Source organism: Panulirus ornatus, chromosome 55 (assembly GCF_036320965.1).
Source record: "Panulirus ornatus isolate Po-2019 chromosome 55, ASM3632096v1, whole genome shotgun sequence".
NCBI classification, from domain to species: domain Eukaryota; kingdom Metazoa; phylum Arthropoda; class Malacostraca; order Decapoda; family Palinuridae; genus Panulirus; species Panulirus ornatus.
Window position 1 is genome coordinate 30,327,089 of NC_092278.1, and position 72,089 is coordinate 30,399,177.

At 42.4% G+C, this 72,089-nt stretch overlaps 1 protein-coding gene across 1 annotated transcript; it reads right to left on the reverse strand.

Moving 5' to 3' along the window:
• Nucleotides 1-6,180: 6,180 nt before the first annotated feature.
• On the reverse strand, nucleotides 6,181-40,812 carry LOC139765417 (uncharacterized). Its single transcript, XM_071692778.1, has 3 exons — nucleotides 40,740-40,812; nucleotides 38,975-40,584; nucleotides 6,181-6,623 (listed from the first exon to the last, which is right to left on the reverse strand). The coding sequence occupies exons 1-3, from the start codon at nucleotides 40,749-40,751 to the stop codon at nucleotides 6,299-6,301; spliced, it is 1,947 nt and encodes a 648-aa protein (XP_071548879.1). The 5' UTR covers nucleotides 40,752-40,812; the 3' UTR covers nucleotides 6,181-6,298.
• Between the last annotated feature and the right edge of the window lie 31,277 nt (nucleotides 40,813-72,089).

Genomic DNA, 72,089 nt, shown 5'->3' on the forward strand with positions numbered 1-72,089 from the left:
AGGTGTCACCAACTCTCTTAATGATAGTTCTCCGTGCAGCAAGTCAGAATACGTAAAACCATCTATAATGATTTAATGGTGTGTTTGCGAAGATGGGTCTCAGTTATTTGACAGAAATGGCCATCCGCTTCGAGACGTCGTAGCTTGGCAGGTCATCTTTTCTGTCAAGCCCTCTCAAACGCTCCATCCACTCTCATAGTTGAGTTGCTATTTAGCTCAGTATCAAAGTCATTATGTAGAGACACTTTAAGCAGACGACGCGGTCTTGTTTCTGTCACAGCTGAAGTTAAAGTGTCTGTTCTTAACACTTATTCAAGTATTTCAGAAGTCTCTCGATTAATCTCTTTTCAAATGGCTCGCCAGCAAGAGAGAGAAGTGCCACTTACCTAGTGAATAACTTATAGATCATTTACTCTGTGTACACCATCCACTCGTGAGGGATTCCAGATTTACAATACTCAGTGCTGTTGAGTGCTAGCCTGGGTAGAAGAGTGGAAAGAAAGCTAAAGATCTGTCAAGTAAAAGAATATGAATTCTTACGTCGTGGGGTGTCAGAACTTTGGTACTACAGACGATTGAAATTATCTTTTTTCCTCATCTCCACGAATGAAAAAGCGCGGGTCCAGAGTCAAGACTTTTAACTTGTGATGAACGTATCATAGAAAGACAAGCGTGAGTCTTGGGTTTGTGTCTTTAAAACAGAGAAGCAGCATGTGAGAAACTCGACCTTCTTATCTGTGTTGCCTGGTGGCAATAGAATCACCAAGTTTGTGATGAGATTCCCTGAGGGCTGTTTGATATATATCAGCATAGCTGCTCAGGCCACACACAACCTCCTTAGAGCTTGCTCATTTGAATCTTTACGTTGATTTCTATCTTATTAATTAGACTCCAACTTGGCTGAGGTTTATAAAGACTTCAGGTTTTCAGTCTTGCTTGAGGTTCACCTCTGTGCACGCAAACATACTGGCGACGTAATCCTTGGAAGTCCAGTGGAACGCTGACTGCCTGCTGATTTCGGTAGCCGGGGTTCGACTCTCGGGAGAGAAGTGGAGCGTCTGAGGTAAACCATGGAATGGTCTGTAAGGCTTGGATGTGTCTCGTTGCATAACCCCTGAGGTGTACCTCTGATCTGATCCGAAGCTTCTTCAACTTGAAGCTTCAAGAAAAATCTCGTCTTTAGCTACAGTGTTATCATCATTGCTGAGTTTACCGGTCTTCCGTAAGGTCGCCAGGATTCGAGTGTAACTCCCCAAGATTTGTTTCAGCACTAATCAAATACCGTCAGATCCTCTGTAGTACGAGGCATTAGCTCAATGCTCTATGCTTGTCATATCGTCTCTTGCAGCTCAGATGGTTCACAGTCTAGAGACAGTTGGAGGGTGTTAAACGCAGGTTATAGCAGCACCAGGAATACTCACCATCTGCATGTAGCAGCAGGTCCCATTTATATTTCTCTCTATGAACATGATGATGATGATGATCTTCTTCATCTTCTTCTTCATCTCCTTCTTCTTCTTCTTCTTCTTCTTCTTCTTCTTCTTCTTCTTCTTCTTCTTCTTCTTCTTCTTCTTCTTCTTACTCTTCTTCTTCTTTCTCCTCCTGTATCTTGTGTTCATTGTACCACTCATCACCACACCCATCTGTACCACTGGGTGCTCTAGGCATCATCAGCAAATACCAGCACGACCCTGTACAGCCAGCCACGACTGGAAGCTTGTGTACGTCAAGTTAGTGGTCAGATATCCAGGTGTGGCCACCGGAGATATTCCTAAGTGGCGACATCACTGGGTAAAAGTTGACCAACAACAACTTGGGAGGAAAAAAAAAAATATGAGGTATGCTTGGGTCAGTATACTTATATTTATAAGTTAACTTTTATGACCTGACTTACAAATAAGAGGATCATCTACTTATGTCAAGGTGTTTCTTGAAGACAGAACCTACTTGTGTCATTGAATCATTTGATACAGTTAACAGGAATACAAATATGGAATACGTGATTTTTTTTTCCCACAATGATATATGAAAATATATTGCTTACCTGGTAATGATGGATAAGCTGAGTTCGGCTGACCAATATCCAAACAATATGCTTGAGTAAATGTATTCTTCAGGCTTTATAAATATATATATATATATATATATATATATATATATATATATATATATATATATATATACGTATATATATATATATATATATATATATATATATATATATATATATATATATATATATATATATATATATATATATATATATATATATATATATATATATATACATATAGTGTAAATGAACTCACACTTTTCATAGAACTCATAATACCCTCCAACAACATAAGTTCGAACCAAGACGTTTTGCGTGGTAGTTAGGAACGCTAACTGTTCGGTCATGATCGTCCCTAATAGGGAATGGACGTTATTAGCAGTAATTGAATATCCTTCGTCTCACATATATGAGCAACGTGGTCAACACCCGTCAAATTCCATCAGGCTCACATTATGAGCAACTAGCATTTTAAAGAACCTAACTGTTCAAACGCGGAGGTATATGAACGCGAATATAGTGCGTATGAACGCGCGCTTGTCATAGAACACATGATACCCTCCAACACCCAGGACTCGAACCAGGACTCATTAATCAGGAAACAAGAGAGGTTTCTGCGCTGATGTATCTCAATGAACACCATTACAGCTTCTGTTTGTATGGATCTAAGGTCTGTGGTAAGGGTGTGTAATGGCCGACCAGATAGCCGCTCTTCAAGCACTGATAATCGGGAAAGTTCTTCATTCCTCTGAAACTAGTGAAGGACCTTTGAGCCTCACACCCACCGATGGCCAACGTATTGTCAACAGCAGTTCGTATCTATAGGAATAGATCCTCAGCTTTATCCTCCAGGCATCTAGACTAGTATGGGTCGATGGCTGTTACTAAAACAAAACGAATTAAAACAGTCTTGAGACAGAGAATTTACTTGTCATCTGCTCGATACAAACCTGTTATATTGTTTTTTCCGACATATCCTAAAACTTGGATGTTGCAAATGTTCATTTGAAGGATGCATTTGTTTTCCTCTTTTGGAAATTATAGATTTAAAACATTTCGTGGTAATCCATTCTATTTATATCTGAAACGAAATGACCGAATTTCACCTTTCTGTGTGCCATTTATTTCCTTTATCTCTGTTGTATGAGATCAGGGCGTAATAAAGATCTGTCGTTTAGAACTTCAGGACTTCTGAAGTCTTCCCTGCATTACAGTCTAATCCACAGGTGTTGGATGGCAACAAGCAAAACATTCGTTGCTTGACCTAATCCGGCGTCATCGATCTTGAATTAATCTGGTTCTTAGTTCTGACAGGCTCTGGTCCAAGAAGGGAATTCCTCTTTTTTTTACACGAGAGATTCCAATCACTGACAAGAGGTCCACATCAAGGCCGGGCCTTGATTGAAATAAGGAGAGAGTTAATGAGCTTGAGAAATATTAGATGGGTAAATTAATAGCTATTATGTCTTTTTCATTGCTCATCCCTTGTGGCTTGAGTCGGCATTTGGTGTGAGTTGTTGCCATATCCGTGATTCTCTGTGCGATTATCTCACTACCAACATCTTCAACCAAAGACTGACTCCCGCCTTACCACCTTCTATTTCAAGGTGGCGTCTCATGTCTTTTGTTTGATCACATCATCGATCAGTCTGCAGCCATCTTGGATATCTTGCAATTTTGTGTTCGATGGCGAATTACCCCGAGTGTGTGTGTGTGTGTGTGTGTGTGTGTGTGTGTGTGTGTGTGTGTGTGTGTGTGTGTGTGTCCCCTGTGATCTGGAAGGCCACAGTATTCCATGAGGACTACATGCTCGTGAGGAGAGCTTGTGCTCCGGTGTTTCGCTCTCATGACCACTTCTCCAGTTGCTGTTCCTCGTTACCATCGCTCGTCTCTGGTCTTCATATTCAGGTTGATATTGCATTTAAGAGTGTTTCCACTGAAGGATTATGTCCAGGCAAGTGTGCAGTTCAACCCAGCCTCGTCTTGCATAAACCTTTCAATCTTTGTTGAGCGAGATTCATAAACCCTTCCCAGCCAGTAACCTTTCAAGAATTCCCCTCTCTCTAATCATGAGTATCTTGCAAGATCATGCAAGGCAGGGAGTTAGTGAGTGATTGTGGCAAGTGAGTATAGAATTCTGTTGGAACTACAGTCTTGAATATCATCCACCCTCCCCATATTCTTGACCGTTCTGGCCACTCTGCTAACACCTCGGGTCTCTGTTACGTCTAATCCTTCCTTCATGCCGTAGTTGCACATTCTCGCCCCCAGCTGCGTCATCTGACTAGGCTCTCGTGTACGTACTTTCTTTTTTTTTTCTTACGGCGTCTCCTCCTTCCAACAGCCCATTCTAAAAGTAAACATAGGCGTCTCAATAACGCTCACAGGAATAACGAGCGAAAAAATTTTTTTAGGACTGGAAGTATGCATCCCCTCATCCTCCAAAACCACTTCTATTTCATGGTTCACTTCTGAGGCCATTCGAGCAAAGGATCTGGAACATTGGGCTTGGAAAAGTCTCATTTCTCCTACTCCCATTCAACATTTATCATTGTCCGTAATAATTATAAGTAATTGATCCATGAGTCAAAGCGTTTCTTTAACAAAGGGATGTACGACTGCCTAACCTTTTCATTTACTGATAGCTCTTTCTTGGGTCCTTGGCTAAAGGCTTCGGCAAAACCTTATGTCGCTCTACCCTTCCTTCTGTTTACCGTACTGGCGGTGCTACAGCTGTCTCTCCCTCTGATAAATCAACTCCCTTTGGCTCACGATTCTCCTGTGGTTACCTGGGATGGCTCTAACATTCTTTTACCCCCTGATGCTACTCTTAGTAATCCTATACGCCTTCCTGTAATCTCTTTTGGTCTTGTCCGAAAAGCGCTTCTCTCTCTCTCTCTCTCTCTCTCTCTCTCTCTCTCTCTCTCTCTCTCTCTCTCTCTCTCTCTCTCTCTCTCTCTCTCTCTCTCTCTCTCTGTACACAAGCAAGGTTTATGGTCCCGATGGCATTCATCCTCATGTACTGAAAGATTGTGCTTCTGAACTTACACCTATACTTGCTCGTCTGTTCCGTTTATGTTGAGAAGAACCTAAAATTTCCTTATCCCTGGAGACACGCACTGGTATATCCCATCCAAAAGAAGAGTGCCCGTTCTAGCCCCTTTATGTATATCGTCATATTGCTTTGACTTCTACTTCTGACTATTTCCAAAGCTTTTGAATTCCTCCTACCATATCATCAAGCATCTTTAATCTCACAGTCTTATCTTTGACCATCAGTATATCTTCTGCAAGGCAACATCCACTTGTGATACCTTTTCTTATCTTATCAATCTTTGGTTATCAATTGTGGAAGATACTGAAGAATCTTGTGTAGTTCCCCTTGATATATCAAAAGCTTTTGAAAGAGTGTGGTATCTGGGTCTCATTTTCGAGCTCCAAACCTTTCGCTTCCCTCCGGCACTTTCTTCTCTCACATATAGCTTCCTTTCCATAGCTGTTGATGAATCAGCCTCTCCCCCTCTCCCAGTCAACAATGGTGTTCCTTAGGAACACCACTGTCTCCTGCTTTTTCTTATCTTTATCAATGGTTTCCTTTCTTCAACAGATAACAAATTGCAATCATATGTTGACGAATCAACTCTATATTCCTCCACTTCCTTACTATTCGCTTTACCTTCAACAGATAACAAAATGCAATCATATGTTGACGAATCAACGCTATATTCCTCCACTTCCTTACTATTTGCTTCAGCTTCTTCCATCATAGCCTTTAAGTCTCTAAATCATTTGGATGACATCGACAATAATCATTTCTTCGTAAGATGCAACGACAGAACTAACAAGAAGCCTTTCACAAAAGATGTCAGGAAGAACTGCTTCAGTAACAGAGTCGTGGACGATTGGAACAAGCTGAGTGATGAAGTGATGAATGTTGGCATCATACAGAACATTATTAAGATGACTGATGTTCGAGGACAGTCAAGAAATGTTGCCTTGCAGGTGGAGATTTCCCATCCCAACTGTACATAAAGATACTTACAAGATGATAGTATATCCCTACTTACCTTTGTCAAGGATATGATCGCTATTAATCAAAAGGGAACAAACAAAAACCAACTCTTTATTGTCATTCTAAATTCTTGATTTATGGTAACACAAACGAAGACTATCAGTGTTTCTCGTACCGCGTCAGCTGTACAGTAAAGCACATCGATGTCTCTGGTAATACTAGTGCGTAGGTTGTCAGGCTCCCAGTGCCTGTGGTGTTGGGTGTCTGATGAGCGTCGTCTCCCTCAACGAGACGTCTCCTAGTGTAGGAGGTGTGCAAGCGCAGCACTGAACCACAGCTGGGCTCTGTGGGCTAGGCGCTGCCGTAGTAGCGCTTGCTGCCTGCTGAAGACTTAGTAGCGGCAACTCTGAGGGCGTCTCTCCGACGGGCTTTCTCGATCTGGGCGATGGCGTGTGGGGGCAAGGGCGGGCCCACGGGTAGCAGGTCTGACTTGACCTTGTAGCCCTCACCGTCGGCCACGAAGAGAAGTGGGCTGGGGTCCCGTCAGGGAAGGTGAACCTGTGGAGAAATGAATGTGAGCGTCTCCAACTCATTGGTAACTGGTCATCTTCAGAACTATGTATGCATGTATATATGTATGTATGTACGCATGTATGTATGTATGTATATATGTATGTATGTATGTATGTATGTATATGTATGGATGTATATGTAGGTATGTATATGTATTTATGTATGTATGTATGTATGTATGTATGTATGTATGTATGTATGTATGTATGTATGTATGTATTTATGTATGTATGTGTGTATGTATGTATGTGTGCATGCATGTATGCATGTGTGCGTGTATGTATGCATGTATGTATGTATGTATGTATGTATGTATGTATGTATGTATGTATGTATGTATGTATATGTATGTATGTATGAATGTATGTATGTATGTATATATGTATGTATGTACGCATGTATGTATGTATGTATATATGTATGTACGTACGTATGTATGTATGCATGTATGTATGTATGTATGTATGCATGTATGTATGCATGTATGTAAGTATGTGTGTATGTATATATTTATTTTATTTTTTTTATTATACTTTATTATATATATATATATACATATATATATATATATATATATATATATATATATATATATATATATATATATATATATATATATATATATATATTTTCTTTTTTTTTTTTTTTCTTTGTCGCTCTCTCCCGCGTTTGCGAGGTAGCGCAAGGAAACAGACGAAAGAAATGGCCCAACCCACCCCCATACACATGTGTATACATACGTCCACACACGCAAATATACATACCTACACAGCTTTCCATGGTTTACCCCAGACGCTTCACATGCCCTGATTCAATCCACTGACAGCACGTCAACCCCGGTATACCACATCGATCCAATTCACTCTATTCCTTGCCCTCCTTTCACCCTCCTGCATGATCAGGCCCCGATCACACAAAATCTTTTTCACTCCATCTTTCCACCTTCAATTTGGTCTCCCACTTCTCCTCGTTCCCTCCACCTCCGACACATATATCCCCTTGGTCAATCTTTCCTCACTCATTCTCTCCATGTGACCAAACCATTTCAAAACACCCTCTTCTGCTCTCTCAACCACGCTCTTTTTATTTCCACACATCTCTCTTACGCTTACGTTACTTACTCGATCAAACCACCTCACACCACATATTGTCCTCAAACATCTCATTTCCAGCACATCCATCCTCCTGCGCACAACTCTATCCATAGCCCACGCCTCGCAACCATACAACATTGTTGGAACCACTATTCCTTCAAACGTACCCATTTTTGCTTTCCGAGATAATGTTCTCGACTTCCACACATTCTTCAAGGCTCCCAGGATTTTCGCCCCCTCCCCCACCCTATGATCCACTTCCGCTTCCATGGTTCCATCCGCTGCCAGATCCACTCCCAGATATCTAAAACACTTTACTTCCTCCAGTTTTTCTCCATTCAAACTTACCTCCCAATTGACTTGACCCTCAACCCTACTGTACCTAATAACCTTGCTCTTATTCACATTTACTCTTAACTTTCTTCTTTCACACACTTTACCAAACTCCGTCACCAGCTTCTGCAGTTTCTCACATGAATCAGCCACCAGCGCCGTATCATCAGCGAACAACAACTGACTCACTTCCCAAGCTCTCTCATCCCCAACAGACTTCATACTTGCCCCTCTTTCCAAAACTCTTGCATTCACCTTCCTAACAACCCCATCCATAAACAAATTAAACAACCATGGAGACATCACACACCCCTGCCGCAAACCTACATTCACTGGGAACCAATCACTTTCCTCTCTTCCTACACGTACACATGCCTCACATCCTCGATAAAAACTTTTCACTGTTTCTAACAACTTGCCTCCCACACCATATATTCTTAATACCTTCCACAGAGCATCTCTATCAACTCTATCATATGCCTTCTCCAGATCCATAAATGCTACATACAAATCCATTTGCTTTTCTAAGTATTTCTCACATACATTCTTCAAAGCAAACACCTGATCCACACATCCTCTACCACTTCTGAAACCACACTGCTCTTCCCCAATCTGATGCTCTGTACATGCCTTCACCCTCTCAATCAATACCCTCCCATATAATTTACCAGGAATACTCAACAAACTTATACCTCTGTACTTTGAGCACTCACTCTTATCCCCTTTGCCTTTGTACAAAAGCACTATGCACGCATTCCGCCAATCCTCAGGCACCTCACCATGAGTCATACATACATTAAATAACCTTACCAACCAGTCAATAATACAGTCACCCCCTTTTTTAATAAATTCCACTGCAATACCATCCAAACCTGCTGCCTTGCCGGCTTTCATCTTCCGCAAAGCTTTTACTACCTCTTCTCTGTTTACCAAATCATTTTCTCTAACCCTCTCACTTTGCACACCACCTCGACCAAAACACCCTATATCTGCCACTCTATCATCAAACACATTCAACAAACCTTCAAAATACTCACTCCATCTCCTTCTCACATCACTACTACTTGTTATCACCTCTCCATTTGCGCCCTTCACTGAAGTTCCCATTTGCTCCCTTGTCTTACGCACTTTATTTACCTCCTTCCAGAACATCTTTTTATTCTCCCTAAAATTTAATGATACTCTCTCACCCCAACTCTCATTTGCCCTCTTTTTCACCTCTTGCACCTTTCTCTTGACTTCCTGTCTCTTTCTTTTATACATCTCCCACTCAATTGCATTTTTTCCCTGCAAAAATCGTCCAAATGCCTCTCTCTTCTCTTTCACTAATAATCTTACTTCTTCATCCCACCACTCACTACTCTTTCTAATCAACCCACCTCCCACGCTTCTCATGCCACAAGCATCTTTTGCGCAATCCATCACTGATTCCCTAAATACATCCCATTCCTCCCCCACTCCCCTTACTATATATAAGAGTAAATGTGAATAAGAGCAAGGTTATTAGGTACAGTAGGGTTGAGGGTCAAGTCAATTGGGAGGTGAGTTTGAATGGAGAAAAACTGGAGGAAGTGAAGTGTTTTAGATATCTGGGAGTGGATCTGTCAGCGGATGGAACCATGGAAGCGGAAGTGGATCATAGGGTGGGGGAGGGGGCGAAAATTTTGGGAGCCTTGAAAAATGTGTGGAAGTCGAGAACATTATCCCGGAAAGCAAAAATGGGTATGTTTGAAGGAATAGTAGTTCCAACAATGTTGTATGGTTGCAAGGCGTGGGCTATGGATAGAGTTGTGCGCAGGAGGATGGATGTGCTGGAAATGAGATGTTTGAGGACAATGTGTGGTGTGAGGTGGTTTGATCGAGTAAGTAACGTAAGGGTAAGAGAGATGTGTGGAAATAAAAAGAGCGTGGTTGAGAGAGCAGAAGAGGGTGTTTTGAAATGGTTTGGGCACATGGAGAGAATGAGTGAGGAAAGATTGACCAAGAGGATATATGTGTCGGAGGTGGAGGGAACGAGGAGAAGAGGGAGACCAAATTGGAGGTGGAAAGATGGAGTGAAAAGGATTTTGTGTGATCGGGGCCTGAACATGCAGGAGGGTGAAAGGAGGGCAAGGAATAGAGTGAGTTGGAGCGATGTGGTATACAGGGGTTGACGTGCTGTCAGTGGATTGAATCAAGGCATGTGAAGCGTCCGGGGTAAACCATGGAAAGCTGTGTAGGTATGTATATTTTGCGTGTGTGGACGTGTGTATGTACATGTGTATGGGGAGGGTTGGGCCATTTCTTTCGTCTGTTTCCTTGCGCTACCTCGCAAACGCGGGAGACAGCGACAAAGTATAAAAAAAAAAAAAAAAAAAAAAAAATATATATATATATATATATATATATATATATATATATATGTACATATGTATGTTTGTATGTATGCATTTATATATGTATGTATGTATGCGTGTATGTATGTATGTATGTATGTATGTGTGTATGTGTGTATTTATGTACAGAATAACAAGAATTATAGAGAGAGAACAACAGACTCCTTATATGCCATATAGGACCAAAGTGGATATTATCTGTTAGCAGGATCAGAAGTAGCCTCTCGATAAAAAGACTATTTTGAGGATGTGTTATATGTGATAGAAAATCAATGTAATGATGAGGTGGTAGAAGTAATTGATGAAATGGATGAGAAAATAGATGAAATCATTCTTTCTTAAGTAAGTACTGAAGATTGGTAGTAAGGTGGACACTATACAGGAGCTGCTAATCAGGATTTAGTTCTTAAGGTGTAGACGGTTGCCTTCCTCAGGAGAATATGATACGATAGTGTCTCACAGGGGGTTATATTCAGTGCTGTTGGATCTGGCTCCTGGACGCTGTGGCATGGCGCTCCCTTGAATGGTCATATGAATCCTCTCGCCTTCCCGCTCGTACTCCGCCAAACTCCACCCTGAATTAGTATGAGGGCTGCAGTAGCTTACTTGTAACACCTTGCTACTGTGCTGATGTTATCCTCTAGCCAAATGAAGGCTGCTCTTATTGAGAGATTTCTCAGCCCGCAGACATACCAATAAAATTAGGGACCAAGAAAGAACGCTTTGTGAGACAAAAAATCGACTCATACGCGAGAGAAAAAGTGTGGTGTACGTAATAACTTGCAGAGGATGCAACATGACATACGTAAGAGAGACAAGTAGAGGTTTGGAAACACGGACAAGAAAACACAGAAATGACGTGAGAAACCACGGAATGACCAGCGAATTAATGGTACAAGTAGAACAAACAGGACCATTTCCCCAGATGGGAGGAGGCACAAATTATCCGTAAAGGTTTGGACAGACAGAAGAGGAAACCCGTGGAAGCGGTTTACATTTCAGTAAGGGTAACATCAACACAGTAACTAGGGAGTTAAAGGTGGGCCCTGGTAGGCGGAGCTTGGATGAATACGAGCGAGCAGATGAGAGAGTGTCCAATCAGGGAGCACCACACCTCAGCGACCGGGAACCTGATCATTGTATATAACCTCATGTGAGACGCTACTGTCTTATATTCACTTGAGGAAGACAGATATCGAAACTTTGAGACTCAAATCCTGATTAGTAGCTCGTGTCCCATTGCTGCATTACTATCTGTCTGTCAGAATGAACCACATTAAGAACAGAAAAGGAGGAAAGAGCTCTGGAGATGGAAAGTGAAAACAAGGGATGACGAAATACCAAATGCGTTCATCAAAACAGTTCTTCCAGATGCAATAAAATGGTTTAAACGGAATACTGCAAGGAAATACGAAAGAAAACATCAGCCTGGCAAAAAACTATTATATGTCTAGTCAACAGGAAAAGGGAAATCACAACTGCTGAAATTACAGAGGAATAATAACAACCAATATAGGAAAGATGCATGAACAATTGATAGAACATCGAACAAGAACAAAAGTAGAGTTACGTTAGGAAATTTGCTAAAATGGTTTTTGACCCAGCAGAGGAACTAGTGATTTGGTTTTACCCGTAAGATCAAAAATACGAATCAGCGTTGTGTAGCGGTTACCGTTACTGACCGAAACGCATTCACGGGCCGCCAAGGGTCGAGCCTATAGGTTCGAATCCTAGTCCATACTCAACCCAGCTGCTCATCCATCTGTACGGTTTGGTCGAGAAAATGGGTACCTAGCTCAAGCTAAACTATATAGATATATGAAATTGATCAATACAACAAATGTGTAGATTGGGATGGTGTGTAAACACAAGTGTGCAGCTTCTTAGGTTTATTCGTCTAGTTTCAGTATGTGTAGAAGCCTCCTCCAGAGAAAGTAGGTTTTGAAGGTCTGTTGAATGTGTTTGATGACAGAGTGGCAGATATAGGGTGTTTTGGTCGAGGTGGCGTGCAAAGTGAGAGGGTTAGGGAAAATGATTTGGTAAACAGAGAAGAGGTAGTGAAAGCTTTGCAGAAGATGAAAGCCGGCATGGCAGCGGGGTTGGATGGTATTGCAGTGGAATTTATTGAAAAAGGGGGTGACTGTATTGTTGACTGGTTGGTAAGGTTATTCAAAGTATGTATAATTCATGGTGAGGTACCTGAGGATTGGCGAAATGCTTGCATAGTGCCATTGTACAAAGGCAAAAGGGATAAGAGTGAGTGCTCAAATTACAGAGGTATAAGTTTGTTGATTATTCCTGGTAAATTATATGGGAGGGTATTGATTGAGAGGGTGAAGGCGTGTACAGAGCATCAGATTGGGGAAGAGCAGTGTGGTTTCAGAAGTGGTAGAGGATGTGTGGATGAGGTGTTTGTTTTGAAGAATGTATGTGAAAAATACTTATAAAAGCAAATGGATTTGTATGTAGCATTTATGGATCTGGAGAAGGCATATGATAGAGTTGATAGAGATGTTCTGTGGAAGGTATTAAGAATATATGGTGTGGGAGGCAAGTTATTAGAGACAGTGAAAAGTTTTTATCGAGGATGTAAGGCATATGTACGTGTAGGAAGAGAGGAAAGTGATTGGTTCTCTGTGAATGTAGGATTGCGAAAGGGGTGTGTGATGTCTCCATGGTTGTTTAATTTGTTTATGGATGGGGTTGTTAGGGAGGTGAATGCAAGAGTTTTAGAGACAGGGGCAAGTATGCAGTCTGTTGTGGATGAGGGAGCTTGGAAAGTGAGTCAATTGCTGTTCGCTAATGATACATTGCTGGTAGCTGATTCATGTGAGAAACTGCCGAAGCTGGTGACTGAGTCTGATAAAGTGTGTGAAAGAAGAAAGTTAAGAGTAAATGTGAATAAGAGCAAGGTTATTAGGTACAGTAGGGTTGAGGGACAAGTCAATTGGGAGGTAAGTTTGAATGGAGAAAAACTGGAGGAAGTGAAGTGTTTTAGATATCTGGGAGTGCATTTGGCAGCAGATGGAACCATGGAAGCGGAAGTGAATCATAGGGTGGGGGAGGGGACGAAAGTTCTGGGAGCGTTGAAGAATGTGTGGAAATCGAGAACATTATCTCGGAAAGCAAAAATGGGTATGTTTGAAGGAATAGTGGTTCCAACAATGTTGTATGGCTGCGAGGCGCGGGCTATGGATAGAGTTGTGTGGAGGAGGGTGGATGTGCTGGAAATGAGATGTTTGAGGACAATATGTGGTGTGAGGTGGTTTGATCGAGTAAGTAAAAATAGGGTAAGTGAGATGTGTGGTAATAAAAAGAGTATGGTTGAGAGAGCAGAAGAGGGTGTTTTGAAATGGTTTGGTCACATGGAGAGAATGAGTGAGAAAAGATTGACCAAGGGGATATATGTGTCGGGGGTGGAGGGAACGAGAAGTGGGACACCAAATTGGAGGTGAATAGATGGAGTGAAAAAGATTTTGAGTGATCGGGGCCTGAACATGCAGGAGGGTGGAAGGCGTGCAAGGAATAGAGTGAATGAGAACGATGTGGTATACCGGGGTCGACGTGCTGTTAATGGATTGAGCCAGGGCATGTGAAGCGTCTGGGGTAAGCCATGGAAAGTTCTGTGGGGCCTGGATGTGCAGAGGAAGCAGTGGTTTCGGTGCATTATTACATGACAGCTAGAGAATGAGCGTGAACGAATGGGGCCTATGTTGTCTTTTCCTAGCGCTACCTCGCGCGCATGAGGGGGAGAGTGTTGTCATTTCATGTGTGGCGAGGTGGCGATGGAAATGAATAAAGGCAGACAGTATGAACTATGTACATGTGTATATATGTATATGTCTGTGTGTGTATATGTATATGCATACGTTGAGATGTATAGGTGTTTATATTTGCGTCTGTGGACGTGTATGTATATATATATATATTTCTTTTCTTTCAAACTATTCGCCATTTCCCGCATTAGCGAGGTAGCGTTAAGAACAGAGGACTGGGCCTTTGAGGGACTACCCTGACCTGGCCCAATTCTCTGTTCCTTCTTTTGGAAAAAAGAAAAAAAAAAATATATATATATATATATATATATATATATATATATATATATATATATATATATATATATATATATATATATATATATATATATATATATGTGCATGCATTCCGCCAATCATCAGGCACTTCACCATGATCCATACATACAGTGAATATCCTCGCCAACCAGTTAACAACATAGTCACCCCCTTTACAATAAATTCCACTGCAATACCATCCAAACCCGCCGCCTTAACGACTTTCATCTTCCACAAAGCTTTCACTACCTCTTATCTGTTTACCAAATCATTCTCCCTGACCCTCTCACTTTTCACACCACCTCGACCAAAACACCCTACATCTGCCACTCTATCATCAAACACATTCAACAAACCTTCAAAATACTCACTCCATCTCCTCACATCACCACTACTAGCTATTACCTCCCCATTAGCTCCCTTCACCAATGTTCCCGTTTGTTGTCTTGTCTTACGCACTTTCTATACCTCCTTCCAAAACATCTTTTTATTCTCCCCAAATTGTAATGATACTCTCTCACCCCAACTCACATTTGCCCTCTTTTTCACCTCTTGCACCTTTCTATTGACTACCTGCCTCTTTCTTTTATACATCTCTCAGTAATTTACACTAATTCCCTGCAAATTGACCAAATGCCTCGCTCTTTTCTTTCACAAATAATCTTACTTCTTCATCCCGCCACTCACTACCCTTTCTAATCTGGCCACCTCCCACGCATCTCATGCTACAAGCATCCTATTCCTCCCCCACTCCCCTTACGTTATTTTCCTCTCTTCTTACACGTACAGATGCCTTACATCCTCGATAAAAACTTTTCACTGTTTCTAACAACTTGCCTCCCACACCATATATTCTTAGTACCTTCCACAGAGCGTCTCTATCAACTCTATCATATGCCTTCTCCAGATCCATAAATGCTACATACAAATCCATTTGCTTTTCTAAGTATTTCTCACATACATTCTTCAAAGCAAACACCTCATCCACACATCCTCTACCACTTCTGAAACCAAACTGCTCTTCCCCAATCTGATGCTCTGTACATGCCTTCACCCTCTCAATCAATACCCTCCATATAATTCACCAGGGATACTCAACAAACTTATACCTCTGTAATTTGTAGCACTCACTCTTATCCCCTTTGCCTTTGTACAATGGCACTATGCAAGCATTCCGCCAATCCTCAGGCACATCACCATGAATCATAGATACATTAAATAACCTTACCAACCAGTCAACAATACACTCACCTCCTTATCTAATAAATTCCACTGCAATACCATCCAAACCTGCTGCCTTGTCGGCTTTCATCTTCCGCAAAGCTTTTACTACCTCTTCTCTATTTACCAAATCATTTCCCCTAACCCTCTCACTTTGCACACCACCTCGAACAAAACACCCTATATTTGCCACTCCATCATCAAACACATTCAACAAACCTTCAAAATACTCACTCCATCTCCTTCTCACATCACCACTACTTGTTATCACCTCCCCATTAGCCCCCTTCACTGAAGTTCCCATTTGCTTCCTTGTCTTACGTACTTTATTTACCTCCTTCCAGAACATCTTTTCATTCTCCCTAAAATTTAATGATACTCTCTCACCCCAACTCTCATTTGCCCTCTTTTTCACCTCTTGCACCTTTCTCTTGACCTCCTGTCTCTTTCTTTTATACATCTCCCACTCATTTGCATTTTTTCCCTGCAAAAATCGTCCAAATGCCTCTCTCTTCTCTTCCACTAATAATCTTACCTCTTCATCCCACCACTCACTACCCTTTCTAATCAACCCACCTCCCACGCTTCTCATGCCTCAAGCATCTTTTGCGCAAGCCATCACTGCTTCCCTAAATACATCCCATTCCTCCCCCACTCCCCTTACCTCCTTTGTTCTCACCTTTTTCCATTCTGTATTCAGTCTCTCCTGGTACTTCCTCACACAAGTCCCCTTCCCAAGCTTACTTACTCCCACTTCCTTCTTCACCCCAACATTCTCTCTTCTTTTCTGAAAACCCATACAAATCTTCACCTTCGTCTCCCCAAGATAATGATCAGACATCCCTCCAGTTGCACCTCTCAGCACATTAACATCCAAAAGTCTCTCTTTCGCACGCCTGTCAATTAACACATAATCCAATAACGCTCTCTGGCCATCTCTCCTACTTACATACGTATACTTATGTATATCTCGCTTTTTAAACCAGATATTTCCAATCATCAGTCCTTTTTCAGCACATAAATCTACAAGCTCTTCACCATTTCCATTTACAACACTGAACACCCCATGTATACCAATTATTCCCTCAACTGCCACATTACTCACCTTTGCATTTAAATCACCCATCACTATAACCCGGTCTCGTGCATCAAAACCACTAACACACTCATTCAGTTGCTCCCAAAACAGTTGCCTCTCATGATCTTTCTTCTCATGCCCAGGTGCATATGCACCAATAATCACCCACCTCTCTCCATCAACTTTCAGTTTTACCCATATTAATCGAGAATTTACTTTCTTACATTCTATCACATACTCCCACAACTCATGTTTCAGGAGTACTGCTACTCCTTCCCTTGCTCTTGTCCTCTCACTAACCCCTGACTTTACTCCCAAGACATTCCCAAACCACTCTTCCCCTTTACCCTTGAGCTTCGTTTCACTCAGAGCCAAAACATCCAGGTTCCTTTCCTCAAACATTCTACCTATCTCTCCTTTTTTCACATCTTGGTTACATCCACACACACATTTAGGCACCCCAATCTGAGCCTTCGAGGAGGATGAGCACTCCCCGCGTGACTCCTTCCTCTGTTTCCCATTTTAGAAAGTTAAAAAAATACAAGGAGGGGAGGATTTCTGGCCCCCCGCTCCCGTCCCCTCTAGTCGCCTTCTACGACACGCGAGGAATGCGTGGGAAGTATTCTTTCACCCCTATCCCCAGGGATAATATATATATATATATATATATATATATATATATATATATATATATATATATATATATATATATATATATATATATATATATATATATATTTATATATATATATATATATATATATATATATATATATATATATATATATATATATATATATATATATATATATATATATATATATATATATATATACACACACATACATATATATACATATGAAAAAATGTATGAAACAATTCAGAAAACTGAAACTTCTAGCTTGAAATGAAATGAAAAAATGAATGTCACATAATGGTTCAACCTCTGGCTATGGAAAAAGGAAATGTATAATTTATTTACACAAACGTCAATAGTAGTTCTCATCAATTTAACCACTGTATCAATAAGCTTCAATGTATAAGCTACATTTTTTCCAATTTCACTATTTTCTTGTCAAAGCACCATGTATGAAAACTATCACTCCAGTAACACAACTATAAACATTTACTTCTCCCCTTTTAAAAAGTTCTGGGGAAGTCTGTCTCGATACACTGCGGGTCACTCTACCACCTGGCGAGGTTTGTGTTGCAATGGTTCTTGATTCACAAACGTAGTAGCATCACTGGTGGTCCAAGGTAGTTCCGTTGGCGAAGAGGAGCTCATGAAACATGTCGGAAAGCATGCTACTGCAGGCAGGAGTGAAGGCTGATGCAAACTGGTATCGCTCTGAATGATGTGATGGGGACGAGAAATATATATATATTTTTTTTTTTTTTTTTTTTTTATACTTTGTCGCTGTCTCCCGCATTTGCGAGGTAGCGCAAGGAAACAGACGAAAGAAATGGCCCAACCCCCCCCCCCCCATACACATGTACATACACACGTCCACACACGCAAATATACATACCTACACAGCTTTCCATGGTTTACCCCAGATGCTTCACATGCCTTGATTCAATCCACTGACAGCACGTCAACCCCTGTATACCACATCGCTCCAATTCACTCTATTCCTTGCCCTCCTTTCACCCTCCTGCATGTTCAGGCCCCGATCACACAAAATCTTTTTCACTCCATCTTTCCACCTCCAATTTGGTCTCCCTCTTCTCCTCGTTCCCTCCACCTCCGACACGTATATCCTCTTGGTCAATCTTTCCTCACTCATTCTCTCCATGTGCCCAAACCATTTCAAAACCCCCTCTTCTGCTCTCTCAACCACGCTCTTTTTATTTCCACACATCTCTCTTACCCTTACGTTACTTACTCGATCAAACCACCTCACACCACACATTGTCCTCAAACATCTCATTTCCAGCACATCCATCCTCCTGCGCACAACTCTATCCATAGCCCACGCCTCGCAACCATACAGCATTGTTGGAACCACTATTCCTTCAAACATACCCATTTTTGCTTTCCGAGATAATGTTCTCGACTTCCACACATTTTTCAAGGCTCCCAAAATTTTCGCCCCCTCCCCCACCCTATGATCCACTTCCGCTTCCATGGTTCCATCCGCTGACAGATCCACTCCCAGATATCTAAAACACTTCACTTCCTCCAGTTTTTCTCCATTCAAACTCACCTCCCAATTGACTTGACCCTCAACCCTACTGTACCTAATAACCTTGCTCTTATTCACATTTACTCTTAACTTTCTTCTTCCACACACTTTACCAAACTCAGTCACCAGCTTCTGCAGTTTCTCACATGAATCAGCCACCAGCGCTGTATCATCAGCGAACAACAACTGACTCACTTCCCAAGCTCTCTCATCCCCAACAGACTTCATACTTGCCCCTCTTTCCAGGACTCTTGCATTTACCTCCCTAACAACCCCATCCATAAACAAATTAAACAACCATGGAGACATCACACACCCCTGCCGCAAACCTACATTCACTGAGAACCAATCACTTTCCTCTCTTCCTACACGTACACATGCCTTACATCCTCGATAAAAACTTTTCACTGCTTCTAACAACTTGCCTCCCACACCATATATTCTTAATACCTTCCACAGAGCATCTCTATCAACTCTATCATATGCCTTCTCCAGATCCATAAATGCTACATACAAATCCATTTGCTTTTCTAAGTATTTCTCACATACATTCTTCAAAGCAAACACCTGATCCACACATCCTCTACCACTTCTGAAACCGCACTGCTCTTCCCCAATCTGATGCTCTGTACATGCCTTCACCCTCTCAATCAATACCCTCCCATATAATTTACCAGGAATACTCAACAAACTTATACCTCTGTAATTTGAGCACTCACTCTTATCCCCTTTGCCTTTGTACATATATATATATATATATATATATATATATATATATATATATATATATATATATATATATGTATATATATATATATATATATATATATATATATATGCGTGTGTGTGTGTGTGTGTGTGTGTGTGTGTGTGTGTGTGTAATATTAATGAGATGGCCTTGTTTAGCGCTTCAGTTGCTTGCGCCGTCTCTCCTAACGTAAGAAAAATTATTTGATAAGCGCTGGTAATGGGACAAGACGAGATGCCTGACCTTCACAGACTTAGAAAAAGCTTTGGACAGAATCTAATAAAAAGTAAACTCTGAAGGACAGTAGAAGACGATCATTATAGAAGAAAAATGAATCTAATATACGTGTAGTAAAAAGTGAATGCCATGATAGTGAACATAGAGTCAAGGAGTGGCAGGTTGATAATAAGTGGTTGGAAGTGGAAACCTGGAGTCAGACTTCAAGGAGTGTTGTCCCCTCTTTTATTCATCACAAATATGGATAAAAGTCGAAGCACTTTATAGGAAAGAGAAGATGAAGGAGTAACATTAGCATACACTGATGACGTAGCCATAAGAAAGGAACACCAGAGACTTCAACAGAATGGAAATCAAGAAGATTAAAACGGAGGCGATGAATCTTGCTGGATATAGAGAAGAGTATAACACATACTCAGAAATTCACTCTCCAAAAGACGTGAGTAGCTTCAGATACTTGAGAATAACAGTTAATGATAAAAAAATCTATAGCAAATATATATATATAAATAGAATTCTTAGATTACGATGCAAACTTCAGTATGCCATACTTATACTGAAAGATAGGAATATATAGTTATAATGCAAATCAATGATATGTACCACAATTCTGAGACCTATGTCAATATACGGATCAAATGTCTGGTCACTCATAACCAAAAACAAATTTATAAGTTCTAGGCTTCCCATACGAGAGTACTGGTGGTAACATACAATTGTTTCCAATTTCTATAATGTATAACCATTTCTAGATTGCATGAACAATAGGGATGGAAAGAAGTTTGATTTTAGCATATACAGACAACCGATCAGTGTATGCTCATATATCTATTATTACTCAGCTCAACATGACAGAGTTAAATCATCACCATTCTAGTCTAAGTTCCTTAAGGCTTTACGTATTTGCACTTAAGTTGGCAAAGAAATCATTTTATAGAGTTGAGCCCAAACCTCCCCTTGACACTAAGAACCTTTTAGTAAAGGTCTATACAAATTAGATAGCTTTGTTATTGATCAAATTTGTAAACAGTTCCCCTTCTTGTCCACATGATAGATTTATGATACGCAAGTTGCCAGACTTGCTCGCCTTCATCCATTCTCGGCACCACCCCGTCTCACAGAAAACAGCATCGCCACCCCCTCCGTCAGCAAAGTAGCGCCAGGAAACAGACGAAAAAAGGCCACTTCCGCTCACATTCATTCTTTAGCCAGCACACGGAATGCACGGTACCAAACAGCTCTCTATTTACATCCAGACCCCACAGACCATTCCCTGGTTTACCCCAGACTTTTCACAAGCCCTGGTACATTCCATCGACAGCACGTCAACCCCAGTATACACTTCCTTCCAATTCACTATACTCAGTGAAACGACTTTCTCCCTTTTGCATGTTCGGACAAAATCTTTTCCACTCCATCCTTCCACTTCCGATTCGGTCTCCTGCTTCTACTTGTTCCCTCTACCTCTGAAACATATATCCACTTTGTCAACCTTTCCTCACTCATTCTCTCCATATGTCCAAACCATTTCAATACACCCTCCTCTGTTCGCTCAACCACACTCTTTTTACTAACACACAGGCTCTCTTACACTCATTACATACTCAGTCAAACCACCTCACACCACATAATGTCCTCACACTTCATTTCTAACACATCCACACTCCTCCATATAACCCTAACTATGGCCAGTGCTTCGCAGCCATATAATACTGTTGGAACTATTCCCTCAAACATGCCCATTTCTATTCTACAAGATAATATTCTCTCTTTCCACGCACTCTTCATCGCTCCCAGATCCTTCACACCCTCCCCCACCCTGTGACTCACTTCCGCTTCCATGGTTCCATTCGCTGCTAAGTCCTCTCCCAGATATCTAAAACACATCACTACCTCCAGTTTTTCTCGAAACTCACATCCCAACTAACTTGTCCCTTCACCTTGCTGAACCTAATAATCTTGCTTTTATTCACATTTATCTCAACTTTCTTCTTTTGCTCACTTTTCCAAGCTCAGTCACCAACTTCAGCAGTTTCTCACTCGAATCAGCCATCAGTCCTGTATCATCAGCGAACAACAAATGACTTACTTCCAAGGGCTTCTCATCCCCAAAAGACTGCATACTCTCCCCACTTTCCACGACTCTTTCATTTACCTCTCTCACCACTCCATCTATAAACATCCAGTGTGACAATATACACCCCTGTCGCAGACCGTCCTTGACTGGAAACCAATCACTATCCTCTCCACTTACTCGTACACATGCCTTACACCCTTGATAAAATCTTTAAACTGCTTTTAACAGCTTACCTCCCACACCATGTGTTTTTACGTGCTTCCACAAAGCATCCCTATCAACCTTATCATATACCTTGTCCAGATCCATAAATGCTACATACAAGGCAGTTTGTTTTTCAAGTATTTCTCACATACATTTTTCAGAGTAGATACCTGATCCACACATCCTCTACCACTTCTTAAACCACAGTTCTCCCCAGTCTGATGCTCTATATTTGCATTCTCTATCATAATCAATACCCTCCCATACAATTTTCCAGGTATACTCAACAAACTTATGCCTCTGTACTTTGAACATTCATCTTAACCCGTTTGTCTGTACAATACATGCATTCCGCCAATACTCAGGCCATGATCCATACATACATTGAATATCTTTACCAACCAATCAACAACACAATCACCCACTTCCTTAATAAATTCAACTACAATATTTTCTTTGTTGAAGGCTCCAGTCACGAACAAAAGCCTACATCAAGGACTGGCCTTCGTTGAAATATAGAGAGAACTGTGAAACTGAAAAAGAAATACCAAGGGAAAGCATTTGCGAATTTTGGAGGAAGTGAAAGACCTGTATTTTGAAATGTGCCATTTCATAGTTATTGGAAAAAAACATGAGAAGGTAGAGAGTTCCAAATTTTCGACGTGTAGGGAAAGAAGCAGGCTCAAAACGGTCCACCTTTGAGTTGCCGTTGGCCATACAATAATCATACGATGCAGCAGCTTGCTGTTTCTCAACGTGGTCTAGCTAGCGGTGGGGGCACACAAGAAGCCAGTTCTTGGGAGCAGAAACCAAAGTAGTACCTACAAAAGAGGGAAAGTAAACCAACATTGCGGCGTAGGGCAAGCGGGTCAAGTTTGGAAGTTAGACTGAGACAGTATATAAGTCGAATCTCTTTCGACTCAACTCTGTCAAGTAAGCGTACAGAGCTAGAATCACCCCAAGTGTGAGAGCATGTAATCCATACAAGAACAGATCAATCTCTTGTATTTGTATAAAAGGAACAACTGTTCAGAAGAAAAGAAGTTTCAACATCTAAACAGGACACCCAGTTTCTTAGAAGCAGACTTAGCTAACCTGTAATGCGGGGTTTCCAAGAAAGAGTGGATGTCACAGTAATGCCCAGTACGTTCATTGAGTCAAGAGGTGGAATTAGAGAACCGTCAAAGGGAAGATGAGAGTTGTAAGGAGTTTTCGATAGAGAGATATGTAGAAACTGGGTCTTGGAGGCATTAAACGCAAAATGATTTTTTTCTACTCCTCTGAGGTAACCTTTCCAAGTCTGAGTTTATTGAAGAAGCTGTGTCAAGTGGAGATGCAGACTAAGTGAGAGAAGAAGGAGCAGAATTAAAGGATGTGGATGAATGCAGTGTTGAGTTGTCAGCGTATGAGTGGTTTAAATTATTTCTGGAGGAGAGGAAATCGTTGAAAAACAGGAGGAAAAGTACCTCAGGGACATTGCTGTTGATGAAGAAAGGAGAAGGGGGGCTGATCCATCAACCAACACAGAGATAGATTGACCGGAGAGGAAGCTAGATATGGAGCAAAGTAAGGAAGGGAAGTCAAAAGAAGGGAGCTTAGAGATGAGACCCCGATGCTACACGCTTTCAAAAGCCTTAGGTATGTCAAGGGCAACTACACATGACTTCCAAAATCTTTCAGGGATGATGACCAGACATAAGTGAAATAGGAAAGAATATCACCAGTGGAAGACTGTAATTTTCGAGGTGTCACCCTTCATAGGGATGGGATGAATCAATGCATGTTTCCAAGGAGAAAAAAAAAAAGGTTTGGAATTTAAATAGAAATGGAACAGACGAGCAAGCACATGTGCAAGGTCAGAAGCACGCTCTTTCAATATACGGGGATGGATGCCATCAGGACCATAAGCTTTTCTTGTGTCCAGAGAAAGAAGCGCTTTTCAGACAGTTCGAAAAGAGATTACAGGGAGATGCTTAGGATTAGTAAGAAGAGCATCATGGAGTGAAGGAATGTTAGAGTCATCCAAAGTGGAGTTAGAGGAAAAACGAGAACCAAAAAGAAATGCTTTGTCAACGGGAGAGACAGCTATTGTACCGTCAGAATGGAAAAGTGAAGGAAAGGCAGAGCGACAGAAGTCGTTAGAGATGCCCTTAGCTAAAGAACAGAAAGACTTTTCAGTAGATGAGGAGAGGTTATCGCACTTCCTTTGAATGTAGAAACGCTTCGCCTCACGGATAACGTGCTTGCAGCGATTACTATCAGTAATAAAAGCTGATTGGGAGCCAGAGGAATGAGAGCTTATTCAAGCCCGATATGCCTGATCCCTTGTCTAAATGGCCTCAGAAAAGGAGCGATTGAACCATGGATTAGAAGAAGAGGTCGTCTGGGAGGAAGGGGGATAAATGCTTCCATTCCCTCAAGAATAACCTCTGTTATGCGTTTGGCGGAGACAGAAGCATTACCACATAAGCGACAGTACTTTGCCCAAGGAAAGTTAGAAAAGAAGTTACGTAAGTTATTCCAGTCAGTTTTGTTCAGGTGCCAGTATTTACGCTTGGAAAGGGGCTGCTGGAGGGAGAGGTGCCGTTTGAATAGAAATTTTTATGAGTGTGATCAGATGAACCAACTGGGGGTGATATTGTATATTCACAGCGGGAGGAAATAGAGGTGAAAAACAAATGAGAGTGGTCGCAGCAGTCAGGGTTATGGGCAGAGTGGGAGTAATCTGCTGTGAATCATTGACAATAGAGAACTTGAGGGCTTCAATCCCTCTACCTGTATGGGAGGTAGAGGATCTCGGCTTGCGGATGAGAGGATGTCACAATCTCATAGAAGGAGTTTAGATAGTCGAAGAAGGACATAAGATTTGTAGAATTAGGAGAGCAATAGGCGAAATAGAGGAAAAGTGTGGTAGCACGGAGGAAGACCTTGAGCCTCATAACATCAAACTTAGGAGACTTAAGGTCCATGAGGCGTGCAACAGGTGTGTTGATGTTGGAATAAGCAGACACCATCTTTGAATCATGAATGGAGGTTATAGATTGGAAATGAAAAAGAACATTATTAGACAACTGTTTCTTAGAGAGAAGTAAGATATTAGAAGAGGTACTAAACTGATGGCGTTCAACAGAGGAGAGGTTACTAGTGAACCATTAATGATGGTATAGTGGATTGAAAATAGGAATGTCTAACAGAGAGAGAAAGCTCGTGAAAGAGGCCCATACTGCTACCACCAGAGCCCCTCCTCGCATTTCATCTTCCGCAAGGCTTTCACCACCTCTTCTCTCTTCACCAAACCACTCTCCCTGACTCTCTCACTTCGCACACCACCCAGACCAAAACGGCCTACATCTACCACTTTATCATCAAACACATTCAACAAACCTTCAAAATATTCACTCCGTCTCGCTCTCATTTCATCACTACCTGACGCCACCCCCCCCCCCCCCCCCCCCCCCCCCCCGCCCTTACCCCTTTCACCGATGTTCCCATTTGTTCTCTTGTCTTGCGGACGTTATTTACCTCCTTCTAAAACATCTTTTTGTTCCCCTTAAAGTTTAATGACACTCTCTCACCCCAACTCTCCTTCACCAAGAGAAATATCATTGAATCTTCTCTTCTTAGATACACAAAGATTGTAACAAGAATATTAGTGAAGATCTATACAAATTGGATAGCTTTCTCGTAAGAAAAAACTAAACGGTTCCGTGTCTTGTTCACATAATAAAACTTTATGAGAGGCAAGACGTCAGACCAAAGCAACACTAACGGGATACGAGTAACAGCGGCATCTAAGCTCCGCCTCTATTCAACATATAAGGTGATTGTTCTAAGTCTTGTATCTCATTCTTGTATCTCCCCTGACGATGTGATCATTACGCGAAAGTGCACACTGGAACTTTATATATATATATATATATATATATATATATATATATATATATATATATATATATATATATATATATATATATATATATATATTATCCCTGGGGATAGGGGATTAAGAATACTTCCCACGTATTCCCTGCGTGCCGTAGAAGGCGACTAAAAGGGGAGGGAGCGGGGGGCTGGAAATCCTCCCCTCTCGTTTTTTTTTCTTTTTTTTTCCAAAAGAAGGTACAGAGGGGGCCAGGTGAGGATATTCCAAAAAAGGCCCAGTCCTCTGTTCTTAACGCTACCTCGCTAACGCGGGAAATGGCTAACAGTTTAAAAGAAAAAAAAAAGATATATATATATATATATATATATATATATATATATATATATATATATATATATATATATATATACATATATATATATATATATATGTATATACATGTATATATATATATATATATATATATATATATATATATATATATATATATATATATATATATATATATATATATATATATATATATATATTTATTTATTTATTTTGCTTTGTCGCTGTCTCCCGCGGTAGCGAGGTAGCGCAAGGTAACAGACGAAAGAATGGCCCAACCCACCAACATACACATGTATATATATACACGTCAACACACGCAAATATACATACCAATACATCTCAATGTACACATATATATACACACAGAGACATATACATATATACACATGTACATAATTCATACTGTCTGCCTTTATTTATTCCCATATATATATATATATATATATATATATATATATATATATATAAAATTATAAAAAAAAAAAAAAAAAAAAAATATATATATATATATATATATATATATATATATATATATATATATATATATATATATATATATATATATAATTTTTTTTTTTCTTTTTTTTTTGCTTTGTCGCTGTCTCCCGCGTTTGCGAGGTAGCGCAAGGAAACAGACGAAAGAAATGGCCCAACCCACCCCCATACACATGTATATACATACGTCCACACACGCAAATATACATACCTACAAGCTTTCCATGGTTTACCCCAGACGCTTCACATGCCCTGATTCAATCCACTGACAGCACGTCAACCCCCGGTATACCACATTGATCCAATTCACTCTATTCCTTGCTCTCCTTTCACCCTCCTGCATGTTCAGGCCCCGATCACACAAAATCTTTTTCACTCCATCTTTCCACCTCCAATTTGATCTTGCCTCTCATTATATATATATATATATATATATATATATATATATATATATATATATATATATATATATATATATATATATATATATATATATATATATATATATATATATATATATATATATATATATATATATATATATATATATATATATAGGGAAAATGATTTGGTAAACAGAGAAGAGGTAGTAAAAGCTTTGCGGAAGATGAAAGCCGGCAAAGCCGCAGGTTTGGATGGTATTGCAGTGGAATTTATTAAAAAAGGGGGTGACTGTATTGTTGACTATTGTTGGTTAGGTTATTTAATGTATGTATGACTCACGGTGAGGTGCCTGAGGATTGGCGGAATGCGTGCATAGTGCCATTGTACAAAGGCAAAGGGGATAAGAGTGAGTGCTCAAATTACAGAGGTATAAGTTTGTTGAGTATTCCTGGTAAATTATATGGGAGGGTATTGATTGAGAGGGTGAAGGCATGTACAGAGCATCAGATTGGGGAAGAGCAGTGTGGTTTCAGAAGTGGTAGAGGATGTGTGGATCAGGTGTTTGCTTTGAAGAATGTATGTGAGAAATACTTAGAAAAGCAAATGGATTTGTATGTAGCATTTATGTATCTGGAGAAGGCATATGATAGAGTTGATAGAGATACTCTGTGGAAGGTATTAAGAATATATGGTGTGGGAGGCAAGTTGTTAGAAGCAGTGAAAAGTTTTTATCGAGGATGTAAGGCATGTGTACGTGTAGGAAGAGAGGAAAGTGTTTGGTTCTCAGTGAATGTAGGTTTGCGGCAGGGGTGTGTGATGTCTCCATGGTTGTTTAATTTGTTTATGGATGGGGTTGTTAGGGAGGTGAATGCAAGAGTTTTGGAAAGAGGGGCAAGTATGAAGTCTGTTGGGGATGAGAGAGCTTGGGAAGTGAGTCAGTTGTTGTTCGCTGATGATACAGTGCTGGTGGCTGATTCATGTGAGAAACTGCAGAAGCTGGTGACTGAGTTTGGTAAAGTGTGTGAAAGAAGAAAGTTAAGAGTAAATGTGAATAAGAGCAAGGTTATTAGGTACAGTAGGGTTGAGGGTCAAGTCAATTGGGAGGTGAGTTTGAATGGAGAAAAACTGGAGGAAGTGAAGTGTTTCAGATATCTGGGAGTGGATCTGGCAGCGGATGGAACCATGGAAGGGGAAGTGGATCATAGGGTGGGGGAGGGGGCGAAAATTCTGGGAGCCTTGAAGAATGTGTGGAAGTCGAGAACATTATCTCGGAAAGCAAAAATGGGTATGTTTGAAGGAATAGTGGTTCCAACAATGTTGTATGGTTGCGAGGCGTGGGCTATGGATAGAGTTGTGCGCAGGAGGATGGATGTGCTGGAAATGAGATGTTTGAGGACAATGTGTGGTGTGAGGTGGTTTGATCGAGTAAGTAACGTAAGGGTAAGAGAGATGTGTGGAAACAAAAAGAGCGTGGTTGAGAGAGCAGAAGAGGATGTTTTGAAATGGTTTGGGCACATGGAGAGAATGAGTGAGGAAAGATTGACCAAGAGGATATATGTGTCGGAGGTGGAGGGAACGAGGAGAAGAGGGAGACCAAATTGGAGGTGGAAAGATGGAGTGAAAAAGATTTTGTGTGATCGGGGCCTGAACATGCAGGAGGGTGAAAGGAGGGCAAGGAATAGAGTGAATTGGAGCGATGTGGTATACCGGGGTTGACGTGCTGTCAGTGGATTGAATCGGGGCATGTGAAGCGTCTGGGGTAAACCATGGAAAGCTGTGTAGGTATGTATATTTTGCGTGTGCGGACGTATGTATATACATGTGTATGGGGGTGGGTTGGGCCATTTCTTTCGTCTGTTTCCTTGCGCTACCTCGCAAACGCGGGAGACAGCGACAAAGCAAAAAAAAAAAAAAAAAATATATATATATATATATATATATATATATATATATATATATATATATATATATATATATATATATATATATATATATATATATATATTCTTATTATTATCATTATTTTACTTTGTCGCTGTCTTCCGCACTAGCGAGGTAGCGCAAGGAAACAGACGAAAGAATGGCCCAACCCACCCACATACATATGGATATACATACATGTCGACACAAGCAAATATACATACCTATACATCTCAACGTATACATATATATACACACACAGGCATATACATATATACACATGAACATAATTCATACTGTCTGCACTTATTCATTCCCATCGCCACCCCGCCACACATGAAATAACAAATCCCCTCCCCCCGCATGTGCGCGAGGTAGCGCTAGGAAAAGACAACAAAGGCCACATTCAATCACACTCAGTCTCTAGCTGTCATGTATAATGCAACGAAACCACAGCTCCCTTTCAATAACCAGGCCCCACACAACTTTCCTTGGTTTACCCCAGACACTTCACATGCCCTGGTTCAATCCATTGACAGCACGTCAACCCCGGTATACCACATAGTTCCAATTCACCCTATTCCTTGCACGCCTTTCACCCTCCTGCATGTTCAGGTCCAGATCCCTCAAAATCTTTTTCACTCCATCTTGCCACCTCCAATTTGGTCTCCCACTTCTCCTCATTCCCTCCACTTGTGACACATATATCCTCTTGGTTAATCTTTCCTCACTCATTCTCTCCATGTGACCAAACCATTTCAAAACACCCTCTTCTGCTCTCTCAACCACTCTATTTTTATTACCACATATATCTCTAACCCTTTCATTACTTACTCGATCAAACCACCTTACACTACATATTGTCCTCAAATATCTCATTTCCAGCACATCCACCCTCCTCCGCACAACTCTATCTATAGCCCACGCCTCACAGCCATATATCATTGTTGGAACCACTATTCCTTCAAACATACCCTTTTTTGCTCTCCAAGATAAAGTTCTTGACTTCCACACATTCTTCAACACTCCCAGAACTTTCGCCTCCTCCCCCACCCCATGATTCACTTCCGCTTACATTGTTCCATCCGCTGCCAAATCCACTCCCACGTATCTAAAACACTTCACTCCCTCCAGTTTATCTCCATTCAAACGTACCTCCAAATCGACTTGTCCCTCAACCCTACTGTACCTAATAACCTTGCTCTAATTCACATTTACTCTCAGTTTTCTTCTTTCACACACTTTACCAAACTCAGTCACCAGCTTCTGTAGTTTCTCACACGAATCAGCAAGCAGCGCTGTATCATCAGCGAACAACAACTGACTCCCAAGCTCTCTCATCCACAACAGACTGCATACTTGCCCCTCTTTCCAAAACTCTTGCATTCACCTCCCTAACAACCCCATCCATAAACAAATTAAACAACCATGGAGACATCACGCACCCCTGCCGCAAACCAACATTCATTGAGAAGTAATCACTTTTCTCTCTTCCTACACGTACACATGCCTTACATCCTCGATAAAAACTTTTCACTGCTTCTAACAACTTGCCTCCCACACCATATATTCTTAATACCCTCCACAGAGCATCTTTATCAATTCTATCATATGCCCTCTCCAGATCCATAAATGCTACATACAAATCCATTTGCTTCTCTAAGTATTTCTCACATACATTCTTCAAAGCAAACACCTGATCCACGCATCCTCTACCACTTCTGAAGCCACACTACTCTTCCCCAATCTGATGCTGTGTACATGCCTTCACCCTCTCAACCAATACCCTCCCATATGATTTCCCAGGAATACTCAACGAACTTATACCTCTGTAATTTGAGCACTCACTTGTATCCCCTTTGCATTTGCACAATGGCACTATGCAAGCATTCCGCCAATCCTCAGGCACCTCACCATGAGTCATACAAATATTAAATAATCTTACCAACCAGTCAACAATACAGTCATCCCCTTTGTTAATAAATTCCACTGCATTACCATCCAAACCAGCTGCCTTGCCGGCTTTCATCTTCCGCAAAGCCTTTACTACCTCTTCTCTGTTTACCAAATCATTCTCCCTAACCCATTTACTTTGCACACCACCTCGACCAAAACACCCAATACCTGCCACTCTATCATCAAACGCATTCAACAAACCTTCAAAATACTCCATCTCCTTCTCACATCACCACTACCTATTATCACTTCCCCATTAGCCCCTTCACTGAAGTTCCCATTTGTTCCCTTGTCTTACGTACTTTATTTACCTCCTTCCAAAACATCTTTTTATCCTCCCTAAAATTTAATAATACTCTCTCACCCCAATTCTCATAGTCCCTCTTATTCTTCTCTTGCACCTTTCTCTTGACCTCCTGCCTCTTTCTTTTATACATCTCCCACTCATTTGCATTATTTCCCTGCAAAAATCGTCCAAATGCCTCTCTCTTCTCTTTCACTAATAATCTTACTTCTTCTTCCCACCACTCACTACCCTTTCTAATCTGCCCATCTCCCACGCTTCTCATGCCACAAGCGTCTTTTGCACAAACCATCACTGCTTCCCTAAATACATTCCATTCCTCCCCCACTTACGCCCTTTGTTCTCACATTTTTCCATTCTGTACTCAGTCTCTCCTGGTACTTCCTCACACAAGTCTCCTTCCCAAGCTCACTTACTCTCACCACTCTCTTCACCCCAGCATTCTCTATTGTTTTCTGAATACCTCTACAAATCTTCACCTTCGCCTCCACAAGGTAATGATCAGACATCCCTCCAGCTGCACCTCTCAGCACATTAACATCCAAAAGTCTCTCTTGCGCTCGCCTATCAATTAACACGTAATCCAATAACGCTCTCTGGCCATCTCTCCTATTTACATACGTATACGTATGTATATCTCTTTTTTTAAACCAGGTATTCCCAATCCCCGGTCCTTTTTCAGCACATAAATCTACAAGCTCTTCACCATTTCCATTTCCAACACTGACCACCCCATGTATACCAGTTTTTCCCTCAACCGCCACATTACCCACCATTGCACTCAAATCACCCATCACTATAACCCGGTCTTGTGCATCAAAACTAGTAACACACTCACGCAGCTGCTCCCAAAACACTCGCCTCTCATGCTCTTTCTTCTCATGCCCAGGTGCATGTGCACCAAAAATCACACATATATATATATATATATATAAATATATTTTTTATTATATTTATTATACTTTGTCGCTGTCTACCGCGTTTGCGAGGTAGCGCAAGGAAACAGACGAAAGAAATGGCCCAACCCCCCCCCCCCCCATACACATGTATATACATACGTCCACACACGCAAATATACATACCTACACAGCTTTCCATGGTTTACCCTAGACGCTTCACATGCCTTGATTCAATCCACTGACAGCACGTCAACCCCGGTATACCACATCGCTCCAATTCACTCTGTTCCTTGCCCTCCTTTCACCCTCCTGCATGTTCAGGCCCCGATCACACAAAATCTTTTTCACTCCATCTTTCCACCTCCAATTTGGTCTCCCTCTTCTCCTTGTTCCCTCCACCTCCGACACATATATCCTCTTGGTCAATCTTTCCTCACTCATTCTCTCCATGTGACCAAACCACTTCAAAACACCCTCTTCTGCTCTCTCATCCACGCTCTTTTTATTTCCACACATCTCTCTTACCCTTACGTTACTCACTCGATCAAACCACCTCACACCACACATTGTCCTCAAACATCTCATTTCCAGCACATCCATCCTCCTGCGCACAACTCTATCCATAGCCCACGCCTCGCAACCATACAACATTGTTGGAACCACTATTCCTTCAAACATACCCATTTTTGCTTTCCGAGATAATGTTCTCGACTTCCACACATTCTTCAAGGCTCCCAGGATTTTCGCCCCCTCCCCCACCCTATGATCCACTTCCGCTTCCATGGTTCCATCCGCTGCCAGATCCACTCCCACATATCTAAAACACTTCACTTCCTCCAGTTTTTCTCCATTCAAACTCACCTCCCAATTGACTTGACCCTCAACCCTACTGTACCTAATAACCTTGCTCTTATTCACATTTACTCTTAACTTTCTTCTTCCACACACTTTTCCAAACTCAGTCACCAGCTTCTGCAGTTTCTCACATGAATCAGCCACCAGCGCTGTATCATCAGCGAACAACAACTGACTCACTTCCCAAGCTCTCTCATCCCCAACAGACTTCATACTTGCCCCTCTTTCCAAAACTCTTGCATTTACCTCCCTAACAACCCCATCCATAAACAAATTAAACAACCATGGAGACATCACACACCCCTGCCGCAAACCTACATTCACTGAGAACCAATCACTTTCCTCTCTTCCTACACGTACACATGCCTTACATCCTCGATAAAAACTTTTCACTGCTTCTAACAACTTGCCTCCCACACCATATATTCTTAATACCTTCCACAGAGCATCTCTATCAACTCTATCATATGCCTTCTCCAGATCAATAAATGCTACATACAAATCCATTTGCTTTTCTATGTATTTCTCACATACATTCTTCAAAGCAAACACCTGATCCACACATCCTCTACCACTTCTGAAACCACACTGCTCTTCCCCAATCTGATGCTCTGTACATGCCTTCACCCTCTCAATCAATACCCTCCCATATAATTTACCAGGAATACTCAACAAACTTATACCTCTGTAATTTGAGCACTCACTCTTATCCCCTTTGCCTTTGTACAATGGCACTATGCACGCATTCCGCCAATCCTCAGGCACCTCACCATGAGTCATACATACATTAAATAACCTTACCAACCAGTCAACAATACAGTCACCCCCTTTTTTAATAAATTCCACTGCAATACCATCCAAACCTGCTGCCTTGCCGGCTTTCATCTTCCGCAAAGCTTTCACTACCTCTTCTCTGTTTACCAAATCATTTTCCCTAACCCTCTCACTTTGCACACCACGTCGACCAAAACACCCTATATCTGCCACTCTATCATCAAACACATTCAACAAACCTTCAAAATACTCACTCCATCTCCTTCTCACATCACCACTACTTGTTATCACCTCTCCATTTGTGCCCTTCACTGAAGTTCCCATTTGCTCCCTTGTCTTACGCACTTTATTTACCTCCTTCCAGAACATCTTTTTATTCTCCTTAAAATTAATGATACTCTCTCACCCCAACTCTCATTTGCCCTTTTTTCACCTCTTGCACCTTTCTCTTGACCTCCTGTCTTTCTTTTATACATCTCCCACTCAATTGCATTTTTTCCCTGCAAAAATCGTCCAAATGCCTCTCTCTTCTCTTTCACTAATACTCTTACTTATATATATATATATATATATATATATATATATATATATATATATATATATATATATATATATATATATATATATATATATATATTCTGTTTCCCCTTTTAGAAAGTTGAAATACAAGGAGGGGAGAGTTTCCAGCCCGCCGCTCCCGTCTACTTTAGTCGCCCTCTACAACATGTGAGGAATGCGTGGGAAGTATTCTTTCTCCCCATCCCCAGGGATATGGGAGGGTATTGATTGAGAGGGTGAAGGCATGTACAGAGCATCAGATTGGGGAAGAGCAGTGTGGTTTCAGAAGTGGTAGAGGATGTGTGGATCAGGTGTTTGCTTTGAAGAATGTGTGTGAGAAATACTTAGGGAGGCAAATGGACTTGTATGTAGCATTTATGGATCTGGAGAAGGCATATGATAGAGTTGATAGAGATACTCTGTGGAAGGTATTAAGAATATATGGTGTGGGAGGCAAGTTGTTAGAAGTAGTGAAAACTTTTCATCGAGGATGTAAGGCAAGTGAAAGTGTAGGAAAAGAGGAAAGTGATTGGTTCTCAGTGAATGTAGGGTTGCGGCAGGGTTGTGTGATGTCTCCATGGTTGTTTAATTTGTTTATGGATGGTGTTGTTAGCGAGGTGAATGCAAGAGTTTTGGAAAGAGGGGTAAGTATGCAGTATGTTGTGGATGAGAGAGCTTGGGAAGTGAGTCAGTTGTTGTTCGCTGATGATACAGCGCTGGTGGCTGATTCATGTGAGAAACTGCAGAAGCTAGTGACTGAGTTTGGTAAAGTGTGTGAAAGAAGAAAGCTGAGAGTAAATGTGAATAAGAGCAAGGTTAATAGGTACAGTAGGGTTGAGGGACAAGTCAATTCGGAGGTAAGTTTGAATGGAGAAAAACTGAAGGAAGTGAAGTGTTTTAGACATCTGGGAGTGGATTTGGCAGCGGATGGAACCATGGAAGCGGAAGTGAATCATAGGGTGGGGGAGTGGGCGAAAGTTCTGGGAGCGTTAAAGATTGCGTGGAAGTTGAGAGCATTTTTTCGGACAGCAAAAATGGGTATATTTGAAGGAATCGTGGTTCGAACAATGTTATATGGTTGCGAGACGTGGGCTATTGATAGAGTTGTGCGGAGGGTGAATGTGCTGGAAATGAGATGTTTGAGAACAACATGTAGTGTAAGGTGGTTTGATCGAGTAAGTAATAACAGGGTAAGAGAGATGTGTGGTAATAAAAAGAGTGTGGTTGAGAGAGCAGAAGAGGGTGTTTTGAAATGGTTTGGTCAAATGGAGAGAATGAGTGAGGAAAGATTGACCTAGAGAATATATATGTCAGAGGTGGAGGGAACGAGGAGAAGTGGGAGACCAAATTGGAAGTGGAAAGATGGAGTGAAAAAGATTTAGAGTGATCGGGGCCTGAACATGCAGGAGTGTGAAAGGCGTGCAAGGAATAGAGTGAATTGGAACGATGTAGTGTACCGGGGTCGACGTGCTGTCAATGGATTGAACCAGGGCATGTGAAGCGTCTGGTGTAAACCAAGGAAAGTTGTGTGGGGCCTGGATGTGGAAATGGAGCAGTGATTTCGGTGCATCATTTCATGACAGCTAGAGAGTGAGTGTGAACGAATGTGGCCTTTGTTGTCTTTTCCTAGCGCTACCTCGCGCATATGCGGGGGGAGGGTGTTGTTATTTCATGTGTGGCGTGGTGGCGATGCGAGTGAATAAGGGCAGACAGTATGAATTATGTACATGTGTATATATGTATATGTCTGTGTGTGTATATATATGTATACGTTGAGATGTATAGGTATGTATATTTGCGTGTGTGGACGTGTACGTATATACAAGTGTATGTAGGTGGGTTGGGCCATTCTTTTGTCTGTTTCCTTGCGCTACCTCGCTAACGCGGGAGATAGCGACCAAGCAAATAAATATAACTGAAAAATATATATATATATATATATATATATATATATATATATATATATATATATATATATATATATATATATATGTAAGCTGGCAGAATATTTTCTTTAATGCACTACTTGTTAAAGACAAATACATAATGAACACTCATTAAACTACACAAGTAACTAATATAAAATATATCTCACTTGTCAGAGTCTTCCTGAAAACATGATAATACAGAAATATTACCTACGAACATACACGACTATAGGTAACAGAAGCCATGTACATGAGAGAGTATGATCCCTATGCAAAGCAGCAAAGTACAAGACAATCGAGGACTCTAAAATTATTCTCTACCGCACCCTAGATGATCCCAGTCTCTCCCGTCCCTGGACTTTTCCGGGTTAGTAGACCTCAGGTGAACCCATTAACAGTTATCCCAACGAGTTTGACCCCCTATCTACCACAATGCAACGCATGAACCTCGAGGGAACACGGTATACCATTCAACATATTTACGTCTCCGCTCTCATTTGTAATATTTCAAGATGCGATTCATTCCTGTTTTTTTTTTTCTTATATTGTGTTGTATCATCTATAATCAATTGTACTGAAGATTGGCAGTGCTCGAGTACCCGACACGTCTTGCGTATTTCAAGAATAAAGTAGATATGAATGAATGTAGGCCATTTCATTCCCACTTTATCTGATGAAGAGGAAAAAAGAAGAAAAAAGCAGGGGTTGGAATCAAGATAGGAAATATATCCAGTGCGAGAAAGTGAAGCATTAGCTAAGAGAGGAGAGAAGGAGAGTGATTTGAAGAATGTTGGGGAATCACTGGCTTAGGGTAAATAGGATCCGAGGAAAGAAATTCTAGAATGACGAAAAAAAAAGAAGTTAGGCTACAAGACAGAATCCCAGGGAGCACCACCGCTGACACGAACAGTGTTGGAAAAGTGACTTCATCATCGACTACTACAATAGGGCGACTGGAGAGCAAGCTATGTCTCAATGAACAGAGGGAAGCAGAGCAAAACAACAGAAAAGAAAGGTTAGTATTCTAAGTCATGTGCCTTACCGTGTCAAATGCTTTACAGATGTTAACAGACAAAGCAAAAGTAAAGCGTGAGGCTAAACACGGTTCTCAGGCAGGCAAAGATCAGGCCTCGCCCGGAGGCATACACTGATACGACGCACAAGGTTATAATCATCACGGCCATACTTTTTGTTATCTGTGGATGAAACTGGTAGGATGAAAATATCGTAGAGGGAGGAGAGTTTAAAGGAAGTTTAAAGTTAAAGGAGGGAAGTAGAGATGTGAAGTTATGTAAAGTACTAGAGAAAAAAAATGTTGCCGAAAAAAAGCGGTGTGTCAGAGGAGAGTTCTATATATACTAATCAGGTTAGAAAAGAAGAGTTACACAGACCACACACTCCACACAAGTCCAAGCGAGGTGGTTTGGCCTTGACGTTACTGGAAAGAAAAGAAAATACAGACCCCTTGAAAGACAGTGGAAGAAAAGGATAGGAAAGCAAGTTTTTTTTCCACCATCCTACTCTCTCCGGCAACATGCCAACAGGGAAACAGGAGGAAAAAAAAAACTTGCAGGAGTAATATCCTTGGAGGATTTTTTTTTTTAGGGAAGTCAGAGGGTAGAACGAACATGAATATGTCATACAACCCATCACCAATGACATGCATCCCTTCACTTTTTGGTTATGAAGGCAACAGTAAAGATAAACTTTAAGCTCCAGCCTCGTAACTTACCAGACTACTCCTAATGTGGAGGGATGATGCAATCATTCATTCTTGTGCCATTAAATCAGGCTAGACGAGTTGATCATCATTGGTAAGCTACTCCAGCATGACCAGGGAGAGATCAGTGGTTGACGAGGAAGTATGATATACCACTACATTATCATGGTTAATCAAAGGAATAATGTAGTGCCGCAGATGTGACAAGTGATGATCAGGCCTAAGTTTGAATGGATCAACAATGTGCCTGAGTAATGTCGCTAGTAACGAAATATTTCGTGCAATCCAGTTTCACTCAGTGACCTCTAGATCTTAGTTCATTCCTTGTCGTTTGTGATAGTGGTAGATTGGAAGGCTAAACTACAGGGGTTCTTGGAGATAATTTTGGTTACGGACCGAAGAGAATTATCACCGGAAGTAGAAATCAACTTAGTGGAAAGAGAATTAGGTAATGGAAAGAGTTTCATGCCCATATAACTCACACTAAGAGCGATCAAGCCAAGGATGCTGGGAGAAATATATGGTAAGAGAAGACGTCACTCGATCCAACCGAGATGACCTTCGCTACATGGACAGCACAGCTGGAGGCATCCCGGCCACCAAAGCGGTATTGTTGCGGTTTTAGCTCGATAGCATTCTACGTCCTCCTCTTACAGATGGATTGAAGACGGAGTTTAGAAACAAAGGAAAGAAATACTTACGACCACCCTCCCTGAAGTACTACAGAGCCACTCGGTCCTCTAGGGGCGCCTTGCTCCTGACGACTGATGCCGTCACCAGTTGTGAAGTTAAGGCTGTAAGTTCCATTCTGGTGGGGGCCTTCACGATTGTCTAACACGAGAGGAACCTGTGGTTTATACTGTTCGTCGCTTTTATGAGGCAAATGGATAGTTTGAGGAGTGAGAGGTCTTACAACCGGTTTCAAAATATCCTTGTGGGGAAATACTATTGGCCTGAAGGGACTAATTATACCATCCGGAGCACTTCCTGGTGGAGGCAACGATGACGTATCAGTCTTTGTAGGCACTTGGGGTCTAAAAGAACTCACTATGCCTCCTGGAGCACTTACTGGTGGAGGCAGCGATGACGTATCAGTCTTTGTAGGCACTTGGGGTCTAAAAGAACTCACTATGCCTCCTGGAGCACTTACTGGTGGAGGCAGCGATGACGTATCAGTCTTTGGAGGCACTTGGGGTCTAAAAGAACTAACTATACCTCCTGGAGCACTTCCTGGTGGAGGCAGCGATGACGTATCAGTCTTTGGAGGCACTTGGGGTCTAAAAGAACTCACTATGCCTCCTGGAGCACTTCCTGGTGGAGGCAGCGATGACTTGTCAGTCTCTGAAGGCATTTGGGGTCTAAAAGAACTCACTATGCCTTCTGGAGCACTTCCTGGTGGAGGCAGCGTTGACGTATCAGTCTTTGGAGGCACTTGGGGTCTAAAAGAACTAACTATACCTCCTGGAGCACTTCCTGGTGGAGGCAGGGTTGACGTATCAATCTTTGGAGGCACTGGGGGTCTAAAGGAACTCACTATGCCTCCTGGAGCACTTCCTGGTGGAGGCAGAGATGGTTCATCAGTCTCTGGAGGCAGTTGGGGTTTGAACGACCTCACTATATCACTCCGAGCTCCTCCTGGTGGAGGCAGAGACGATTCAATGCTCTGTAGAGGCACTAGGGGACTAAATGAACTCACTATGCCTCCAGGACCACTTCCTGGTGGAGCTAGAGAAGGTTCAACATTTTGTAGAGGCACTTGGGGTCTTAAAGAACCCACTCTGCCTCCTGGAGCACTTCCTGGTGGAGGCAGAGAGGGGTCAACACTCTGTGAAGGCACTTTGGGTCTTAAAGAACTCACTATGCCTCCTGGAGCACTTCCCAGTGGAGGCAGAGAGGGTTCAATACTCTGTGAGGGCACTTGGGTTATGGAAGGACTCACTGCGCCTCCTGGATCACTTCCCAGTGGAGGCAGAGAGGGTTCAGTACTCTGTGGGGGCACTTTGGGTATAGAAGGACTCACTATGCGTTCTGAAGCACTTTCTGGCGGAAGTACAGATGGCTCATCACTCAGTGGGGACACTTGGTGCCCAAGAGACGTAGGCACATCTGATGGAGCACTTCCGAGCAACGGTGCAGGGGAATCGCCGCTCTCGTGAAATAAAGGAGCGTCAGCCTCGGGTAATGAAGATGGTTCTGACGAAACAACAGGGGTATGGGAGGTGGAGAGATCTTGAAGGACGTCGACTTCTGGAGAAACGTATACCCTAGGCTGTGCTGCGTCCGCCACAGCCACAGCAAGCAGGAACACCGTCTGTGGAAAGAGAATTGATAATAGTGAATTAAACACATACAGAGACTTCAGTTTCAAGAATAAGGCGTTAGAACCTTATTACAATCAGGCGTGTGACATTTAGATGTGTTTGACCCAAACTGTGTCTCCCCCAGAGAGTATTGATGTCACCTTACCCCGAGGAGCATGGCGTGTTTTGCCCGTGGGTGACTGCGGGGATAGCCAGGCGGGCTCCAGTTATATACACAGGGTACCTGGACTCTTTCACAACGTCATCTCGAAACCAAGGTTAATATTGCCTCCCACCTTTTTCTGCCGGGTGAGAGAGGAATGTGGCAAGAACTTAGTTAAATGGAGCGATTAAATTGTTGCACCTCCATCACGACTTTATGTTTAGATCTTGTATTGATAGAGCAACAATATTATCCAGGGTTCATGTATTGATAGAGCAACAGTATTATCCAGTTTTCATGAACCGATAGGGCAATGGTATTATAAATTGTTCACATATTGGTAGAGCAACAGAACTATCCATTGTTTCATGTATTGGTAGAGCAATGGCATTATTTACTGATTATATATTGATAGAGAAAGAATATTATGCACAGTTCATGTATTGATATAGTAGTGATATCAAATTTAGTTCACCTATCAATATAGCAGAGATATCATGTATAGTTTAGGTATCAATAAAACTGTGATATGTATGATTCATGTATTGATAGAGCAGTGATATCATGGATAGTTCATGTACTGATAAGATAGTGACATTATGTATAGTTCATGTACTGATAGTGATACCATGCACATTTCATGTATTAGTAAGGCACTGATATCATGTATACTTCATTTGTTAGTAGAGCAGTGATATGTATAGTTCATGTCTTTATGGTGTAGTGATATGTTTAGTTCATGTGTCAGTAGAACATTGATATCGTGTATAGTTCATGTATTAATGGGCAGTAATATGTATTGTTCATGTGTTAATAGAGCAGTGATATCATGTATAGTTCGTCTCAGTGGTGTAGTGATATGTATAGTTCATGTGTTAGTAGAGCAGAGATATGTATAGTTCATGTATTAATGGTGTAGTGATATGTATAGTTCATGTGTTAGTAGTGCAGATATGTATAGTTCATGTCTTAATGGGGTAGTGATATGTATAGTTCATGTCATAATGGTGTAGTGATATATATAATTCATGTCTTAATGGTGTAGTGATATGTATAGTTCATGTGCGGTAGAGCAGTGATATCATGTATAGTTCATGCATTAATGGGGCAGTGATATGTATAGTTCATGTGTTAACAGAGAAGCGATATCACGTATAGTGCATGTACTGAGAGGGTTATGATATCACATATTATCAGTCGACCAGTAAATCAAGAGCATAAGGAGAATAACGTAATCTCCTAAGACAGAGGAATTTACAGCAACCTGCTTCTCCTTCGAAAAATATTGGCAACCTATATTTAGTAAGACAAGCTCTTAGTTTATGGAGAGAAAATGAGTTACTCCGAAGGAAAATGAGAATGCTCGAAGCTCAGGGAAAAGTGGTAGAATGTTTGTTTGTGATTGCTGTTTTTGTTTGTTTGTCCTAGTTTAGTTTGTTTGTTTGTTTGAGTGTGTGCGTGTGTGTGTGTGTGTGTGTGTGTGTGTGTGTGTGTGTGTGCTGAGTATAGTGCAAGGAGGAAGTTATGCACTCGTGCAGCTCCGTTTCCTTTGTGCATGTGTGACAGCATGGTTGCTTGTGTGCATATAATAGTCCTTATAACACGATGGTACCAAGTCTTGATATATATATATATATTTCTTTTTTTTTTTCTTGCTTTGTCGCTGTCTCCCGCGTTTGCGAGGTAGCGCAAGGAAACAGACGAAAGAAATGGCCCAACCCACCCCCATACACATGTATACGTCCACACACGCAAATATACATACCTACACAGCTTTCCATGGTTTACACCAGACGCTTCACATGCCCTGATTCAATCCACTGACAGCACGTCAACCCCTGGTATACCACATCGATCCAATTCACTCTATTCCTTGCCCTCCTTTCACCCTCCTGCATGTCAGGCCCCGATCACACAAAATCTTTTTCACTCCATCTTTCCACCTCCACTTTGGTCCCCCACTTCTCCTCGTTCCCTCCACCTCCGACACATGTATCCTCTTGGTCAATCTTTCCTCACTCATTCTCTCCATGTACCCAAACCATTTCAAAACACCCTCTTCTGCTATCTCAACCACGCTCTTTTTATTTCCACACATCTCTCTTACCCTTACGTTACTTACTCCATCAAACCATCTCACACCACACATTGTCCTCAAACATCTCATTTCCAGCACATCCATCCTCCTGCGCACTCTATCCAAAGCCCACGCCTCGCAACCATACAACATTGTTGGAACCACTATTCCTTCAAACATACCCATTTTTGCTCTCCGAGATAATGTTCTCGACTTCCACACATTCTTCAAGGCTCCCAGAATTTTCGCCCCCTCCCCCACCCTATGATCCACTTCCGCTTCCATGGTTCCATCCGCTACCAGATCCACTCCCAGATATCTAAAACACTTTACTTCCTCCAGTTTTTCTCCATTCAAACTTACCTCCCAATTGACTTGACCCTCAACCCTACTGTACCTAATAACCTTGCTCTTATTCACATTTACTCTTAACTTTCTTCTTCCACACACTTTACCAAACTCAGTCACCAGCTTCTGCAGTTTCTCACATGAATCAGCCACCAGGCCGTATCATCAGCGAACAACAACTGACTCACTTCCCAAGCTCTCTCATCCCCAACAGACTTTATACTTGCCCCTCTTTCCAAAACTTGCATTCACCTCCCTAACAACCCCATCCATAAACAAATTAAACAACCATGGAGACATCACACACCCCTGCCGCAAACCTACATTCACTGAGAACCAATCACTTTCCTCTCTTCCTACACGTACACATGCCTTACATCCTCGACAAAAACTTTTCACTGCTTCTAACAGCTTGCCTCCCACACCATATATTCTTAAAACCTTCCACAGAGCATCTCTATCAACTCTATCATATGCCTTCTCCAGATCCATAAATGCTACATACAAATCCATTTGCTTTTCTAAGTATTTCTCACATACATTCTTCAAAGCAAACACCTGATCCACACATCCTCTACCACTTCTGAAACCTACACTGCTCTTCCCCAATCTGATGCTCTGTACATGCCTTCACCATCTCAATCAATACCCTCCCATATAATTTACCAGGAATACTCAACAAACTTATACCTCTGTAATTTGAGCACTCACTCTTATCCCCTTTGCCTTTGTACAATGGCACTATGCACGCATTCCGCCAATCCTCAGGCACCTCACCATGAGTCATACATACATTAAATAACCTTACCAACCAGTCAACAATACAGTCACCCCCTTTTTTAATAAATTCCACTACAATACCATCCAAACCTGCTGCCTTGCCGGCTTTCATCTTCCGCAAAGCTTTTACTACCTCTTCTCTGTTTACCATACATAGAGAGAGAGAGAGAGAGAGAGAGAGAGAGAGAGAGAGAGAGAGAGAGAGAGAGAGAGAGAGAGAGAGAGAGAGAGAGAGAGAGAGAGAGAGAGAGAGAGAGAGAGAGAGAGAGAGAGAGAGAGAGAGAGAGAGAGAGTTGATATTATGATGACACTAGTTCGTGATGATAGTTATGAAGGTGAAATCGCAATTTGATAGGAGTTCTCTAGATATTTTCATTTACCTTGCGATGCGTCAATACCTGCAGCACCACATGCTTCCTGGGGACAATACCTGCAGCACCACATGCTTCCTGGGGACAATACCTGCAGCACCACATGCTTCCTGGGGACAACAATACCTGCAGCACCACATGCTTCCTGGGGACAACAATACCTGCAGCACCACATGCTTCCTGGGGACAACAATACCTGCAGCACCACATGCTTCCTGGGGACAACACCTGCAGCACCACATGCTTCCTGGGGACAACAATACCTGCAGCACCACATGCTTCCTGGGGACAACAATACCTGCAGCACCACATGCTTCCTGGGGACAACAATACCTGCAGCACCACATGCTTCCTGGGGACAATACCTGCAGCACCACATGCTTCCTGGGGACAATACCTGCAGCACCACATGCTTCCTGGGGACAACACCTGCAGCACCACATGCTTCCTGGGGACAATACCTGCAGCACCACATGCTTCCTGGGGACAACAATACCTGCAGCACCACATGCTTCCTGGGGACAACACCTGCAGCACCACATGCTTCCTGGGGACAACAATACCTGCAGCACCACATGCTTCCTGGGGACAACACCTGCAGCACCACATGCTTCCTGGGGACAACACCTGCAGCACCACATGCTTCCTGGGGACAACACCTGCAGCACCACATGCTTCCTGGGGACAACACCTGCAGCACCACATGCTTCCTGGGGACAATACCTGCAGCACCACATGCTTCCTGGGGACAATACCTGCAGCACCACATGCTTCCTGGGGACAATACCTGCAGCACCACATGCTTCCTGGGGACAATACCTGCAGCACCACATGCTTCCTGGGGACAATACCTGCAGCACCACATGCTTCCTGGGGACAATGCGCCTCATTAGGTTAAGGTTATCCAATCCCAACACCACCACACACAGATCCCGTCATACTAGAGCCATGGCTGAGGTTTACACTGGCCTTACCGTTAAAGGGAAAGTGGGTGGGAGTGGGTGTTTGTTGGTGTGTGGCTTGAGGTTAATGGGGTATGTGTGGGAGAGAGGGTGTTGGCCTGGGTAACGAGATGTGTGTTCATCTACTCTTCTTATATTTTCTTCATGATTCTTTCATAATTGATTTGCTTGATGTGGTAGGATGTGCTTTAAAGTTGCATTGAATTTCTTAGCAATTAAGAAAGATTCAATGACGTTACAGGTAGCTTATGCTTATATATATATATATATATATATATATATATATATATATATATATATATATATATATATATATATATATATATATATATATATATTTTTTTTTTTTTTTTTTCATACTATTCGCTATTTCCCGCGATAGCGAGGTAGCGTCAAGAACAGAGGACTGGGCCTCTGAGGGAATATCCCCACCTGGACCTCTTCTCTGTTCCCTCTTTTGGAAAATTAAAAAAAAAAAAAAGAGAGGAGAGGATTTCCAGCCCCCCGCTCCCTTCCCTTTTAGTCGCCTTCTACGACACGCAGGGAATACGTGGGAAGTATTCTTTCTCCCCCATCCCCAGGGAAATATTTATATATGTATATATATATATATATATATATATATATATATATATATATATATATATATATATATATATATTATTTATTTATTCATTTTGCTTTGTCGCTGTCTCCCGCGTTAGCGAGGTAGCGCAAGGAAACAGACGAAAGAAAGGCCCAACCCACACATACACATGTATATACTTACACGTCCACACGCAAATATACATACCTATATATCTTATTTATTCATTTTGCTTTGTCGCTGTCTCCCGCGTTAGCGAGGTAGCGCAAGGAAACAGACGAAAGAACGGCCCAACCCACACATACACATGCATATACTTACACGTCCACACGCAAATATACATACTTATACATCTCAATGTACACATATATATACACACACAGACATATACATATATACACATGTACATAATTCATACTGTCTGCCTTTATTTATTCCTATCGCCACCTCGCCACACATGGAATAACATCCCCCTCCCCCCTCATGTGTGCGAGGTAGCGCTAGAAAAAAGACAACAAAGTCCCAATTCATTCACACTCAGTCTCTAGCTGTCATACAATAATGCACCGAAACCACAGCTCCTTTTCCACATCCAGGCCCCACACAACTTTCCATGGTTTACCCCAGGCGCTTCACATGCCCTGGTTCAATCCATTGACAACACATCGACCCTGGTATACCACATCGTTCCAATTCACTCTATTCCTTGTACGCCTTTTCACCCTCCTGCATGTTCAGGGACCGATCACTCAAAATCTTTTTCACTGTATCTTTCCACCTACAATTTGGTCTCCCACTTCTCCTCGTTCCCTCCACCTCTGACACGTATATCCTCTTGGTCAATCTTTCCTCACTCATTCTCTCCATGTGACCAAACCATTTCAAAACACCCTTTCTGCTCTCTCAACCACGCTCTTTTTATTTCCACACATCTCTCTCACCCTTACATTACTTACTCGATCAAACCACCTCACACCACATATTGTCCTCAAACATCTCATTTCTGGCACATCCACCCTCCTGCGCACAACTCTATCCATAGCCCACGCCTCGCAACCATACAACATTGTTGGAACCACTATTCCTTCAAACATACCCATTTTTGCTTTCCGAGATAATGTTCTCGACTTCGACACATTCTTCAAGGTTCCCAGAATTTTCGCCCCCTCCCCAACCCTATGATTCACTTCCGCTTCCATGGTTCCATCCGCTGCCAGATCCACTCCCAGATATCTAAAACACTTTACTTCCTCCAGTTTTTCTCCATTCAAATTTACCTCCCAATTGACTTGACCCTCAACCCTACTGTACCGAATAACTTTGCTCTTATTCACATTTACTCTTAACTTTCTTCTTTCACACACTTTACCAAACTCAGTCACCAGTTTCTGCAGTTTCTCACATGAATCAGCCATCAGCGCTGTATCATCAGCGAACAACAACTGACTCGCTTCCCAAGCTCTCTCATCCACAACAGACTGCATACTTGCCCCTCTTTCCAAAACTCTTGCATTCACCTCCCTAACAACCCCATCCATAAACAAATCAAACAACCATAGAGACATCACACACCCCTGCCGCAAACCTACATTTACTGAGAACCAATCACTTTCCTCTCTTCCTACACGTACACATGCCTTACATCCTCGATAAAAACTTTTCACTGCTTCTAACAACTTGCCTCTCACACCATATATATATATATATATATATATATATATATATATATATAATATTTTTTTTTTTTTTTTTTTGCCGCTGTCTCCCGCGTTTGCGAGGTAGCGCAAGGAAACAGACGAAAGAAATGGCCCAACCCACCCCCATACACATGCCTTGATTCAATCCACTGACAGCACGTCAACCCCGGTATACCACATCGCTCAAATTCACTCTATTCTTTGCCCTCCTTTCACCCTCCTGCATGTTCAGGCCCCGATCACACAAAATCTTTTTCACTCCATCTTTCCACCTCCAATTTGGTCTCCCTCTTCTCCTCGTTCCCTCCACCTCCGACACATATATCCTCTTGGTCAATCTTTCCTCACTCATTCTCTCCATGTGACCAAACCATTTCAAAACACCCTCTTCTGCTCTCTCAACCACGCTCTTTTTATTTCCACACATCTCTCTTACCCTTACGTTACTTACTCGATCAAACCACCTCACACCACACTTTGTCCTCAAACATCTCATTTCCAGCACATCCATCCTCCTGCGCACAACTCTATCCATAGTCCACGACTCGCAACCATACAACATTGTTGGAACCACTATTCCTTCAAACATACCCATTTTTGCTTTCCGAGATAATGTTCTCGACTTCCACACATTCTTCAAGGCTCCCAGAATTTTCGCCTTCTCCCCCACCCTATTATCCACTTCCGCTTCCATGGTTCCATCCGCTGCCAGATCCACTCCCAGATATCTAAAACACTTCACTTCCTGCAGTTTTTCTCCATTCAAACTCACCTCCCAATTGAATTGACCCTCAACCCTATTGTACCTAATAACCTTGCTCTTATTCACATTTACTCTTAACTTTCTTCTTTCACACACTTTACCAAACTCAGTCACCAGCTTCTGCAGTTTCTCACATGAATCAGCCACCAGCGCTGTATCATCAGCGAACAACAACTGACTCACTTCCCAAGCTCTCTCATCCCCAACAGACGTCATACTTGCCCTTCTATATATATATATATATATATATATATATATATATATATATATATATATATATATATATATATATATATATATATATATATATATATGTATATATATATATATAACTTTCTAAAATGGGAAACAGAAGAAGGAGTCACGCGGGGAGTGATCATCCTCCTCGAAGGCTCAGAGTGGGGTGCCTAAATGTGTGTGGATGTAACCAAGATGTGAAAAAAGGAGAGATAGGTAGTATGTTTGAGGAAAGGAACCTGGATGTTTTGGCTCTGAGTGAAACGAAGCTCAAGGGTAAAGGGGAAGAGTGGTTTGGAAATGTCTGGGGAGTGAAGTCAGGGGTTAGTGAGAGGACAAGAGCAAGGGAAGGAGTAGCAATACTCCTGAAGCAGGAGTTGTGGGAGTATGTGATAGAATGTAAGAAAGTAAATTCTCGATTAATATGGGTAAAATTGAAAGTTGATGGAGAGAGGTGGGTGATTATTGGTGCATATGCACCTGGGCATGAGAAGAAAGATCATGAGAGGCAAGTGTTTTGGGAGCAGCTAAATGAGTGTGTTAGCGGTTTTGATGCACGAGACCGGGTTATAGTGATGGGTGATTTGAATGCAAAGGTGAGTAATGTGGCAGTTGAGGGAATAATTGGTATGCATGGGGTGTTCAGTGTTGTAAATGGAAATGGTGAAGAGCTTGTAGATTTATGTGCTGAAAAAGGACTGATGATTGGGAATACCTGGTTTAAAAAGCGAGATATACATAAGTATACTTATGTAAGTAGGAGAGATGGCCAGAGAGCGTTATTGGATTACGTGTTAATTGACAGGCGTGCGAAAGAGAGACTTTTGGATGTTAATGTGCTGAGAGGTTCAACTGGAGGGATGTCTGATCATTATCTTGTGGAGGCTAAGGTGAAGATTAGTATGGGTTTTCAGAAAAGAGGAGTGAATGTTGGGGTGAAGAAGGTGGTGAGAGTAAGTGAGCTTGGGAAGGAGACCTGTGTGGGGAAGTACCAGGAGAGACTGTGTACAGAATGGAAAAAGGTGAGAACAATGGAAGTAAGGGGAGTGGGGGAGGAATGGGATGTATTTAGGGAATCAGTGATGGATTGCGCAAAAGATGCTTGTGGCATGAGAAGAGTGGGAGGTGGGCTGTTTAGAAAGGGTAGTGAGTGGTGGGATGAAGAAGTAAGAGTATTAGTGAAAGAGAAGAGAGAGGCATTTGGACGATTTTTGCAGGGAAAAAATGCAATTGAGTGGGAGAAGTATAAAAGAAAGAGACAGGAGGTCAAGAGAAAGGTGCAAGAGGTGAAAAAAAGGGCAAATGAGAGTTGGGGTGAGAGACTATCAGTAAATTTTAGGGAGAATAAAAAGATGTTCTGGAAGGAGGTAAATAGGGTGCGTAAGACAAGGGAGCAAATAGGAACTTCAGTGAAGGGCGTAAATGGGGAGGTAATAACAAGTAGCGGTGATGTGAGAAGGAGATGGAATGAGTATTTTGAAGGTTTGTTGAATGTGTCTGATGACAGAGTGGCAGATATAGGGTGTTTTGGTCGAGGTGGTGTGCAAAGTGAGAGGGTTAGGGAAAATGATTTGGTAAACAGAGAAGAGGTAGTAAAAGCTTTGCGGAAGATGAAAGCCGGCAAGGCAGCAGGTTTGGATGGTATTGCAGTGGAATTTATTAAAAAAGGGGGTGACTGTATTGTTGACTGGTTGGTAAGGTTATTTAATGTATGTATGACTCATGGTGAGGTGCCTGAGGATTGGCGGAATGCGTGCATAGTGCCATTGTACAAAGGCAAAGGGGATAAGAGTGAGTGCTCAAATTACAGAGGTATAAGTTTGTTGAGTATTCCTGGTAAATTATATGGGAGGGTATTGATTGAGAGGGTGAAGGCATGTACAGAGCATCAGATTGGGGAAGAGCAGTGCGGTTTCAGAAGTGGTAGAGGATGTGTGGATCAGGTGTTTGCTTTGAAGAATGTATGTGAGAAATACTTAGAAAAGCAAATGGATTTGTATGTAGCATTTATGGATCTGGAGAAGGCATATGATAGAGTTGATAGAGATGCTCTGTGGAAGGTATTAAGAATATATGGTGTTGGAGGCAAGTTGTTAGAAGCAGTGAAAAGTTTTTATCGAGGATGTAAGGCATGTGTACGTGTAGGAAGAGAGGAAAGTGATTGGTTCTCAGTGAATGTAGGTTTGCGGCAGGGGTGTGTGATGTCTCCATGGTTGTTTAATTTGTTTATGGATGGGGTTGTAAGGGAGGTAAATGCAAGAGTCCTGGAAAGAGGGGCAAGTATGAAGTCTGTTGGGGATGAGAGAGCTTGGGAAGTGAGTCAGTTGTTGTTCGCTGATGATACAGCGCTGGTGGCTGATTCATGTGAGAAACTGCAGAAGCTGGTGACTGAGTTTGGTAAAGTGTGTGGAAGAAGAAAGTTGAGAGTAAATGTGAATAAGAGCAAGGTTATTAGGTACAGTAGGGGTGAGGGTCAAGTCAATTGGGAGGTGAGTTTGAATGGGGAAAAACTGGAGGAAGTGAAGTGTTTTAGATATCTGGGAGTGGATCTGTCAGCGGATGGAACCATGGAAGCGGAAGTGGATCATAGGGTGGGGGAGGGGGCGAAAATTTTGGGAGCCTTGAAAAATGTGTGGAAGTCGAGAACATTATCTCGGAAAGCAAAAATGGGTATGTTTGAGGGAATAGTGGTTCCAACAATGTTGTATGGTTGCGAGGCGTGGGCTATGGATAGAGATGTGCGCAGGAGGATGGATGTGCTGGAAATGAGATGTTTGAGGACAATGTGTGGTGTGAGGTGGTTTGATCGAGTAAGTAACGTAAGGGTAAGAGAGATGTGTGGAAATAAAAAGAGCGTGGTTGAGAGAGCAGAAGAGGGTGTTTTGAAATGGTTTGGGCACATGGAGAGAATGAGTGAGGAGAGATTGACCAAGAGGATATATGTGTCGGAGGTGGAGGGAACGAGGAGAAGAGGGAGACCAAATTGGAGGTGGAAAGATGGAGTGAAAAAGATTTTGTGTGATCGGGGCCTGAACATGCAGGAGGGTGAAAGGAGGGCAAGGAATAGAGTGAATTGGAGTCATGTGGTATACAGGGGTTGACGTGCTGTCAGTGGATTGAATCAAGGCATGTGAAGCGTCTGGGGTAAACCATGGAAAGCTGTGTAGGTATGTATATTTGCGTGTGTGGACGTGTGTATGTACATGTGTATGGGGGGGGTTGGGTTGGGCCATTTCTTTCGTCTGTTTCCTTGCGCTACCTCGCAAACGCGGGAGACAGCGACAAAGTATAAAAAAAAAAAAAAAAAAAAAAAAAAAAAAATATATATATATATATATATATATATATATATATATATCGTAAAATTTGGAGCACTAACTGTATCTTGACACATGGTCTGCTTCATAAGGCGTTCGTCTCCACAAATATATTCGTCGCACAAGAACCAAAGTACAACAGCTCTGGTCAAGTGTAACAAGATCTGTGTTGGTCTTCAAGCGTTCGAGCAATGTCGTTCTTTGCCAGACATACCAGGTGGTTTGACCTCCAGCCAAGTGTTCCTTTGTAACACGTACCGTAAAATGAACCAAGGCGATTCTCGTTCTTAGTCTATGATCATCGTGGACCCTAATGTTTTGTTATCTTTATGGGAAGAAAATAATCATATACCACGTTCAGTGCCTGGACGCTCATTATGAGAACGGTGAATACTATGAACTTCAGCATAATGCAGATATATTGGCGACAAATTGTATTATATTCACTTTTTTTCCTTGTGATCAGTGATAAGTGATTGATATAATTTATCATAATGGCTTTGGGTTCTTAGGCTGACTAAAACAGAGACCACCGTGTCTCTCTCTCTCTCTCTCTCTCTCTCTCTCTCTCTCTCTCTCTCTCTCTCTCTCTCTCTCTCTCTCTCTCTCTCTCGAGCGCCAGCGTCAACGGACCTTTAACGGGCAACGATTATGCTCGTTGGCTGCAAGTAACACATCCCAGGCCCGTTAGCCGGTAAAAGGCAGGGACGTCCAATATCCTGGTGTACAGCTAACTCCCCCTGTTATCCTCGGGAGCTTGCGCAGCCGTCCGTCTGCGCAAGCTGACTCGGGAACTGAGCGGATCTGAGCTGGGCGAGCTGATTCGGGCACGGCGTGGGTCCGCGAAAGCTGATTCGGTCACAGCGTGGTTCTGCGCAAGATGATTCGGGCGCGGCGTGGGTCTGCGCAAGCTGATTCGGGCACGGCGTGGTTCTGCGCAAGCTGATTCGGGCACGGCGTGGGTCTCCGCAAGCTGATTCTGGCACGGCTTGGGTCTGCGCAAGCTGATTCGGGCACGGCGTGGTTCTGCGCAAGCTGATTCGGGCACGGCGTGGGTCTGCGCAAGCTGATTCGGGCACGGCGTGGGTCTGCGCAAGCTGAATCGGGCACGGCGTGGGTCTGCGCAAGCTGATTAAGACACAGCTATGGTCTAGGGAAGCAGACTCGGGCAAGGTGTGCATGTCTGGACAACAGACTCAGACAGAGAGAGGGTCCGGGAAACAGACTTGGACACGGGTTGGTTCTGGGAAACAGACTTGGACACGGGTTGGTTCTGGGAAACAGACTTGGACACGGGTTGGTTCTGGGAAACAGACTTGGACACGGGTTGGTTCTGGGAAACAGACTTGGACACGGGTTCGTTCTGGGAAACAGACTTGGACACGGGTTGGTTCTGGGAAACAGACTCTGATACAACGTGGGTCTGGGAAGCAGACTCAGATGAAACGAGGGTCTGGGCAGCAGACTCGGATACGACTTGGATACACCATTCCCTCACATCTGGCTCCTGTGACGGAGGCGCCCACCATTCCCTCACATCTGGCTCCTGTGACGGAGGCGCCCACCATTCCCTCACATCTGGCTCCTGTGACGGAGGCGCCCACCATTCCCTCCCATCTGGCTCCTGTGACGGAGGCGCCCACCATTCCCTCACATCTGGCTCCTGTGACGGAGGCGCCCACCATTCCCTCACATCTGGCTCCTGTGACGGAGGCGCCCACCATTCCCTTTCATATGACTCCTGTGACGGAGGCGCCCACCATTCCCTCTCATCTGGCTCCTGTGACGGAGGTGCCCACCATTCCCTCACATCTGACTCCTGTGACGGAGGCGCCCACCATTCCCTCTCATCTGACCCTCGTATTCACGTGGTCTTCACCGTCCCTCAGAGGCCAGCCTCGGTACCTCCCAAGGCCTCTCCACAACTCCCAACACTTCACTTTCACAACCATCCTTAATGTAGGCTGCTGCCCGGACTGACGCCCTCATAAGTCACGCTCCCGGGCCACGCATCCTGACAGCTGGCTGGTAATGCAATGGGATCCTGTTAACTAGACGTAATCAATGAATCACTTATCTGTAACACTGTCAGGTGACTTTTAAGTAGGCTTTATATATATGTCGCTGTCTCCCGCGTTAGCGAGGTAGCGCAAGGAAACAGACGAAAGAATGGCCCAACCCAACACATTCCATCTTTGTGCCCCTTTTCCTAGTTTTGCTTTCATCCCTCTTATCACTACATCCATATGTATATATTATTTATTTATTTATTTTGCTTTGTCGCTGTCTCCCGCGTTAACGAGGTAGCGCAAGGAAACAGACGAAAGAATGGCCCAACCCACCCACATACACATGTATATACATACACGTCCACACACGCAAATATACATAACTATACATCTCAACTTCTACATATATATACACCCACAGACATATGCATGTACATAATTCATACTGTCTGCCTTTATTCATTCCCATCGTCACCTCAACAACCCCCTCCCCCCTCATGTGTGCGAAGTAGCGCTAGGAAAACACTACAAAGGCCACATTCGTTCACACTCAGTCTCTAGCTGTCATGTAATAATGCACCGAAGCCACAGCTCCCTTTCCACATCCAGGCCTTACAGAACTTTCCATGGTTTGCCCCAGACGCTTCACATGCCCTGGTTCAATCCATTGACAGCACGTCGACCCAGGTATACCACATCGTTCCAGTTCACTCTATTCCTTGCACGACTTTCACCCTCCTGCATGTTCAGGCCCCGATCACTCAAAATCTTTTTCACTCCATATATATATCCCTGGGGATAGGGGAGAAAGAATACTTCCCACGTATTCCCTGCGTGTCGTAGAAGGCGACTAAATGGGAAGGGAGCGGGGGGCTGGAAATCCTCCCCTCTCGTTTTTTTTTTTTTTTTTTTTTTTTTTTTCCAAAAGAAGGAACAGAGGAGAGGTCCAGGTGAGGATATTCCCTCAAAGGCCCAGTCCTCTGTTCTTAACGCTACCTCGCTATCGCGGGAAATAGCGAATAGTATGAAAAAAAAAAAAAAATATATATATATATATATATATATATATATATATATATATATATATATTTTATTTATTTATTTTGCTTTGTCGCTGTCTCCCGCGTTAGCGAGGTAGCGCAAGGAAACAGACGAAGGAATGGCCCAACCCGCCCACATACACATGTATATACATACATGTCCACACACGCACAATATACATACCTATACATCTCAATGTATACATATATATACACACACAGACATATACATATATACATATGTACATAATTCATACTGTCTGCCTTTACTTGTTCCCATCGCCACCTCGGCACACATGGAATAACATCCCCCTCCCCCCTCATGTGTGCGAGGTAGCGCCAGGAAAAACACCAAAGGCCCCATTCGTTCACACTCAGTCTCTAGCTGTCATGTAATAATGCACCGAAACCACAGCTCCCTTTCCACATCCAGGCCCCACACGCTTTGCATGGTTTACCCCAGACGCTTCACATGCCCTGCTTCAATCCATTGACAGCACGTCGACCCCGGTATACTACATCGCTCCAATTCACTCTATTCCTTGCACGCCTTTCACCCTCCTGCATGTTCAGGACCCGATCACTCAAAATCTTTTTCACTCCATCCTTCCACCTCCAATTTGGTCTCCCACTTCTCGTTCCCTCCACCTCCGACACATATATCCTCTTCGTCAATCATTCTCCACTCATTCTCTCCATGTGACCAAACCATTTCAAAACACCCTCTTCTGCTCTCTCAACCACGCTCTTTTTATTTCCACACATCTCTCTCACCCTTACATTACTTACTCGATCAAACCACCTCACACCACATATTGTCCTCAAACATCTCATTTCCGGCACATCCACCCTCCTGCGCACAACTCTATCCATAGCCCACGCCTCGCAACCATACTACATTGTTGGAAACACGATTCCCTCAAACATACCCATTTTTGCATTCCGAGATAATGTTCTCGACTTCCAAACATTCTTCAGGGCTCCCAGAATTTTCGGCCCCCTCCCCCACATCATGATTCACTTCCGCTTCCCTGGTTCCATCCGTTGCCATATCCACTCCCAGATATCTAAAACACTTCACTTCCTCCAGTTTTTCTCCATATATATATATATATATATATATATATATATATATATATATATATATATATATATATATATATATCTATATTATCCCTGGGGATAGGGGAGAAAGAATACTTCCCACGTATTCCCTGCGTGTCGCAGAAGGCGACTAAAAGGGGAGGGAGCGGGTGGCCGGAAATCCTCCCCACTCGTTTCTTTTTTTTAATCTTTCCAAAAGAAGGAACAGAGAAGGGGGCCAGGTGAGGATTTTCCCTCTAAGGCCCAGTCCTCTGTTTTTAACGCTACCTCGCAAACGCGGGAAATGGCGAATAGTATTAAAAAAAAAAAAAATATATATATATATATATATATATATATATATATATATATATATATATATATATATATATATATATATATATATATATATATATATATATATATATATATATATATATATATATATATATATATATATATATATAAAGCAAAATAAATAGATAGATAAATAAATAGATAAATATATATCTTTATATCTATCCATTTATTTTATTCATATATATTTTGCTTTATCGCTGTCTCCCGCGTTAGCGAGCTACCGCAAGGAAACAGACGAAAGAATGGCCCAACCCACCCACATACACATGTATATACATACACGTCCACACTCGCAAATATACATACCTATACATCGCAACGTATACATATATATATACACACACAGACATATACATACACACATGCACATGATTCATACTGTCTGCCCTTATTCATTCCCATCGCCACCTCGCCACACATGAAATAACAACCCCCTCCCCCTCAGGTGTGCAAGGTAGCGCTAGGAAAAGACAACAGAGGCCACATTCGTTCACACTCAATCTCTAGCTGTCATGTAATAATGCACCGAAACCACATCTCCCTTTCCACATCCAGGCCCCACACAACTTTCCATGGTTTACCCCAGACGCTTCACATGCCCTGGTTCAATCCATTGACAGCACGTCGACCCCGGTATACCACATCGTTCCAATTCACTCTATTCCTTGCACGCCTTTCACCCTCCTGCATGTTCAGGACCCGATCACTCAAAATCTTTTCCACTCCATCTTTCCACCTCCAATTTGGTCTCCCACTTTTCCTCGTTTCCTCCACCTCCGACACATGTATCCTCTTGGTCAATCATTCCTCACTCATTGTCTCCAAGTGACCAAACCATTTCAAAACACCTTCTGCTCTTTCAATCACACGCTTTTTATTTTCCACACATCTCTGTTACCCTATTATTACTTCCTCGATCAAACCACCTCACACCACATATTGTCCTCAAACATCTCATTTCCAGCACATCCACTCTCCTGCGCACAACTCTATCCATAGCCCACGCCTCGCAACCATGCAACATTGTTGGAACCATTATTCCTTCAAACATACCCATTTTTGCTTTCCGAGATAATGTTCTCGACTTCCACACATTCTTCAAGGCTCCCAGAATATTCGCCCCCTCCCCCACTATGATTCACTTCCGCTTCCATGGTTCCATAGACTGCCAAATCCACTCCCAGATATCTAAAAGCACTTCACTTCCTCCAGTTTTTCTCCACTCAAACTTACCTCCCAACTGACTTGTCCCTCAACCCTACTGTACTTAAAAACCTTGCTCTTATTCACATTTAATCTCAGCTTTCTTATTACACACACTTTACCAAACTCAGTAATCAGCTTCTGCAGTTTCTCATCCGAATCAGCCACCAGCGCTGTATCATCAGCGAACAACAACTGACTCTCTTCCCAAGCCCTCTCATTAACAACAGACTGCATACTTGCCCCTCTCTCTAAAACTCTTGCATTCACCTCCTTAACAACCCCATCCATAAACAAATTAAACAACCATGGAGACATCACACAACCCTGCCGCAAACCGATATTCACTGAGAACCAATCACTTTCCTCTCTTCCTACTCGTACACATGCCTTACATCATCGATAAAAACTTTTTACTGCTTCTAGCAAATTGCCTACCACACCATATGCTCTTAATACCTTCCACAGAGCATCTCTATCAGCTATATCGAATGCCTTTTCCATATCTATAAATGCTACATAGAAATCCATTTTTTTTCTAAGTATTTCTCACATACATTCTTGAAAGTATACACCTGATCCACACATCGTCTACCACTTCTGAAACCACTCTGCTCTTCTCCAGTCTGATGCTCTGTACATGCCTTCACCCTCTCAATCAATACCCTCCCATATTATTTCACAGGAATACTCAACAAACGTATACCTCTGTAATTTGAACACCTACCTTTATCCCCTTTGCCTTCGTATAATGGCTCTGTGCATGCATTCTGTCATACCTCAGTATGCATGGCTCATGGTAACCATGAGCCATGCATACTTTGAATATCCTCACCAACCAGTCAACAACAGAGTCACCCCTTTTTTAATAAATTCCTCTGCGATACCATCCAAAACCGCCGCCTTTCCGGCTTTTATCTTCCGTAAAGCTTTCAGTACCTCTTCTCTGTTTACCAAACTATTCTCCCTGGCCTCTCTTACTTCGCATACCACCTCGACCAAAACACACCATATCTGCCACTCTATCATCTAACACATTCAAAAAACCTTCAAAATACTCATTCATCTCCTTCTCACATCACCACTACTTGTTATTACCTCCCCATTAGCCCCCTTCTCCGATGTTCCCATTTGTTCTCTTGTCTTACGCACTTTTTTTACCTCCTTTCAAAGCATCTTTTTATTCTCCCTATACTTTATGATACTCTCTCACCGCAACTCTCATTTGCCCTCTTTTTCACCTCTTGCACCTTTCTCTTAACTCCCTGCCTCTTTCTTTTATACATATTTCAGTCATTTGCACTATTACCCTGCAAAAATCGCCCAAATGTCTCTCTCTTATCTTTCACTAATAATCTTACTTCTTCATCCCACCACTTACTACCCTTTCTAATCTACATACCTCCCACGCTTCTCATGCCACAAGCATCTTTTGGGCAAGCACTCGCTACTTCCCAAAATACATCCCATTCATCCCCGACTCCCCTTACGCCCTTTGCTCTCACTTTTTCCATTTTGCACTCAGTCTCTCCTGGTACTTCCTCACACAAGTCTCCTTCCCAAGCTAACATAATCTCACCACTCTCTTCACCCCAACATTCTCTCTTCTTTTCTGAAAACCTCTACAAATCTTCACCTTGGCCTCCACAAGATCATGATTAGACATCCCTCCCATCACATTAACATCCAAAAGTCTCTCTTTCACGCGACTATCAATTAACACGTAATCCAATAATGCTCTCTGGCCATCTCTCCTACTTACATACGTATATTTATGTATATCTCTCTTTTTAAACCAGGTATTCCCAATTACCAGTCCTTTTTCAACACACAAATCTACAACCTCTTCACCATTTCCATTTACAACACTAAACACCCAATGTACACCAGTTATTCCCTCAACTGCCACATTACTCATCTTTGCATTTAAATCACCTATCACTATAACCCGGTCTCGTGCGTCAAAACTGCTAACACACTCGTTCAGCTGCTCCCAAAACACTTCCCTCTCATGATCTTTCCTCTCATGCACAGGCACCAATAATCACCATATCTCTCCATCTACATTCAGTTTTACCCATATCAATCTAGAGTTTACTTTCTTACATTCTACCGCATACTTCCACAACTCCTGTTTCAGGAGTAGTGCTACTCCTTCCTTTGCTCTTCTCTTCTTACCAACCCCTGACATTACTCCCAAAACATTCCCAAACCACTCCTCCCCTTTACCTTTGAGCTTCGTTTCACTCAAAACCAAACATACAGGTTCCTCTCCTCAAACATACTACCTATCTCTCCTTTTCTCTCATCTTGGTTACATCCACACACATTAAGACCCCCTAATCTGAGCCTTCAGGGAGGATAAGCACTCCTCGCGTGACTCCTTCCTCTGTTTCCCCGTTTAGAAAGTTTAAAATACAAGGAGGGGAGGGTTTCTAGCATCCCGCTCCCGACCCCTCTAGTCGCCCTCTACGACACGCAGGGAATGCGTGGGAAGTATTCTTTCTCCCCTTATTATACTTAGTCGCTGTCTCCCGCGTTAGCGAGGTAGCGCAAGTAAACAGTATGCAGACAGTATGAATTGTGTACATGTGTATATATGTATATGTCTGTGTGTATACGTTGAGATGCATAGGTATGATTATGTGCGTGTGTGGACGTGTATGTATATACATGTGCATGTGGGTGGGTTGGGCCATTCTTTCGTCTGTTTCCTTGCGCTACCTCGCTGTCGCGGGAGACAGCGACAAAGTACAATGAATATATATATATATATATATATATATATATATATATATATATTGTATCATTGTATAATTGATAAAAAATATAATCCTTTATGGCTAGAAGCTCAACTCAAGGTTAAAAAGTATATGAATTATACAAGTAACATCATTTATATCAATTAAAAGTATCACATTAGATATCATATAAAGAATCATATATTGCTCTCAGAAACTGTATTACAGAGCAGTTAGAGCATCTTTAGATGGTTAAACACTAGAATGCTTTTTGGGTACAAATGATATCTTGCTTTTATCGGTGCGCTGTGTGGGCAGAGACAGTCTTCTTCCTGACCACAGAAATACATAGCATTGGTGTCAATGATGACGAGTTGTATCTTGCCTCATCTTCATCTCCATCTGCTTCACTGCATCTCCCTGATACAGCTTATCTAACGTTTTAGTGTCCTCACCCAATTTCTAATTTTTCTTAAAAGTGTTTTCAAGTTTATTATTATATTTACTAATTAGCCTGCCACTGGCTGTTTTCAAGTTTATCATTATTTTTATTCATTAGCTTGCCATGCCAGATGGTAATTGAAAAACATAAACTTGATTTCATAGTTGATCTATAAAAGACATTAATCATTGCGTTGTCTATGTGTAAAGTATTTAAGATACGTACAAAGTGCAAGCTTTGATTACATTTCTTATACACCATGTCAGCATTTGCGCCACCTTTTAACGGGTCATCCAAGATAAAGCCTAGATACTTGTACTGACTCAGTCTTTCTACATTTTCTTCTTCAGTTGTAATTGGTACTTGTAGTTTTTTGTCCTAAAATCTGTTATCATCTCTGTAGTTTTTTTCATTCAAGTGCAGATTTATTTTACACCATTCAACAAAGCAACTAACCTATGCGGTATATTCATCAAAATTATAACTTTGTTTTTCTCCTAGGATCACTCTTTCGTAGGCATATTCTTGAATAGTGCAGTTGCTAAAAGCACTTCTACAGTCATGAGCATACAAACGGAACAAAGTGGGGGACATAACACATCCCTGGGGTACACCTGTATGGGTAAGAATTACTGTTGCGCTTACCGTTATCTATCTTGGTATACTGTGGCCTTTGTTTCAAAAAACTGACGATCCATCTCGTTAAGTTACAACTGACATCCATCCCTGATAATCTATTTAACAATATATGTGGCTAGGTTGTATCTAAGGCAGAGCTTAAACCAATGTATAAGATTCTCGCGTGTAAGTTATATGTCTGTGTAAATGTCTGTGTATCTCAATTCATAACCTGCAGTGGATCTCTTAGATCATCTATGCTATGACATAAATAGTGTTTCCTTACGTCCTCAAGACATTTCGTTATATTTGACGCTAAAACAATAGGTCTAGAATCGCTGAACACTTTAGGAAATGATATTTTGGCAATTTGGCTTTATTTCTGACAATTTCCACGTCAGGCACTACTGCCCCTTGATCTAATGAGTCCTGAAATCAAGCACTACTACCCCTTGATCAAGTGAGTCCTGAAACAAGCACTACTACCCCTTGATCAAGTGAGTCCTGAAATCAAGCACTACTACCCCTTGATCAAGTGAGTCCTGAAATCAAGCACTACTACCCCTTGATCTAGTGAGTCCTGAAATCAGGCACTACTACCCCCTTGATCTAGTGAGTCCTGAAATCAGGCACTACTACCCCTTGATCTAGTGAGTCCTGAAATCAGGCACTACTACCCCTTGATCTAGTGAGTCCTGAAATCAGGCACTACTACCCCTTGATCTAGTGAGTCCTGAAATCAGGCACTACTACCCCTTGATCTAGTGAGTCCTGAAATCAGGCACTACTACCCCTTGATCTAGTGAGTCCTGAAATCAAGCACTACTACCCCTTGATCTAGTGAGTCCTGAAATCAAGCACTACTACCCCTTGATCAAGTGAGTCCTGAAATCAAGCACTACTACCCCTTGATCTAGTGAGTCCTGAAATCAAGCACTACTACCCCTTGATCAAGTGAGTCCTGAAATCAAGCACTACTACCCCTTGATCAAGTGAGTCCTGAAATCAGGCACTACTACCCCTTGATCTAGTGAGTCCTGAAATCAAGCACTACTACCCCTTGATCAAGTGAGTCCTGAAATCAAGCACTACTACCCCTTGATCAAGTGAGTCCTGAAATCAGGCACTACTACCCCTTGATCTAGTGAGTCCTGAAATCAAGCACTACTACCCCTTGATCTAGTGAGTCCTGAAATCAAGCACTACTACCCCTTGATCTAGTGAGTCCTGAAATCAAGCACTACTACCCCTTGATCAAGTGAGTCCTGAAATCAGGCACTACTACCCCTTGATCTAGTGAGTCCTGAAATCAAGCACTACTACCCCTTGATCTAGTGAGTCCTGAAATCAAGCACTACTACCCCTTGATCTAGTGAGTCCTGAAATCAAGCACTACTACCCCTTGATCAAGTGAGTCCTGAAATCAGGCACTACTACCCCTTGATCTAGTGAGTCCTGAAATCAAGCACTACTACCCCTTGATCAAGTGAGTCCTGAAATCAGGCACTACTACCCCTTGATCTAGTGAGTCCTGAAATCAGGCACTACTACCCCTTGATCAAGTGAGTCCTGAAATCAAGCACTACTACCCCTTGATCAAGTGAGTCCTGAAATCAAGCACTACTACCCCTTGATCTAGTGAGTCGTGAAATCAGGCACTACTACCCCTGCTCTAGTGAGTCCTGAAATCAAGCACTACTACCCCTTGATCTAGTGAGTCCTGAAATCAGGCACTACTATACCCCTTGATCTAGTGAGTCCTGAAATAATTGCTGAAGTGTAGGTGATGATGCCACTTGTTCAGCACAACACTTGAGTGCCTTGGCTGGCACACCCTTTGGTCCCGTGGTCTTTCCAGGGTTAATACGCTTCAGGGACTGTAATACATGTTCATGCAATATCACGAGCCTTTCATCATTTCTTTCTCGAATAACCGATATAACATTACTGCATTCTTCGCTAGAATCATTTCCTTCATATCTTTTAGAAAATGAATTTACATCATGTGTATGCATATCAGTGTTCTCCGATTCAGGCGCGTTAAGTTTTTTATGATAACCACATAATGTGTTTAATCATTTCCACACATCTTTTACAAAATGTGTTCTAAGTAACCCCTCAACCTTTTCCTTGTATCTCTTTTTGACTCTGATATCATCTTGTTTAATTGATTTTCTATCAGTTCTAACTGGTCACGATCTCCATTTTCCACTATTCTACATTTTCCATTGAGCATATTTTTTGATTCTTTGTTTACCCAAGGCTTACTGTTGGGATATATATATATATATATATATATATATATATATATATATATATATATATATATATATATATATATATATATATATATATATATATATATATATATATATATATATATATATATATTTTTTTTTTTTTTTTTCTTTTAAACTATCCGCCATTTCCCGCATTAGCGAGGTAGCGTTAAGAACAGAGGACTGGGCCTTTGTGGAATATCCTCACCTGGCCCCCTCTGTTCCTTCTTTTGGAAAATTAAAAAAAAGAAAAAAAAAACGAGAGGGGAAGATTTCCAGCCTCCCGCTCCCTCCCCTTTTAGTCGCCTTCTACGACACGCAGGGAATACGTGGGAAGTATTCTTCATCCCCTATCCCCAGGGATAAATATATATATATATATATATATATATATATATATATATATATATATATATATATATATATATATATATATCTTTCTTTCGTACTATTCGCCATTTCCCGCGTTAGTGAGGTAGCGTTAAGAACAGAGGACTGGGCCTTTCAGGGAATATCCTCACCTGGCCCCCTTCTCTGTTCCCTCTTTGGAATATTCAAAAAAAAAGGACGAAACGGTAGGATTTCTAGCCCCCCCCCCGCTCCCTCCTCTTTTAGTCGCCTTCTACGACACGCAGGGAATACGTGGGGACTATTCTTTCTCCCCTATCTCCAGGGATAATTTATATATATATTTTTTTTTTTTTTTTTTTTTTTTTATACTTTGTCGCTGTCTCCCGCGTTTGCGAGGTAGCGCAAGGAAACAGACGAAAGAAATGGCCCAACCCCCCCCATACACATGTACATACACACGTCCACACACACAAATATACATACCTACACAGCTTTCCATGGTTTACCCCGGACGCTTCACATGCCTTGATTCAATCCACTGACAGCACGTCAACCCCTGTATACCACATCGCTCCAATTCACTCTATTCCTTGCCCTCCTTTCACCCTCCTGCATGTTCAGGCCCCGATCACACAAAATCTTTTTCACTCCATCTTTCCACCTCCAATTTGGTCTCCCTCTTCTCCTCGTTCCCTCCACCTCCGACACATATATCCTCTTGGTCAATCTTTCCTCACTCATTCTCTCCATGTGCCCAAACCATTTTAAAACACCCTCTTCTGCTCTCTCAACCACGCTCTTTTTATTTCCACACATCTCTCTTACCCTTACGTTACTTACTCGATCAAACCACCTCACACCACACATTGTCCTCAAACATCTCATTTCCAGCACATCCATCCTCCTGCGCACAACTCTATCCATAGCCCACGCCTCGCAACCATACAACATTGTTGGAACTACTATTCCTTCAAACATACCCATTTTTGCTTTCCGGGATAATGTTCTCGACTTCCACACATTTTTCAAGGCTCCCAAAATTTTCGCCCCCTCCCCCACCCTATGATCCACTTCCGCTTCCATGGTTCCATCCGCTGACAGATCCACTCCCAGATATCTAAAACACTTCACTTCCTCCAGTTTTTCACCATTCAAACTCACCTCCTTTTCTTTCATACTATTCGCCATTTCCCGCATTAGCGAGGTAGCGTTAAGAACAGAGGACTGGGCCTTAGAGGGAATATCCTCACCTGACCCCCTTCTCTGTTCCTTCTTTTGGAAAATTAAAAAAAAGAAAAAAAAAAAAAAAAAAATATATATATATATATATATATATATATATATATATATATATATATATATATATATATATATATATATATATATATATATATATATATATATATATATATATATATATATGTATATACAAAGCTTAACGCCACACTCAGTGGGACTCGAACCGTCGCACATATCGGTAGGAGACGAGCGAGCTACTACAAGATCATTGAATTCATAATCTGTGGCCTCTTTCTAAACCTGTTTGGTCAGCTACAGCCATCGTGGGTCACAGGGATGTCACAAAGGAGCTTTTTCTTCCCCAACTCACTGGCAAGCACGGGAGACATAGGATCGGGAAATAAGTGTTGTCAGATAACACGAACTCATCCAAGACACTCCAACAGCTCCAGCAACGGTGCTCGAACCCCGTGCGCTCGTGTTGCGCTTGTTTCCTGATCCAGTGTCCTCCATCATGCCCGTCATGGAGGAAGTGTGTAACGGGAAGACCGGGAACACGATAACGATCGTAGACTCTTTTTTCCTATTTTGGACTCGGTGGCCAAGAGGTAGTGCGTCCTTCTCCATAACCAAGGCGACAGTTCCAGTATTGCTGGTGTTGGAGTCAAGATTACTTTTTTTTCGCATGGAAAGGTCTGTGGGGCCTGGGTGTGGATACGGAGCTGTGGTTTCGGTGCATTACACATGACAGCTAAAGACTGAGTGTGAACGAATGTGGTCCTTTTTTCGTCTGTTTCCTTGGCGCTACTTCGCTCAAGCGGGGGGAGGGTAACGATGCTGTTTCATGTGTGACGTGGGGTGCCAGAATGGATGAAGGCAAGCAAGTATGAATATGTGCATGTGTATATATGTATTTGTCTGCGTATGTGCGTGTATGGGCGTATATATATATATATATATATATATATATATATATATATATATATATATATATATATATATATATATATATATATATATATATATATATATATATATATATATATATATATATATATATATATATATATATATATCACAATTTTGTGTATGATCAAGATATTCCTATGAGTCTACGGGGAAAATGAAACACGATAAGGTCCCAAGTGCACTTTCGTGTAATAATCACATCATCAGGGGAGACACAAGAGAGAAATATAATAGTCAGTTGATATACATCGAAAAGACGAAGCTACTACTGTGGGTACTGTTGCTACTGATACTGTGGGTACTGTTGCTGCTACTACTGTGGGTACTGTTGCTGCTACTACTGTGGGTACTGTTGCTGCTACTACTGTGGGTACTGTTGTTGCTGCTGTGGGTAATGTTGTTGCTGCTACTGTTGTTGCTTTTATTGTGGGTGCATTTACTTTTCATTGCTCAGAAATCTTAGTTGATCCCTTGTCACAGCCGTTGTTAACTCACCTGCTCACCGCTGTGTTGTATACTGGTGGCTCAATCATATTTGCATACAAAGTATTTTTGTTTCTCTTAATAAACCTCTTCAGAGCAACACCGCAGCTCGGACAATGGGACTCCAGCTATCCACTTACTGGCTCAACTGGTATAAACAGGCGTTTGTATACGACCAAGGCTTTATTAACGCTATCTGCCTGCTTGCTGGAGGCCAGGACACGCTTCCAGGAAGATCACCATCTGCCTGCTTGCTAGAGGCCGGGACACACTTCCAGGAAGATCACCATCTGCCTGCTTGCTGGAGACCGGGACACACTTCCAGGAAGATCACCATCTGTCTGCTTGCTGGAAGCTGGGAGACGCTTCCAGGAAGATCACCATCTGCCTGCTTGCTGGAAGCTGGGAGACGCTTCCAGGAAGATCACCATCTGCCTGCTTGCTGGAAGGCTGGGAGACGCTTCCAGGAAGATCACCATCTGCCTGCTTGCTGGAGGCTGGGACACGCTTCCAGGAAGATCACCATCACCCTGCTTGCTGGAGGCTGGGACACGCTTCCAGGAAGATCACCATCACCCTGCTTGCTGGAAGCTGGCAGATGCTTCCAGGAAGATCACCATCTGCCTGCTTGCTGGAGGCCGGGACACGCTTCCAGGAAGATCACCATCTGTCTGCTTGCAGGAAGCTGGGAGACCCTTCCAGGAAGATCACCATCTGCCTGCTTGCTGAAGACCGGGACACGTTTCCAGGAAGATCACCATCTGCCTGCTTGCTGGGGGCCGGGACACGCTTCCAGGAAGATCACCATCTGCCTGCTTGCTGGAGGCTGGAAGACGCTTCCAGGCAGATCACCATCTGCCTGCTTGCTGGAAGCTGGCAGATGCTTCCAGGCAGATCACCATCTACCTGCTTGCTGGAGGCTGGAAGACGCTTCCACGAAGATCACCATCTGCGTGCCTGCTGGAGGCTGGGAGACGCTTCCAGGCAGTTCTTGTCTTGGTCCATGACGTGGTTCCAGCGTTGGTGTTGCCTTCTCGGTGGTCCTCCAATGGATACCTAACAACTCCTGTACCTTCAATTTCTCCGGCGCATAGCTACAATCATATCTGAGTGAACATACCATCGTACATATACATACACATATTACCTGCATAATCTCACTCACACATACACACACCCCACGCAAAAGCATAGATCCACATACACAAACGCACATCCAGGCACAGCGTGAGATGACAACAGTTAACGTGGAGGCATCTGCAGGGGACTGTGGCCTTCAGCTCGGGTCAAAGTTGTTGTTTATGTTGGGGGCGGGGGTGAAACTTAGCCATACTTTCCATCCAGGACGAGTCTCTCTCTCTCTCTCTCTCTCTCTCTCTCTCTCTCTCTCTCTCTCTCTCTCTCTCTCTCTCTCTCTCTCTCTCTCTCTCTCTCTCTCTCTCTCTCTCTCTCTCTCTCTCTCTCTCTCTCTCTCTCTCCATCTATCTGCCTGGGTCAGGAAAGTACAATTATGACTACCTGCCGTCTGAAATGGCTCACCAGCTGGAGTCGTCCTTGAGTGTGTGTATTCATCCCAGTCCTGACCTCGACAGTTAATGACATGTGAAACAGAGAGAGAGAGAGAGAGAGAGAGAGAGAGAGAGAGAGAGAGAGAGAGAGAGAGAGAGAGAGAGAGAGAGAGAGAGAGAGAGAGAGAGAGAGAGAAGAGAATCATTATCATTCTAACCTGTCTACAGTATTCACACTGCATCTTTTTTTTTTAATGTTCATTGCAACATTTATCTATTCTTAGGATGTTACCTCCTTCCACGCACTCCACTCCCACAACACACACACTCACACACACACACACACGCCCACACAGACATCCCCTGCGGTCATCACCACCGTTGCTGACCTAATATCACTCTCTTTACCATTCCCGAGCCACAACGCAATGCACTCTGGATCCTTCCCTCCTCTCGTATCTTTCGTTGTGATATCCTGTTCAGGTATTCATTTCCTTCGGCATCATGTATTGATGCCATGGCTTGGGATCTGAGCACCAGCCTTCCATAAACAACATTCCTCTAACCTTCCAGTCCAAGGCTGGGCTACGCAGAGATCTTCTAGTCCATTGCTGGGCTACGCAAGTGCTTTCCAGTCCATGGCTGGGCTACGCAGGTATCTTCCAGTCCATTGCTGGGTTACGCAGATACCTTCCAGTCCAAGGCTGGGCTACGCAGGTATCTTCAATACCAGTGCTGGGTTACGCAGGTATCTTCTAGTCCAAGGCTGGGCTACGCAGATACCTTCCAGTCCAAGGCTGAGCTGCGCAGATACCTTCCAGTCCAAGGCTGGGCTGCGCAGATACCTTCCAGTCCAAGGCTGGGCTACGCAGGTACTTTCAATTTTTTTTTTTTTCCCAAAAGGCATGGCTACTATATTTTCCAGTCCAAGGCTGGGCTACGCAGATACCTTCCAGTCCAAGGCTGGGCTACGTAGGTATCTTCCAGTCCATAGCTGCGCGACGCAAGTATCTTCCAGTCCAAGGCTGGGTTACGTAGTTATCATAAGTATCTCACTGAATTGCTCTTCGCAGACTCTTCAGTAGCCATTCGTAACTCTTGGCTAGGGTTGCCAGATTCCAGATCTTATTTGGGTTATATAAAGCTTATCTTAGGTATAAGCTTACCTTGGTTATAACCTGGCTTAGCTATAACCTTCCCTTGTTTATAATCCTAACCTTATCGTAAAGCAGGCACGTCTGTGTATCATTGATATGAAGGCAAAGCAGGCACGTCTGTGTATCATTGATATGGGTGTGAAGAGGCACTTCTATGTATCATTGATATGAAGGCAAAGCAGGCACGTCTGTGTATCATTGATGTGAGGGTAAAGCAGGCACGTCTGTGTATCATTGATATGAAGGCAAAGCAGGCACGTCTGTGTATCATTGATGTGAGGGTAAAGCAGGCACGTCTGTGTATCATTGATGTGAGGGTAAAGCAGGCACGTCTGTGTATCATTGATGTGAGGGTAAAGCAGGCACGTCTGTGTATCATTGATGTGAGGGTAAAGCAGGCACGTCTGTGTATCATTGATATGGGTGTGAAGAGGCACTTCTATGTATCATTGATATGAAGGCAAAGCAGGCACGTCTGTGTATCATTGATATGAAGGCAAAGCAGGCACGTCTGTGTATCATTGATATGGGTGTGAAGAGGCACTTCTATGTATCATTGATATGAAGGCAAAGCAGGCACGTCTGTGTATCATTGATATGAAGGCAAAGCAGGCACGTCTGTGTATCATTGATATGAAGGCAAAGCAGGCACGTCTGTGTATCATTGATATGAAGGCAAAGCAGGCACGTCTGTGTATCATTGATATGAAGGCAAAGCAGGCACGTCTGTGTATCATTGATATGAAGGCAAAGCAGGCACGTCTGTGTATCATTGATGTGAGGGTAAAGCAGGCACGTCTGTGTATCATTGATGTGAGGGTAAAGCAGGCACGTCTGTGTATCATTGATGTGAGGGTAAAGCAGGCATGTCTGTGTATTATCAATATGGGTGTGGAGAGGCACTTCTATGTATCATTGATATGGGTGTGAAGAGGCACTTCTATGTATCATTGATATGAAGGCAAAGCAGGCACGTCTGTGTATCATTGATATGGGTGTGAAGAGGCACTTCTATGTATCATTGATATGGGTGTGAAGAGGCACTTCTATGTATCATTGATATGGGTGTGAAGAGGCACTTCTATGTATCATTGATATGGGTGTGAAGAGGCACTTCTATGTATCATTGATATGGGTGTGAAGAGGCACGTCTGTGTATCATTGATGTGAGGGTAAAGCAGGCACGTCTGTGTATCATTGATGTGAGGGTAAAGCAGGCACGTCTGTGTATCATTGATGTGAGGGTAAAGCAGGCACGTCTGTGTATCATTGATGTGAGGGTAAAGCAGGCACGTCTGTGTATCATTGATGTGAGGGTAAAGCAGGCACGTCTGTGTATCATTGATGTGAGGGTAAAGCAGGCACGTCTGTGTATCATTGATATGAAGGCAAAGCAGGCACGTCTGTGTATCATTGATGTGAGGGTAAAGCAGGCACGTCTGTGTATCATTGATATGAAGGCAAAGCAGGCACGTCTGTGTATCATTGATATGAAGGCAAAGCAGGCACGTCTGTGTATCATTGATATGAAGGCAAAGCAGGCACGTCTGTGTATCATTGATATGAAGGCAAAGCAGGCACATCTGTGTATCATTGATATGGGTGTGAAGAGGCACTTCTATGTATCATTGATATGGGTGTGAAGAGGCACTTCTATGTATCATTGATATGGGTGTGAAGAGGCACTTCTATGTATCATTGATATGGGTGTGAAGAGGCACTTCTATGTATCATTGATATGGGTGTGAAGAGGCACTTCTATGTATCATTGATATGGGTGTGAAGAGGCACGTCTGTGTATCATTGATATGGGTGTGAAGAGGCACTTCTATGTATCATTGATATGAAGGCAAAGCAGGCACGTCTGTGTATCATTGATATGAAGGCAAAGCAGGCACGTCTGTGTATCATTGATATGAAGGCAAAGCAGGCACGTCTGTGTATCATTGATATGAAGGCAAAGCAGGCACGTCTGTGTATCATTGATGTGAGGGTAAAGCAGGCACGTCTGTGTATCATTGATATGAAGGCAAAGCAGGCACGTCTGTGTATCATTGATGTGAGGGTAAAGCAGGCACGTCTGTGTATCATTGATGTGAGGGTAAAGCAGGCACGTCTGTGTATCATTGATATGAAGGCAAAGCAGGCACGTCTGTGTATCATTGATATGAAGGCAAAGCAGGCACGTCTGTGTATCATTGATATGGGTGTGAAGAGGCACTTCTATGTATCATTGATATGAAGGCAAAGCAGGCACGTCTGTGTATCATTGATATGAAGGCAAAGCAGGCACGTCTGTGTATCATTGATGTGAGGGTAAAGCAGGCACGTCTGTGTATCATTGATGTGAGGGTAAAGCAGGCACGTCTGTGTATCATTGATGTGAGGGTAAAGCAGGCACGTCTGTGTATCATTGATGTGAGGGTAAAGCAGGCACGTCTGTGTATCATTGATGTGAGGGTAAAGCAGGCACGTCTGTGTATCATTGATGTGAGGGTAAAGCAGGCACGTCTGTGTATCATTGATGTGAGGGTAAAGCAGGCACGTCTGTGTATCATTGATGTGAGGGTAAAGCAGGCACGTCTGTGTATCATTGATATGGGTGTGAAGAGGCACTTCTATGTATCATTGATATGAAGGCAAAGCAGGCACGTCTGTGTATCATTGATATGAAGGCAAAGCAGGCACGTCTGTGTATCATTGATATGAAGGCAAAGCAGGCACGTCTGTGTA

What these genes read in the sequence shown, in the direction of transcription:
- LOC139765417 (XM_071692778.1), bottom strand. An exon ending in GTACTTCAGGGAGGGTGGTC is followed by an intron (nt 6,624 to 38,974) that starts GTAAGTATTTCT and finishes ATTTCTCCACAG; the next exon opens with GTTCACCTTCCCTGACGGGA.